Here is a 60,948-nt window from a genome sequence, read left to right as displayed (position 1 = left end):
TGGCTCCATTTCGAAGCCTCGTTTCTTTGAGTTTCTTTTTCCTGCTATCAGGGAGCACTTCAAACCTGTCCTAAGTAGCGCGGTCTAGCAAACCTGCAGGCCCTCCTCCAGCCTTGACAGGTACCCACTGGCAGCGGACCCCATTTCCACCGACTCCAGCCTCGCCCCTCCCCCCAAACGACAAGGAAAACACGAATCCCGGCTTCACAGCATCACACCTGGGACACTTCGCACTTACCTAGCGGTGTGGGGATCCCGAGGTCTTTGGAGGGTGTCTCAGAGCCTCTCCCGCGGCCCGGCGGCCCGGAGGTCCCCAAGTGCGGGGAGGGGGCGGGACCCAGGGGCCTCCCCTCTTCCCCATCCCCGCGCGCTCCGGGAACGCACGTCCCCCGCGGGAGGGAGGCTGCGCCCGCCCCGCACGCCCTGCACGCCCCGCCTCCGCCACCGCCCCGCCGAGCGCAGCCCGCGGAACCTCGGGCGCCCCCGCCGGGGGGTGGGGCCAGCGTTGGGCTGCGCGCCCAGCGCCCGGCGTCCGGCTCTGCGCCGGCGGACTGTGCCGGGAGCCGCTGCGGAGTTCGCCTGCGCCTCGGCCGCGCGCTCCCCGCGACCATGGGCGCCTGCCCGCGCCGAGCCGGGGTCGCGGGGCTCCCGCTGCTGGTGCTGCCTCTGCTGCTGCCGCTGCCTCCAGGTACGGGCGGGGGACCGGAGAGACGGGCGGGGGGCGCAAGAAGGGGCTCAGGCCGGGCGGGGAGCCGGTTGCGGGGGCCCCGTTGCCCTTCCGACCACCCCTCCACCCGGAGTCGTCTGGGCGCGAGCCGAGAGGGCCCAGGGTTGCGGCGTCGGCGCCCTCGTCTTCGGTTCCACTGTCTGCCTCCCGCCCACTCCCTCGTTCTAGGAATAGATGGGGAAACTGAGGCCGGTACCACCTACGGGAGGGGGGCATCGCTGGGAGGCTGGGGGCTGGCGCGCCCGCCACTCCCGACGCGCTCGCCTGGCCGCGCCCCTGGCCTCGCCTTGTGCCTCGGGCCGGGTCTCGGGGAGGAGCCCGCCGGGCAGTAGCCGCGCTGACCGCGCCGGAAGGCCTGCGGGCGGCCGGGAGGGCGGGCAGATGCCCAGGGGCCAGGGGTTTGGCACGGCTGCAAGGGGAGTCTGTCCGCGGAGCGCCGTTTCTGTCCCCTTGATGCTGGGGACCCCAGCACTCAGAGTCCATGTGCTCCTCAGTAGCCCCTGCCTGTGGCCCCTGCTGTGTCTGGGAGGGGGCAGCAGGCAAGACCCCATTTCAGGACGCGGACAAGTTGGGTTAGACTTCCCCGAGGATTCCCCTCATCCCCTCCCTAGAGTCTCTTCGGACCTGTAAGTGGGAAGGGCAGAGGGCTGACTCAAGTCGCCTGGGGTGTGGCTTAGGAACAAAGAGGGTTCCCCCCCTTCAAGGAAGTCAGGTCTTTGATCTCACTCCGAGATCATGGGAGCCACTTAGACACCCAGCTTCTCCCAGGGTTGGTGGCCAAAACCCTACCGGGTCCTGGGTGGGCTACAGTCTCCTGGCTGGGAGGCAGAACCCCTGGCCCCTGGTGGCCCCGCGTGTCTCTCCATCGTGGAAGTAGCAGGTGGCTGAACCCAGGCTGACAGCGTTTGCACCGACCCCGCCCTGTGTTCATGTTGGAGGTAAGGGTAGTTGGTGAGCTCTTCCCTACGCTCGCCTGAGAAGCACTTCAGGTAATGCAGCCCTGCGGTCGCATATACGATGCATGCTTCTGCGGTAAAGAAAGTCCGGTTCAGAGAGGTTAAACCCCTGGCCTGAGCTCACACAGCTCACAAGCACTTCGGCAGGATTTGCACCACAGCGATCCAAACTCCAGTCCAGGCTTATAACCACGGTTTCTTCCTGGATGTGTTTGGTGGGCCTCAGTTTCCCAATCTGTAACTCGGGGTGCTGCAGAGTCCCGGCAGCAGGTGGTGAGGAGACTGTGGGTGGGGGTGTCCCTGCCCAGGGGAAAAGTGATGCTTACTCCCGTCAGCGGCCGTGGCCTCCGAGGCTGAGCACCGTCTGTTTGAGCGGCTGTTCGAGGATTACAATGAGATCATCCGGCCCGTGGCCAACGTGTCCGACCCAGTCATCATCCAGTTTGAGGTGTCCATGTCTCAGCTGGTGAAGGTGGTGAGTGCGAGAGCCGCGGGCCAGGGCATGGGGTGCAGGCCTTATGGAAGAGCCTTTCCCAGAACCAGCCTGGTGTTTGTATTCACACGTCCACTCTGGTCTCCTTCCAGGACGAGGTCAACCAGATCATGGAGACCAACCTGTGGCTCAAGCAAGTGAGTGAGCGGACCCTGGGCGCTGCTGCCCCCTGGTGGTGACTGCTGTCTCTGCGGCGCCACCTGAGAAGAGCCCAAGATGGGGTCTGTGGACTGGCGGTCCATCTCTTCCTGGGCTTAGGGTCATGCGCACTGCTGCACAGCCCCCCCCCCCCAGAAGTCGGCCCCTCAAGTCACACGTGACAGGTTGCCACCTGGAGGGAGAGACCTCCACAGTCACACCGCACACGGGGACAGACCTGGGCCTGCAGCCCGGTCCCCCTACCCAGGGCTGGTGCCTGAAGCCACCTCCTTCCCTTCTTGCCAAAAATCCATCCTTCAGTAAAATCAGATGCTGCTGTTTTCTTTGGTAGAGTGGGGGTGGGGCTCTGCATTTTCCTCTGCAGATTGAGGCCAAGACACCAGCTCTCACGGGCCCCCACCCCCAGGAGGTCTTGTCCAGACCTGGACAAATGACTGCCTGGATTAATGTGACTGTTTGCACGCCCACATAGCCTTCCTGTGCCCTGGAGGCCGGGGAGCCAGGAGGGTACGGGGCCCATTATGCACCTGTTGGCATCCTCACCCGTCCTTCTTCCGATCCCCCAGCCTCTGCTCCTAAATACTTCTCGGGCCCCAGTGGGGTCCTGGCTCCTTGCCCAGAACCTTCAGACACCAACCCCGCTTAACCTGGAGGTGGAAGAGGGCTGTGTGTCATCAGCACCCTGTTCTTGGGGCTGGGTGGGGAACAGGTGTGGAGAAGCTCCTGGAGAGCCATCTCAGGACGTAAACAGCAGGCACTTAAGGCATGCAGCTGGCCTGCACTAGCAGTGATCCGTGTTGGTCTGTGCGGGGCTGCCTGGCCTCGCCGCGGAGGCAGCCTGCACATGCAGCCCAGCGCGGTCGCCCCCACTGGCTCAGAGATGCGTGGGGGCTTCAGCAAGTCGGGCGAGGTCAAGGAAGGAGACCCTGTGGGCCCTTCTGCTGCCTCCCCCTCTCCTTGCTCCTGTCCCCAGATCTGGAATGACTACAAACTGAAGTGGAACCCGTCTGACTACGATGGGGCGGAGTTCATGCGCGTCCCTGCCCAGAAGATCTGGAAGCCTGACATCGTGCTGTACAACAAGTAAGTGAGCACAGGGTGGCTGTCAGCTGGATCCTGGGCCCTGCCCCGGCCCATGTCCAAGGGGCCTTCGCGGACTGGGGAATCCCACGGGGATTGACTGAGCACCTACTATGTGCCAGGTGCCGAGATACCCACCTGACCCCAGCCTGTTCCCGCACGCCGCGGGACGCACTCCCAGGGTGCGGCCACGGACCGGAGGGGCGGCCAGGGAGGGGACGCGACCTTCCCTGAGGGTCAGGACGCGGAGAGCTTCACTCTCTGCCCCTGATGCCAGGCCCACAGTTGCAGGCAGCCTCTCCAGTCTTACAGGTCCTCAGCCTGCCCACCGCCGCCTCCAAAACCGGCCTCTTTCCTGAAACCTGACGCTTCCCACAGTGAAGCTCTTACTGGGCAAGCATAAGCCTTAGATGATGTCTTACAATATGTGCTAGTTTGTTCTCTGGGTGTGGAAAACAGCATTTTTATACCTGCGCTTTCTCTCTAAAGCTGTGTTAACCATGGAGCACTTCTCAGCAAAGCACTTCGCATAGAATTAATCTAATCTTAATGATTAAAAGCACTCTGTGTTTAGGTTTCTTATGCCGGATTAGTACAAACTAATATGCTTTAACTATTAGACTGAAGAAGCTATATTTATGTTTGAGTCCCACTCTCTAAAAGAAGGGTCTTCAGCCACTCCAAAGAAAATTTTTTTTCTGGTTTCCTAAGGAAATACTTCATTCTTAAATGTTTCTTTCATGCAACTTGTATTTGTAAACTTAGTCTGCACAGAACTGGGACACAAGATCAACTCAGCTGGTCTGCAAAGCCCGAGCCGCCCTAGCAATGCCCTGATCCAGACAGAGGCTGCTAGGGGCCTGCGCAGGGCCCTGAGAATTTCTGCTGAGCTAGAATTAAGAAACTGTGCAGAAATTTTAATCTCGTGATGTGAATTTGAAGGCTGTTTTTTGCTGGCAGTCTTGGGGGAACAGCTGGAGGTCTGAGGGTGTGAGTTTAACAAGACTGAGTCACAGCGAAACGCTTCACGTTGGTCGTGGTGAGGAGCAAACAGCATAAGGAATTCTCCCGGAATCTGGAACTGAAATAAGTTTTAGAGGAAACCACACAGCTCCTCTCTCCATGTCAGAGCAGGACTTTCTCGGGACTGGTCCTCTGTGGAGAGCTTCTCTTCATTTGGACACATGAGAAACGTCTTTGATGACCTCGGGCCAGAGTTTCCCCTGTGGTTTCTTTGTTTTCTGAAGTTCGTTCTCTAACAGGCCCTTCAGAAAGCGCTCATGGGCACAAAATTCCCCATGTTCTTCCACGTTCATAGCCCGCTGTAGCCTTTTCAGATAATACTTAGCTGGATATAAAATGCGTGGCTGAGCTCTTTCTCACATGAAAGTCTTAAAAATGCTGCCTCTCTGTCCCAGGATGAAGTGTCGCTGTGAAAACCTGATGCCCGTCTACACGGGTGAAATCGGGTGACTTCAGCAAGAGAAAGGGGGCCGCTGGTACGCACGCCGGGACCACGACCTGAACCAGGACTGTCCTGGGCAACCCGGGGACACACAGTCCTTGCGGGGGGCTGTTTCTCCGGCCCGGGCGCCCGGAGGCTTCTTCCCTTTGTCTGTGAAGTCCTGTTGTTCCTGCCGTGAGCAGCACAAGCCTTTGCGCCAGGAGAGCTCTTCCTGATCCCAGGACGAGAGATTTGTTCTGCTGCTTTGGTTTTTCCCTCCGGGAACTCCGTTGGCACGTACGCTGGAACTTCACCCGCATTCTGGATTCTTCTCTCGGGTTCTCGTTTCTGTCTGATGTGGACATCGGTCCTGTCTGAGTTCATTCCCTCATCACACTTTCGACGCAGTCTTATTGCTTTTAGGCTTTCCTTCTAAGGTGGCTGTTGTTTCTTTTCCTGATTCTTTCCTCGGTTGCCGATCTTGATAGGCCTGCTGCTGTCCAGCCAGGTCGTGTAACTCTGGTTACGCTACTCCTTCCGCTTCCAGAGGCCGCTGAGCGCGTCTTTGCTTGGGATTTGGGCGTTCCTGTTCATTCCTCACACTACAGTCCTTCCTGTTGTTCTTGGAGATAGTGGGTGGCCTTTGCTGAACTTTGAGGACAGGCTTCCAGAGGGGACGGGGAGGGCAGGGGTCTCCTTTCGCCAGCTCGAGAGCGTCTGGGTCGGTGGGCCCCTGGGCCAGAGCACGGCCACTGCTGAACACCTGCTTCTCTGGTCTGTAAACTGTCTTCTCTTCTCAACCCGTTTCTGACCCCGTTTAACTTGGGTCCTACCCTAAGCAGCGTTTTCCTGGGTGGGTGTCTATCCTCCTGGGAGGGAGCTTGGGGGAGGAATTTCTGAGACCCTCAAGCCCACATGGCTGACGGCCATCCGGCCATCCCTGCAGACCGTCTGTGGACTCCACCACCTTCATGGTTCTCCCCCACAAACAAAGCCATGGGCCCCCCTCCCCCATTTCACTGCTCCCCTTGCTAAGGATTCAGCACAGAGCGGGGGCCTCTTTCTTGCGGGGCACATGCCTTTTGGTGGTTTGTGTGTCTGGGGCTCTTGGGACTCGAGAACTTCCTCCTCTCACGGCCACCACTGCCCCCAGCTGACCCCGGTCCCTCGCAGGCCCCCGTGGGCTTGGTCATTGGTACCCACATGCTCGTATCCTGAAGCTTGTTTGCACGTAACCTGACTTGGACGACGTGGTCGGTAGGTTTTTCTTTGCTCCCGGGTTGCCTGTCTTTCTGCTGCTGGGAATTTGGAGAGAACGTTCCCACTGCTCACCACCCTCGCCCCGCTGAGGCTCTGTCTCCCTGAGAGCAAGCCCCCACCTGCCTTCTCTCCTTCAACGGCCTTGTACGCGGGCCCGGCCCCTCCCACCCCCGTTGTGTCTTGCTGCCGGCTGGACACCCCGAGGCTGCAACCATTTATTACCTATGATGCGTACAAGGGCCCTGTCTGGGGGGTGCCGTGCTGCCCCCCAGGGCCCAGCTGGGTCGTGGTCTTCCCTGTGTGCCGGTGGCCGAGACGGAGGTTACGGACATGGCCCTGTTAGCAAACAGGCCTCCGGTCAGGGCAGGCACAGCTCTGTGACCAGGATCCCCGGGAACAGGCAGGACTGAGCACCCACCACCGGGGCAAACTTCACTCCCGTGTTTGGCCTTGGGGCGCGTGGGTGGTTTAGTGACCCATCACTTGTGCCCCCAGTTCCGGTGGGTCAAGGCTCTGCCACAAACGCTTCGTGGGAGCCTGCGATCTGACCGTCGGTTTCCTCTTCAGTGAGGGCGTTAGACTAGGGCGGCAGCTGGGAAGGGCCAGGCAGTAAGAATTTAGACTTTGTGGGCCAGTCCCAACTGTGGCCCCTTTGCCCTCGTCCCCCTAAAGCAGCCGCAGACCGCAGACAGTGTGGCTGTCTGCCAGTGGACACGTATTCACAGAGAAGGGAGCAGGACCGTGGCCTGGAGGTCCCTTTCTGCTCCCACATTTTGTGGACCTGGGACACCATGAGGAAGGTTCTTCTGGGGTCTTCTCAGCCTCCCTGAGCAGGCCCCATGGGTTCTTCGGGAGACTCAGGAGTCAGGACCTTATGGGCCCTGCCCAATTCTCATGCCTCCTGGACGCGTGGGCCCGAAGCAAGGAGGGACCGTGTGAGAACGGAGGGCGCAGCGGGATACCGAGGGCACTGAGCGTGACCGAAGGGCGCAGCGGATACCGAGGGCACTGAGCGTGAATAAAGCCAGCAGGGCACCTGTGGGGCAGAGCGGCCGACCAGAGGACAGGGAGGCAGTGGTCTCCACAGAGACCAGAAGACACGTCCCTTCTGTGTCCACACGTTCTCACTGAACAACAGAGAACACACAGCTGTCCCCAAACGTTCGGGTTTGCCCTGTCTTCCAGCCCTCGAGGCGGACGGGTGTGGTGGCTGCTTCTGCAGGGTGTGGATGCCTCCAGTGCAGAACTCAGAGACCAGTAGTGCCTCCCTGGGGCGAGGCCACTGTCGTGACTCTCAGATGCAGGACTCAGGTCCACGGGGCTCTGTGTAGACGGTCCGGGTGCACAGAGGTGGAAGGAAGGGAGAAAATGGGGGCAGATGGGGAACCAGAAGGTAAAGGAACCTGTTGTGCAGGGTTCGAAAGACAAGGAATTAGAACACGTGATTGTTCAAGCAGAGCGCGGCTGGGGGTGGGGAGAGCAGGGTCGCAGGCCGGGTTCGGGGCCAGCCTGACTGGTGGGGCTCCGGGCAGGGGGAGTGCCCCCACAGCACCCCCCAGCCTGGCTTCGCACGCCCGTGTGCACACAGTAGGTGCGCACCAGAGACTGAGTGAGGTGCTGACGGGTCGAAACCATAGCAGAACGAGGGCCAAATATCCCCACAGGTTTCCTGCCTCAAGGACGGCATTCATCCCATTTCTTTACAGGGGAAACAATCCCTTTCTGGCCTTTGAAAGCGTCTCAGTAAATATCGAGGCAGAGTCACCGTTGTGGAGTGATCCAGGGACATGCCCCGGGGCGGGGGAACGCAGGCTTGGGCCACGGTGTCCCCTTTGTCAGCGGGGTGGCGGCCTGGGTGACCCTCTCTGGCACACTCTCCTGCTGTGTGGTCTGGTAAGCGGTTACTTGCACTGGTGGCCGGCTGTGTGAGAAGCGGGCCCGGGTGAGCGCGTGGTCGTGACCGTGTGCCGTCCATCTGTCTCTGCAGCGCTGTTGGGGACTTCCAGGTGGACGACAAGACCAAAGCTTTACTCAAGTACACGGGGGAGGTGACTTGGATCCCGCCGGCCATCTTCAAGAGCTCGTGCAAAATCGACGTGACCTACTTTCCGTTCGATTACCAGAACTGCACCATGAAGTTCGGGTCCTGGTCCTACGACAAGGCAAAAATCGACCTGGTCCTCATCGGCTCCTCCATGAACCTCAAGGACTACTGGGAGAGCGGCGAGTGGGCCATCATCAAAGCCCCCGGCTACAAGCACGACATCAAGTACAACTGCTGCGAGGAGATCTACCCCGACATCACGTACTCGCTCTACATCCGCCGCCTGCCCCTCTTCTACACCATCAACCTCATCATCCCCTGCCTGCTCATCTCCTTCCTCACCGTGCTCGTCTTCTACCTGCCGTCCGACTGCGGCGAGAAGGTGACGCTCTGCATCTCCGTGCTGCTCTCGCTCACCGTCTTCCTGCTGGTCATCACCGAGACCATCCCCTCCACCTCGCTGGTCATCCCGCTCATCGGCGAGTACCTGCTGTTCACCATGATCTTCGTCACGCTGTCCATCGTCATCACGGTCTTCGTGCTCAACGTGCACTACAGAACGCCGACCACGCACACCATGCCCGCGTGGGTCAGGACCATCTTCCTGCACCTGCTTCCCAGGGTCATGTTCATGACCAGGCCGGCCGGGAGCGAGGGCCACACCCAGAAGCCGAGGCCCTCGTACAACGCGGAGCTCTCCAACCTGAACTGCTTCAGCCGCACCGAGCCCAGAGGCTGCAAGGAAGGCTGTCCCTGCCAGGACGGGACGTGCGGCCAGTGTCACCACCACAGGATAAAAATTTCAAATTTCAGCGCCAACCTCCCGAGAAGCTCCAGCTCGGAGTCCGTCCACGCCGTGCTGGCCCTCTCTACGCTGTCGCCGGAAATCAGAGAAGCCATCCAGAGCGTCAAGTATATTGCCGAAAATATGAAAGCACAAAACGAAGCCAAAGAGGTAAGGAGACGTACTCCCTGGGGCAGACGCGCAGGGTGGGCCCGGGAGGTTCGACCCAAGTCCGCAGCTGTGCTCCGGCCGCTTCTCCACGGACCAGCCGGGTGTCCCTGAATGTGTGGCATCACTGCTCCCAGCCCCACGTGCGTGCCCCGGAGTCGGGCCCCGAGTGGCTGGCGGTCCGGAGATGAGCCAGAAGAGGGCGCGAGAGCAGACCACCTCCACGTAGCCCTGAGCTGACCTACAGCCGACACTTTACTTTCCGGCTGTGTGCCTGCCCCATTTAGGTGTAAGTGCACACGTGTCACCCTGAGCTGAGTAAGGACGTGGGACGTTTCCGTGCCCCCTCCCAATGACCCCCACCCTCGGTAACCACTGATCCCGACCTCCTGGACGTCGGTTAGCTTTACCTTTCCTTGACCCTGGTATAAATAGGATTCCGCGGCGCACTCCCTTCCACGGTTGATGTCTTTCATCCAACCCAGTGTTTCTGAGGTGTGTGTTTCCATGACACCTGCTGCTGCCGTATTCCACAGTTGCTGCACGTGCGGTTATTTCTAGTTTGGGGCTATTTTGGGGAAGGTACCATAAATATTCTCATACGCGTCTTCTGGTGAACGTACGCACCCGTGTCCCTTGCTGATCACTGCACGGAGACATTTTTAACTTCGGTGGTGGCTACTGCGAGGTTCCCAAGGCGTTGGGCCAGTGACGTCTCACCCCAGGTGACATTTGAGAGCTGCCGTGGCTGCACGCCCTCACTCTGACATGTGCAAACTGGTGCATCGTTGCCGTTTTAACCAGACTTTCCCTGCTGAGGAGCGAGTAGGAATCTTTTCCGTATGCTATTGGCAGTTTGTACATCTTCTCTCCTGAAGGATCCAGGCCAACTCTCTTGCTCGTTGTTTTTAATTGGGTGAACTTCCATTTCCTCCACAGATCTCACACTAGAACTAATGTGAAGTATTAGAAGTTTAACACTTAATAATATCACGTGTCTGGCTGCTCCCTGACCCTCTGTTTACCCCAGAGGTTATCAAAATCCCATGTGATGATTTTATAAGGAGCTCTGCTTTCAAATGAATTGGCTCTGCCTTAAGTTGCTTATTAGCAAAAAGCTAACGAAGAGATCATTTCGGCTCCTGATGCACGGTGGGTCATTAACGCTGATGGGGGAACGACTGGGGCCTCTTTCACTCCACTCTGAACACACATGACAGCAGAGGAGCCAGGAGGGAGCACGCAGCCACCGCCTGTCCCGCCCCCCCACCCCGCCTGCGCAGCTGTGAGCTCCCCTGGCACCGTGGGGACGCCTGCTGACCCTGTCATTGAGCCGAAAAGGCAGACAGAGAAGCAGCTGCTGGAGCATAAGCACCCGATCCATGAAAATCTCGTGTCCCTGACACCGGTGACGTTGGCAGGTGCACTCTACGCTTTCTTTATGCACTCCGAATGTCATTTCAGTTAGCGGATATTTCGCAAAGATGGAGCTCTAAGTACTCCTACTCAAGCCTCTGTCAAGCTATCAGAAATTAACTCTAGGGGCGCCTGGGGGGCTCAGTTGGTTGAGCGTCTGCCTTCAGCTCAGGTCATGATCCCAGGGTCCTGGGATCGAGTCCTGCGTCCGGCTCCCGGCTCAGTGGGGAGCCTGCTTCTCCCTCTGCCTGCCGCCCCCCCCCTTGTGCACTCGATCTCTCTCTCTGACAAAATCTTAAAAAAAAAAAATTAACTCTATTCCAAAGTTATTAGACAGCATACAAAGTGTTAGAGTTTCACAAGCATCTTTTCTACAAAAGGACACTTAAAAATTGTTACTGTAAAAGGGAAGTTGCCACTGAAATGCCCAGAACATAAATTAATGGCAAACTTGTGGCACGCGGTTCATCTCAAGGGGCAGCCACGGCTCACCTCTGGTCATCCATTGCCACAGGTGCTGTGGGCCTGCTGTTAGCTCTCCCGTTTTTCCAGAAATGGCAGAAATCTGACCTGCAGGCCAGCAGACAGCAGCCCGTTGGTGAGCGGGCAGTGAGAGCCAGGACAGATGCCCACCCCTTGCTGAGGACACTTGAGCTGCCTGAAGGGGCCCTCCTTCCCCTGGGTCGTGGTCCACGGTTTTCCAGAGAGGCTTTCACTCCTGGGTCTGTGGCCCAGCCTTGCGGGTTTTCAGGGCACTCGGCCCCTCAGAACCTCACTGTGGGCTGTGCTCCCGACCATGACCACGCTGGCCCCCAAGGCACGGGAATGCCCTAGTGTCCCTGACATGGCTGCTCTCGTGGGTCACCGCGTGCTCCTGCTTGGTCTTACAGTAAGAAGTGTAGTTGTATTAGTCCCTGAGCTCGGGGTCCCTTGGAAGCGCTCTGCTGATGGCGTGTTTCTCGGCCGGTCATCCTGGGGCGGCACCGTGTTCTGGGAGGTGTGCCCAGGCCCGAGCCAGGATCTTCCGCGCTGCAGGTCCTGAGACAGCTTGTCTTCTGCTGGGTGGAGACAGACACACACCGCGGTATCCTTATGCGCGGATGCCATGCACACAGCGTGGATGTGTGTTCGCTCCTTCCAGTCTCACTTCTCATCAGTAACTCGTTAATTCCGGAGTTGGAGGCACTCTCGTACCTGGGCTCAGTTTCTGCCATGTTATTGTGTTTTCCATTTACCTTTCTTTCCTCCCAGAGTTCGTGCCGTGCACTAAGTCCGAATCCTGGCTGCTGCTTGGAAAGCCGCGTCTTTTCGTTCTTGGGGAGGGGGTAGGCTGTGCCTCCGTGAGTCAGACCCACACGCCAGACCCTCCTCATCACTTGGTATCCATGTCTCGACCCCGACCCCACCGTGCTCCCCTCTGCTCTCCCTGGCTGCCCCGGCCCGGCTGCCCTGGATGTTGCTGGAGCTGCGTTCTGGATCGGGGATCAGGGATGGGGGGGGAACGCCCCCGTTCCTTACTCCGCTTCGAAGCACCCAGCACTTACCGCAGGCGTCCCGGGGCGCCCTTCTGCTCCCCTCTCCCCGCATGTCATGCCTTCTCGAGGGCTTAAGGTTGAACCTTCGGAGGCCTGTGGGCTTCAAAATGTAAAAACTCTCATTTTCAAGGGAGTTTAGCTGGATCCAAAATTCTAGAGTTGAAGTTCCTTTCCTTAAATACTTAAAAACTACTACTGCTTCAGTAACCCTGATGAGAAGTTCTCAGTTAACCTGGCGTTGTTTGTCTGACTGATGGATTGTGTGTAGAGCCTCCGGAACCTGTAAACCCAGGGAGCTGGGGCTGTGGTGCAGGTCTCTCCCAGACGAGCATTCCCACCAGCTGCCGCACCCGAACTTTCCCACCTCCAGTTCTCAGGGAGTCCAGGATTTCTGTGAAGATTTCCTCCCCTTCCTCTTTCCACATCTCCCCTCCTGCCCACCGCCCCTCACCTCTCCTCTGGGTTCCTTCCTGCCCCTCACCCCTCTTCTCAGTCCCCTCCTGCTGGCTGTCCCGTCTCTTACGTCTTTTCCTTGGCTTGTCTGACTTGGTTCTTCTGTGACCCTGCGCCTTCTACTTCACGTCTCTAATACTCTGTAATCGCTGCAGATCTCATGTTTACGTTCAATCCTTAACCTGTCCACTGTGTGAATTTCCTTTCAAATGGCTAAGTCTCTGTACTGAGGTCTGTAAACTCACTTTTTCTGGGGTCATCCGCCATCCTTGTGGATTGTGTTTGGGGAGGTGCCCACATGGCCACAGACTGGACTAGATGAGCCTTCAAAGGTGCCTCCTTCCCTCTGGGTGACCTTGTCCCTCAAGGGACAGCTCGACTTCCCGTCTTTTCACCTGCACCAGGCTCTCAACTGCTCACAGGAGACCTGCATCTCTGGGCAGGGAGTGGGCAGTCTGCAAAGAAGCAGAGCATTAGGGATGAAAAGGGCACAGCCCAAAGCTGTACCCAGCCCGTCCGCCCGGGGCCCTCCTTTGGCCGCCCCAGGGCACCCCGGGCCAGGTGCCACCAGCCCCTAACATACAGACTCCTCTGGCGTCCGGGACGTTCCAGGGCCAGGCTGGGACAATGAGCCAAGGGCTTGTGCTGGTTCACCATTTTGCCTGATGCTTCTGTCATCATTAGTTCCAAAGTTTCCAGAAAAGGCCCCAGGTCCTCGCACCTTCAAGACTTTAACAGTTAGACCTAAAGTTAGTTCTCGCCCTGCTCTTCGTGCAACACACGTGTGTTCATGTGTGAGACCCAAGTCCCCTCCTTCTGCACTGGGCTAAGCCCACAAAGTGCTGTCAGAGGAACGTCTGTAGTTGAGAAGGGTCGTGTTATTAATCAGCGTGAACTTCAATCCATGAAGGACTGTGTGCCAGCGCGTTTCCTCACCTTCTGAGGTGAGTGCTGTTCTTTTTTATTATTCAAATTCAATTAATTAAAAGTGTAGATTTCTCTGGGTAGCATAGACATTTTCACTATATTAATTCTTCTGATCCAGGACCATGGAATATTTTTCCATCTTTTTGTGTCTTCTTCAGTGTCTTTCAAGAGTGATTTGTAGTTTCTATAATATAGATCCTTTACGTCTCTGGTAAAGTTAATTCCGAGATATCGTATGATTTTTGGTGCTATTGTAAATGGAATGGATTCCCTAATTTCTCTTTCTTCAGTCTCATTGTTCATGTATAGAAATGCAACTGATTTCTGAGCATTGATTTTGTATCCCGCCACATTACTGAATTGCTCTATAACTTCTAGTAGTTTGGAGGTGGATTCTTTTGGGTTTTCCATATAGAGTATCATGTCGTCTGCAATCTACACTTTCAATGCCATCCCAATCAAAATACCAATGATATTTTTCAAAGAACTGGAACAAACAGCCCTTAAATTTGTGTGGAACCAGAAAAGGCCCTGAATCGCCAAGGAATTGTTGAAAAGGAAAAACAAAGCTGGGTGCATCACGTTGCCGGATTTCGAGCTGTACTACAAAGCTGTGATCACAGAGACTGCGTGGTACTGGCACAAAAACAGCGTGGTACTGGCACAAAAACAGACACATAGACCAATGGAACAGAATAGAGAACCCAGAAATGGACCCTCGGCTCTTTGGGCAACTAATCTTTGATAAAGCAGGAAAAAACATCCAGTGGAAAAAAGACAGTCTCTTCAATAAATGGTGCTGGGAAAATTGGACAGCTACATGCAAAAGAATGAAACGTGACCACTCTCTCACACCATACACAAAGATAAACTCCAAATGAATGAAAGACCTCGATGTGAGACAGGAATCCATCAAAATCGTAGAGGAGAACATAGGCTGCAACCTCTTTGACATCGGCCACAGCAACCTTTTTCATGACACATCTCCAAAGGCAAGAGAAACAAAAGATAAAATGAACTTGTGGGACTTCATCAAGATAAAAAGCTTCTGCACAGCAAAGGAAACAGTCAAAAAAAACTAAGAGGCAGCCCACGGAATGGGAGAAGATATTTGCAAATGATACTACAGATAAAAGACTGGTATCCAAGATCTATAAAGAACATCTCAAACGCAATACCCAAGAAACAAACAATCAAATCAATAAATGGGCAGAAGATATGAACAGACACTTTTCCAATGATGACATACAAATGGCTAACAGACACATGAAAAAATGTTCAACGTCATTAGCCATCAGGGAAATTCAAATCAAAACCACACTGAGATACCACCTTACGCCAGTTAGAATGGCAAAAATTGACAAGGCAGGAAACAACAAATGTTGGAGAGGATGTGGAGAAGGGAGATCCCTCCTACATTGTTGGTGGGAATGCAAGTTGGTACAGCCACTCTGGAAAACACTGTGGAGGTCCCTTAAAAAGTTAAAAATTGAGCTAACCTATGACCCAGCAATAGCACTGCTGGGTATTTACCCCAAAGATACAGACGTAGTGAAGAGAAGGGCATATACACCCCAATGTTCATAGCAGCACTGTCCACAATAGCTAAATTGTGGAAGGAGCCGAGATGCCCTTCAACAGATGACTGGATCAAGAAGATGTGGTCCATATATACAATGGAATATTACTCAGCCATCAAAAAGAATGATTTCTCAACATTTGCTGCAACATGGTCGGGACTGGAGGAGATAATGCTAAGCGAAATAAGTCAAGCAGAGAAAGACAATTATCATATGGTTTCACTCATTTATGGAACATAAGTAGGAAGATTGGTAGGAGAAGAAAGGGAAGAAGAAAGGGGGGGTAAACAGAAGGGAGAATGAACCATGAGAGACTCTGGACTCTGGGAAACAAACTGAGGGCTTCAGAGGGGAGGGGAGTGGGGGAATGGGATAGGCTGGTGATGGGTATTAAGGAGGCCACAAATTGCATGGTGCACTGGGTGTTATACGCAAGTAATGAATTGTGGAACTCTACATCAAAAATTAGGGATGTACTGTATGGTGACTAATATAAAAAATATTATTAAAAAAATAAATTCAATTAATTAACATACGGTATATTATTAGTTTCAGAGTTCAGTGATTCAGTCTCATATAACACCCAGTGCTCATTGGACATAGAGCTACTCTATGATCCAGCAATTGAACTACCGGGTATTTCGCCCAAAGATACAAACGTAGTGATCTGAAGGGCCATATGCACCCCAGTGTTCACAGCAGCAACGTCCACGATAGCCAAGCTGTGGAAGGAGCCAAGATGCCCTTCAGCAGGTGAATGGATAAAGAAGATGTGGTTCATATTTACAATGGACTATCACTCAGCCATCAGAAAGGATGATTATCCACCATTTGCATCGACACGGATGGAACTGGAGGGGATTGTGCTAAGTGACATAAGTCAATCAGAGAAAGACAATTATCCTATGGTTTCACTCATGTGGAATTTAAGAAACAAAACAGGACCATAGGGGAAGGGAAGGAAAAATAAAACAAGACGAAATCAGAGAGGGAGACAAACCATAAGAGACTTCATCACAGGAAACTGAGGGTTGCTGGAGGGGAGAGGGGTGGAGGGATTAAGGAGGGTGAGTACTGCTCTTATCTGCATTTCACAGATGGAGCAGTCAAGGTGAAGAGAGGTCACGTAATTTACCCAGATTCTCAGACTCTGGGATTGAAGTCAGAGTGTCTCCCAAGTGTCTGCGTTTCCACCCTCCGCCTGTGACAGCCGTGGGGGGTGCAGCTGGCTGTGGTGGGAGGAATCACAGGGTCTATTGTGTGTTTGAGGCATTTACAGGACTTGAAATGAAGCACCTGGCCAACAGGGCAACACAATTCTAATTTTAGCAGAGAATCCGTAGTGTCTTCAAGAGCACACATGCACTCCAGCTCAGGACGGGAAAGAAAATTCTTGTCTCCCAGCCCCGTTTCAGTGCACTTAATTCAATTACTAAGTCACATGCTGCCTCTTTATTATGTGATTATTCCTTCAAAATTCGTTGCTTCATGGGTTCTCTCTTTCTCAATTCAATTATGGTTTCCTTGCTTTCTGAGTTGTCTAGGAGTATAATTAACATATAATTCTCCTTCCTATTTCAGGCCTGAACTGAAGCTGTATTATGTGCAATTAGTCTTGTTCTTTCTTCCCTTACTTTATTGTCCGCAATTATGTCTGGTTTCCAGCCTGTCCACCATACTTTGGCCTTACAGTTGAAGAGGATCTTTGGCTTTAGCTGGGCCTGGGGAGGGCCGTGGGGCGAGGATGACGGCCTGGCCCTGATGTGCTGATTTTCATGTGTGGAACAGATGCTGAAAGGAAATTAGTATCTAAAACGGGATAAAAGCAGTACTTGGAAGCAACGGTCAGTGATGTTTGGATTGTATTAGCTTTTCTAACAAGGTCCAGGAGTCTTCCCACAGACACAAGTCAAAGAACTGGTTTTACTAACTTTATAAATTAGAAATCAGTTTAGAAAAAATAGATTATGGAACACCTGGTAGCTTAGTCGGTGAAGCGTCTGCCTTCAGCTCAGGTCATGGTCCCAGGGTCCTGGGATCGAGCTCCGCATGGGGCTCCCTGCTCAGCGGAGAGTCTGCTTCTCCCTCTGTCCCTCCCCCTGCTTTTGCTCTCTCCCTCTGTGTCAAATAAATAAATAAAATCTTTTAAAAAATAGATTATGTAACATTAAGAAATTTCTGGTTTTTTTTTTTAAAGTAAGCTCTACACAGACATGAGGCTTGAACTCACAACCCCAAGATCGAGAGTCGCACGTTCTACCGACACAGCCAGACGCCCCAAGAAATCTCTGATTTAAAACAGACTTAACATGAATATTTCACACCTGTTTCTCGCAGGGCATAGAGGGAAACCTGGGAATGGTGGGTGTCCTCGGACTGCGTTAGGGACATGAGGTTTCTCGCGTTTGGTGGCACAACGCCTTCTGTTGCTGCAACACGTTTATCCGATGTTCCTGCTGGAAATGGGTCCCTCTGCCTGCCCTTCATGCTTTATTTTTTCCTCTTTCCCGATGTTTGTTTTTGTTTTTCAGATTCAGGATGATTGGAAGTACGTCGCCATGGTCATCGATCGCATTTTCCTGTGGGTCTTCATCCTGGTGTGCATTCTGGGGACGGCGGGATTGTTTCTGCAGCCTCTGTTGGCGAGGGACGAGGCGTGAGCGCCACACCGGGTTCGCCGGATGCTGACCCGCAGGGGCCGGGGGCGCATTTGTTTCTCCTTGTGGTAAAACACACTCACCCGGGACATGTACTACCCTCATCGGTGTCAGGCGCACAGCTCAGTGTAGGACAGACGGTCACACTGTTGTGCACCTGCCACCCCCATCTCCAGACCCTCTTCATCCTGGCAAACACGAACTCCCCAGCCCCTCTCCCCCTGGCACCTACATTCCACTATTTGTATGATTTTGACTAAGTACCCTACAGAAGTGGGATGATGCAGTATTTGTCTTTTCGTGCCCGGCTTCCTTCAGCGAGCCATACTGTCTTCAAGGCTCGTCCGCGCTGTGGCAGGTGTCAGAATGTCCTTCCTGTTCACGGCTGAGTGCATTTCCCGTGCGTGTGTACACTCTGCTTATCCATTCATCCGACACTGGGGTGGCTCCCACCTCTTGGCTGTCACAGACGTAGGTGCACAACGATCTGTTGGAGACCCTGCTTCCAGTTCTTTGGGGTATACGCCCGGAGGTGGAACTGTCGGATCCTGTGGTAACTCTGTTTTCAATCTTTCGAGGAAGCACGTACTCTTTCCCACCGCAGCCGCACCTTCTCACGCTCAGAGGGCTCTAGCTGGCCACGTCCTCGTCAACACTTGCTTCCTGTGCTCGCGAGGACAGCCATCCTAACGCGTGTGAGCTGGCGTCCCGCTGTGGTTTTTTTTTTTTAAATGATTTTTTATTATGTTAGTCACCGTACAGTACATCCCCAGTTTCCGATGTAAGGCTCGATGATTCATTAGTTGCGCCCGCTGTGGTTTTGATTCACACTTACGTGATGAGTCACGTGGCGCATGGTCTCCTGTGCCTCTCGGCCATCTGTACGTCTTGTTTGGAGACGTGTCTGCTCGGGTCCTTTTCCACTGCTGACTTGGGTGGTTTGGGGTTTTTGGTGGTTACGTGTTAGGAGTTCTCTATGTATTGCAGTTATTAACCTCTTCTCAAGTATGTGATGTGCAAATATTTTCTCCCACTCTGTAGACTGCCTTTTCACTCTGTTGATAGTGTCTTCTGATGCACAAAAGTTTTAAATTTTCATCAATTCCAGTTCATCAGTTTTTTGTCACCTGTGCTCTTTTGTGTGATATCCAAGACATCCCTGCCAAATCCAGGTTGTAAAGAATTCGTCCTGTCTTCTTCCAAGACTTTTATTGTTTTAAGCCTTACATTTAGGCTCTTACACTTTCTATCATCAAGCTACCAGCATCGTTTCTCACATTTCAAGGCTTACTTATTTATCCAGTTGTCTTGATTTTTATCAAAAAAGATTCATGCAAGAAAAACGTCAGGAGTATTTATTATAGATAAATGAACATTTAACCAGCCTTTTTGGTAAAGAAACATTGTAGGATCTTTAGTGACGCCCCAGCCTTTGCCCACCAGGTGCCAGTGACGTACCCCCGGTCCATTGCCAGTTAGGACAACCAAAAATGTCTTGAAAAATTAGGTGTCCCATCGAGCGCAAAACCGCCCCTGATTGAGAACCACTGCTTTAGACAGATTATTAAGAAGAGATTCTCCCATACCGCAAGTCTTGAGTCTGACTAGCCACTGGGAGGAGACGAGGATTCACAGAGACCATTTTGATCTTCTCACTAGTCATTCTGATGTTTTGGCTATGCAGAAATAAAACCGACAAAATTACAGCCCACGGTGACTCATGTTTCAGTAAGTCAAAGGAAGATTTCTATAAAATTTATTTACTTACAGAAATTTTAAGTAACAATGCAGACAGACGAGGAATTGGGGAGATTTCGTGCTAAGCTAGCAACAGGCAGTTTAAACTCAGCAAACCCCAAGGTTCACTTGTTAAATGACACCGACCACGTGCCTACAGTCAGCTTCAGATATATGTAGTAAGTAGCTAAATATAGTAAGTAACCCTCAGACGGTTACTTACTATAAACACGGCATTTGTTCGTGTGAGAGCGAGGCGCGCATCAAACCCGGGCTTCCGCTGCTGTGCTCTCCCCAGTGGACTCCGACTCGTTCACCCACGACAGTCCATCCGGTCCTGGGCACGCAGTGAAAGGCTAAGACTGCACGACGTCCACGGACCCTCGCAGCTCTAAGGCCCTAGCCCTGTCACTGTTGGGACGAGAGAGAGACGCCGAACCGTTTCGGATACGTGATGTCGTGCTTCTACCTACCTAGAAACCAGCTGTGACCTCAGCAGATGACTGCTTCACAGTACGGTTTGGCAGTATCCAGAGACCTTCTCGGTTGTAAAACAGATTCTTTTCACTGTAGAAGACTATTCTAAGATGAAGGATACAGAAATGCTACGATTTGTATAGAAGATGGTTAGTTGTGGAAACTGTGGGCCAGGGGGTTGGAGTTGTTAAGGAGACACTTGTGTGTGTCCACAGGAGTTGTCTGGTGTGACTTTACAGTGGACGGTAAGCTACAAAAATATTAATACAATAAATGTTCAGTTTAAGCATCTAAGGAATAAAGTAAGCCTTCAAGGAACTCCCGTTTTTCATTTTGTAAATGTTGGTTGTGGAACATCAGCATCACATTAAACCGTTATCGTGCCCAGCAGCTCCCTTATTTACTGCAGCAGGACACCGTGCCAACACCAGCGTGCCACCGTGCCAACGTCTCAGCCGTGCCCCCACGGAGACAGGATAGAGAGAGACGGAAAATGTGTACCTTTACCCAATGCAGAAAAAGTTCTGAAATCAGTCTTCAAATACAACGGGATTTTCCAACACAGAAGATGAGCTTCACTGTTGATTACAAACTGGCGTTATTTGCCAGGATACAAACATTGGGTTTTCACCAGTACAGTTCAGATACTGTTTCGCTGCTATTTCTAGATCAAACGTTGAGTCAGTTAGTGCTTCGCTCATGCAGGTAAAAAGTTCGAAGTGCAATCTATTAAGATAAACCAATGTTAGCAACTGGTAGTCTGTTAAAGCTGGAATCGAATTTAAAGCACAATGTACATTTTCTAAGCTTATAGGTACCCCAGCTATGTGTGCCTTTGGTAACTAGATTCTTACCACGGCCCCTGGGAGGTGTCACTTATTTGTATCTCCAATGTGAACTGGGACTATTATATTTGCCCACTTGTAAATAACAGGAACGAAAAGCCCAAGAGATCCAACAATTGAAACCAGAAGAAAAGTCCACAGAAACATCCGATCAAGCACCTGGGCTATGAATTTCCAGTCTTCAACAACCTGTTGCAAAAAAAGAAAGAAGAAACACACATTAAACACATAATTTAAAATTGTGTGATTACTTTAAGATACTACACACTGAGTTAGAGGCCAGATCAGTTTCTGCCTCCTGCCGCTGTCTCAAAACAGTGAGTGACCTGTGCCCAGAGCTCCGGGACACACGCAGCCTCTACGAGCTTTCAGAGACACTACACACTCTGTTAATTTACACACTGATTTGTAATATAAGTGGCATATTTTGATAGATTTTTAATAAAGTCAGGATATTCTACTTGGATATTTTATAATAAAACTATCTCTTTGATTCGTATGATATACAATTACTTCTATTACTTATTCTTGCCAGTAGTGTTTACTTATTTTAATTTTTAAAGAGAACCCAGCCTGAGGTTAATTAATTTCAAGCCAAATTTAAAAAATAGGTTCTGAATGGTACCTATTAGATAGCCCTTACTCTTCCCTGCCCCACAACCTGCATTATTTGGTTTTAGATTCCCTAAGGGCCATTTTAATCTAAGCTCATGAATTCAGATCTGCTGGCCTGGACCTCATTTCATCCCATTTTGCAGCCTAAGCAGGGAGCGAGCAAGCTCAGCAGCATCGAGTGACCTCAGAGGAAGGGCAGGCGGAGACCCCCCCACCCCAGCACCAGAGGCGCCCCTGCCTTTGTGAGGCACGAGGACCCCTACAGGAGCTCTGCCCCTAGTTGTGGGATAATGTGGACTTTAGGTGGCTGTAAACACTCTTTACTGATATCTAAGTCCCCCCGAAAATAAAATCCATTTACTGGCTCCAGGGGGATGAGCGCTGGCCCTTTTGCACAATACTTTGCAGACATTTATTAAATTCCATCTCAATGCAAATCATTATTTAATATCTATATGTTATAAGACTCCATTGATAGCCTTGGACCTCATAAACTAATCTTACTGCCATAAAATAGAAATGTCACATATCACAAGCATTAAAAGTTCTTCAGAAATATATGTTCCTTCTGCGGGGAGGGTGATAATTTTACCAGACTCACGTTGATGCTTCCCACACCTGCTAGAAACTTTCCCATTTAAAAAAGCTTTAGAAATGAGAATTCATATAATTTTAATGGGACTATTCGAAATTAATTCAATTATGAAAATGCTATATTCATAGCTTTAAAAACATTATACAAGAGAAAGAATAGTGACATTGAAATTTGACGTTTTGAAAGAAAGTTCAATCTAATATCACATTAGTAGAATGTACTCATGTTCAATTCTTATTTTAAATATTAACCTTAAATAAGCCAATGTGAGTTATTTTTCTCTAATAGTTTTACATGAATTTTTATTTTTAAGCAAATTAAGCATATTATTAAGCACTATTACTAAACTTCACATGAACACTTTGACATATGATATATAACACCTGAGAAGACCTTACTGCTTTTAATTTCACTGATATTCTCTTGTAAATAACAAAAAGACATATTCTAGAAGAAATATCTTGGCTATATTTATAAAGCCTACATTAGGCTCATTTGTTAAAAAATAAATTAACTTCTGATAAATGATCATCCCAAGTTGTGCCTACAGATCACCACAGAATTCCGACACGAAGTTAGGGAGATAGAAGTAAAACGATCACGGCGGGATTATCACTCTTGAGAATGACAGAGGTTGCCGGGGGTGGAGAGGGAGGCGAGCGGAGACGCCCCGAGGCAGGTGCTCCAACTGAAACCAGCGCTGCTGAAGATCTACGGTGCAGCGCGTCGACATTTCCGGCCCCCGACCTCTGCCGTCTCGAGGTCCTGCCGTTTACTCTGCCAGGCTTAGAACAGAAGCAGATGCGCATCTGTAAACACAACATGTCACAGACCTCGCGGACATCGTTCTCCTTCATGACGTGTCTGGTGATGTAGCGGATAGAATCAAGCGCAGCTTCCAGTGGGTTTTGAGAAGACTCTGGTCTCCTGGCACTCTCAGTCCCCTCTTTCTGAGCAAAGTACCTGTCTACGTGACTTCTCATGCAGAGCAGTTTGGGAAGCTTGTGGAGAAATATCTTGCGGACCCAAGGGGCCATGGCGTCATGTGTTGAGGAAGAACGGTGGTGGATGTTGATGGCGAAGACGGTGACCATGATGGACAGTGTCACAAAAATCATGGTGAACACCAGGTACTCTCCAATCAGAGGGATCACTTTGGAAGACGAGGGGATAATCTCTTCAATAACCAGCAGGAAGACAGTCAAAGAGACCAGTACTGACGTGCACAGACAGATCTTCTCCCCTTCATGGGAAGGGAGATAGAAGACGAGCACAGTTAAAAACGAGAGGCCGATACAGGGAATGATAAGGAACAAGGTGTAGAAGAGAGGCAGGCGCTTGATTACAAAGGAGTATGTGACGTGCGGGTACCAGCAGGAGTTATCCGTTCTGTTCCCTTTGCTCCCCGTGGCACTGACAATCTCCCATTCTCCATTATCAAAGAAGTCTCTCTTGTCTACATCTTGGTCCTCTAGAATGATATCAACCTGTGATCCATCGTAAGTCCAAGAACCAAACTTCATGGAACAGTTTTGGAGATCAAACGGGAAAAATGTGACGTCGATGGTACAGGAACTTTTGTAGTTTGCCGGCGGCGTCCAGGTCACTGTGCCGTCATGCCTGACGACCGCTTTCGTGCTGGCCCCCTCAAAACGCCCATCCGCGCTGAAATAAACACACGCACGTGACAATGAGAGACTACACAGCCCAAGCCTGCGCTTCACGAGCCTGCTGTGAAAGAAAGCCTACGCCAAAGCACAAGACACTCTGTAGATGATTATGCATGAGATAGAGGGACTCTGCTCTAAGGCCACCTTCCTTAAATACTGAACGCTCCTAGAACCGAATTCCCTCCACGTCCTCTCCAAAACTGATGATCCAACTCTATTTCATAGCATCCTGACATTTTAGAGGTGGAAAGAGTTCACTTTACTCATGAGATATAACTAGGCTATTTAAACACTAAGAGAGTAGCCAGAGCCCGAGTCCACGTTCCTAGACTCCCCACACAGTGCTCTTCCCCTCCATCACAAATACTGAACGCCTGCTGCATGGGCCTCTCTAGCTCTGCTACCCCATGAACTCACATGCTGGAGAAGTTGACCAACCTAAGCTTTCTTTGAAATACTGGGGTTTTTTTTAATCTTAAAACTCATGCAACTTTGCTAGACTCATGCTTATGGAAACACGTTTTCAGCGGCCGGGAGTAACGCGACGCTCCAGGGAGCTGTGTCCCGTGACCTTATAGCTTGTTCCCTCTTTACCTACAAGAAGCGTGCAGGGAAAAGGTGTTTAAAGACTCATGTTTCTGCACAGCATTTGCTCTGTCTTCATGACAAACGCCTTCTTGCAAATACTAGAGTGCTTTAGGAGAAGCACAAATTCCTAGATTTGCCATGGGATGGTCCTAGAAAACCTGAAACTCGATCCCAGAATTACCCTTTCCCCAAGTTAAAACCGTCCTCAAAACACATCGAGGTAGGATATCTACGAAGATGAGTTGACTCAACAGTCCTCATCATGGGATAATCCCAATACGATATTGAAGCAAAATTAGAAGCAAAATTTACTTGAACATAAAGTAGGACCTCAACTATTTTTTTAAATACCCCCAAAATCTGGAAGGCAATCTGCCAAATATGTCGTCTATTAAATCAGAGGGTAAATAGGACGTCAGGCTGCCTTGTGCGAAGCCCACCCTGACGCAGGCAGGCTGGGTGACCGTGGACGAGGTTAAAACACTGTCCCCTGTTCGTCTGTCAACAATGCTACCCGAACAATAGTGGGAATCAGATAAAGCACAGAGCCACGGAGCACACGGCCAGGCACAGAGTGAGTCTGCTGGACGTGTCGGCCACAGCGTACGGCTGCCTCCAAGGGCAGGGATAATGGGATTGATTATGGGTGACCCCCCCCCAACTTCCTTCTACCTTTCTGGACTTCGCAGATGTTCTACAAGTCTTAAAAATCACAGAACACTTTTATGATCAGAAAATAGCAAGAAAAGGAGAGGATCCATAGAACCTATGTGTAGGTTCACAAAAAACACACAATCAAGTCATTTGATCTTAGAGCTAAGCAATGTTCCAAAGGAAGAAAAAACTACTAGTGCCTAATAAAAATACAAGTGTGTTCTTTTGAAAACACAAAGTGGCATTTGGAATATAACTTACTTATCAAACAAAACGATGTCCGGAGTCCAGAGAGAGTCTGAAGGGACGCGTATTAGTTTTATTCCTCCATAGTCCTCAGGATGCCATCTTAATTTCACGTCTGTCCACTCCTTCGGAATAAAAACAACAGCCTCAATTGCCAATTGCAATGACATCAATAGTCAAGAGTAGTAAAAGCTATACTTTTTACCAAATCCAGAAGTTCTAGACATGAAAGCATCTCTGCTCGCCACAGAGGAAACTCAGCTCCACGTGTTTCTTAAGAGCTCGGGAGCACAGCCCTGGTTCTCATGGGACACAGGTGAGGACCATGCTCTGCTCAGTACCTCTTCCCCCACCAACGACCCTGCCCAGGGGTGGCAGCCACGGGCGTGTAAGCACCGGATTTAAGGCAGACGTTCCCTCTTCCAGCTACATTGTCGTTGGCTGGACTGGTCCCTGCAGGGGAACTGGATTTATTACACACTCCACAGATGTAAACACCTGTCCAACCTCCACGCAGTGACATTCTGGGATCATGCTAAGACTTGCACCCCCAAAAAAGAATGCATGCCTTTCAGGAGTGAGGGTCAGGGAACTGGTAGTAAGTATTAAAATTAGGGATAGTAAAGAAAGAGCAAAAGGAAGCACATGACAGCAGCTGAGGACATAGGTCTGATGGCCCAGAAGACAAAGAAGTCCTTTCTACAAAAGGGGCTACGTATGTAAGAATAATTCAGCTCCTGTGCCCATCTCAGTCCAGTAAACACCACAATCCTGGCAGCGGCCCAGGTGTTTGCTAAACCCCTGGCCTCCCACTGCTTCTCTGACCTCCTCTACACACCCCTTCCTCCCCATGTTTCACTCACCCCTACCCACACTGGCCTACTTGCTGCTCCTTAAACACACCAGGAGCACTCCAGCCACAGGGCCTTTGCACATGCTGGTCCCTCTCTGCCTGGGTCACTTCTCCCCCAGATAGTCACATGGCTTGTTTCTTCTCCTTCAAGCCTTGCTCAAACATTACCTTCTCGGCAGTGCTTTCCGCAACCATCCTATTTAAAAGTACATCCCTGATGCTCCTGTACCTTTACCCCCAGTAAAGATGTGCATTCGAGGCACAATACAGCTTCCTTATTTCTTTCCCCTGACTAGAAAGAAGCTCCCTGGTGGCCAGGACTTCTGTCCATTTTGTTCACTGCTGTTTCCCCAGTGCCCAGACAGTGCCTGGCAGACAGCAACCACTCCACGAGAACCCCATCAGCCCCACCCTCCTGCATCCTGCCCACCCACCGACACCCCCCACTCTTGTTTTCTCTGTGCTGCAAACCCTCCGGTCACAGCACCAGGGACCACTCGGGTGACCTCTGGCATTTCATACACACCTGTTTCAACCAGACATTCGTTGTCATTAACTGATTTTTCTCATCCTATAAAAATGTAAAACAAGGCTGATTATTTCAAGCACAGAAACAATAATTCTGGAAGTAAGAATTTTTGCAGTTTTATACAAACTCTCCTGTCCATACAGCACCTATACACCTGCTCACCGATGCCGTTCTCTAGAAGGGCAGGGTCATTTTTGCAACCTAATTTCACATCATTCCTTTCAATATGCTCTGTATCTCAGATAACCTGCCGTGGGGTACACCATGGGCATTTTAGATTGAACATTCACAGGCTCGACTACTCTATGTCCTCAAACCCGAGACACAGTCTAAAACACAGGCACAGCATGATTTTATGTACTTAGCACTGAGAAAGGAAAAAGCTGACAAGGGATCGTAAGTCGCCATTGATTATAAAACACATGGTGATTTCAGAAGTGCTGCCATGTGGGGACGTGTAGTTCCGTGCCTCCGCTGAGCACAGATCTGAATGAGCATGAGCACCAGCCGGCGTAACGGCACCTCGTCAAAGTGCAAAGGCCTATGAGAACAGAGGAGACTGTCTTAGGGACTCTGGAAAGATTCCACCAAGGGTCAGACAAATAAATTTGACCTTGAAGGATAAGCAACTAGTTCCAAGAGGCAAAGCTCTCCAACAGAAAAATGGCAGGGGGCAAAGTGCCACCGCGCGTGGGCTCCTCTGCGACCCATCAGGCCATCCCAGGGAGTGGCTCCCAAGATTAACCTTTTGATCGAAACAGCTGAACAAAGGCTCCATGTCACTTCTAAGCCTGTGATCACACTGCTCCTTGTTACTTTACTCTCTGCACGTGCAATCCCGCACTTACGACAAGGCCAGCCCAAGTGCCGCCTCCTCTATCCTGCTTTCTTTGATATCTAATCAAAATCTGAGTTCCCAGATTTTTGTGGTCTCACAATTTAGTACTGTGATGTCCTATAGTGACTCTATTACTTGCTCATAATCCCAACTAGAAAGAAAGGTCTGTGAGAGGAAGCCCCACTGACCTTCCTACCTCCCTATTTGTATTTATATTTAAAGTTTCCTAGCAGAGGGCCAACCACACAATGCAGCCCATATTCACTGATCTTTCTGGAGGCAGTTAAGGTGACTTATATCCACAGACTTTTAAAAATGTCTACCCTTTGGGGCGCCTGGCTGGCTGAGTCAGCAGAACATGAGACTCGCTCTCAGGCCGTAAGTTCAAGTCTCACGCTGGGCACGGAGCTTACTATAAAAGAAAAACATATACCCTTTGATTCGTTAACTACCTTTCTTAAGGAAAGAGAAAATCAGGCATCTGTGTACAAATATATTCATCATTGTCATCTATAATAGGAAATAATGGGAATTAATTCTGCCAATAGAATATTTAAATAAATCATAAATGGAATGTCAGATAGTCATTAAAATTGTATTTCTGTATGATGATTATGTAAGGACACAGGAAATGTTCTTCATGTGACAAGAGAGAAAACGAGTGCTCAGTAGTACAGGGAGGTGTCGGTCACTAGACTAACACAACATGGCATGCTCACTGCACTGAAATTAAAACTATATTTAAATTTTGAGGAAAAGAACAGGAGGAAAAAAAGCCTTCGTTATGTCAAAATTAATATCCCAATTTTAAAACATACACACAAAAGAAAAACTGGCAAGAAATACAGCAAAACATTACTATTGGTCATCTCTGGGTGGCAGAATCACACTCAGTTTTTATTTCCTCATTTGTATTTGTTTGCACTTTCCAAACACTAGACAAAAATTACACATCGCCTCACTAGGACATACAGGCACGCATGTAAATGTTAGTGTACTTCCTGTCTTGCACACTCACACGTGGACAATTCTGGGAACACAGCAGGGAAACAATTATTGATGGACATGATCAGAACAAGAAGAAACTAATTTAAAAATTAGCATGAACCCTGTCGTTTAAATAGAGAGGATCTCTTGACAGTAAGAACAAGTTACAAGGAAACTGATACTCCCTGGATGTCACGTGGAAAACTCTCTGCTATGTTTTAAGTGTGATACTGAAACAATGATCTGCTGAGATACTTTTTGGTCTTAAAAATCTACAACTCTACTCTTGGGCTTTCTCCTCTTTAAAATGTTGACTTTTTTTAATCATATTTTTAAACAAATGTAATGAGAAACCTCCATATAAAATGTTTATTATCTTTGAACTTATTAAAAATATGCCTATTATAATTACCAAATCAATGACTTCTAAACTATACAATATTATATAAACAGAGCATTCCTATGCCTGTGGCATAGTACTTATTTTTCCCTGCTGCGTTCCTTTAGGAAAATGGCTGTCTCCCCACCTTGGTCATTCTCGCTACCTAACACAGTGCCTGGGCCCCCACGACGCCCTCAGGAAGCCTGGATGAAATGAAGCACACCTACCACATCCACCAACTGGGTTATCGCAAGGCCGAACTTTATTTTTATCTTGTCACTCAGCTGTCCCACAGGACGAACCCATCTCTCGTAGTCCTGAAACAAATCCTTCAACAAACTGTCTTCGTGTTTTGCAACAAAGGATGGTTCAGCTAATCCTGCAGAAAAATGTTTAAAAGGAGTGTATTAGCTTCTCTCCCACCAAACACCTCTAACTTTAAAAAACGTTACGCTTTATCAAGCAAGGAACCAACCTATTATTCAGGCTATTAAAGAGCTTTTACAATAAAATATTAAAACAAACGTTTATGATCAATAAGGGACACTGTGGTTTGGATACATTTCTTAGTTAAATCAGATTACTCACATGGAAATATGCTGAGCTCCCTAGGAAACACTCAGTACTTAATAGAGAATATTTTAACAAAAGCTCTTAAGCTTTTAAATGAGTTAGAGCTAGAGGGGTTGCTAGTCATAAAATTCCAAACCTAGAAAATAGATACTTTGAAGTTCATTTGTATCAACTGTAAATATAAAATAAACAAGCTTTAATTTACGCGCTTTTAATATACAAACATATAAATATTGAATGAATTATTCAGATCTGTCGTACCTTTGTTTGCTATATGTTTGTATGAAATTAACTTAGGACCTAACACTTAAAAAAAGAGAGACAGAGAAACAAAAAAAAAAAAAAAGAGAGAGAGAAATTTTTAAAAATTTCAGATGCCATAAGCCAAGGATTGGTTAGATTTACGGGTCACAGTTCCATTTGTACTTCTACAGAGTTTCATTAAGTCTCTCTGAAGAAATGAGTTTTCCGTGTTGTATAGGTCACAGTCTCTGTCCAGGATATGTGAAATGTGTGAAATTCCAGCATGACATTTACTAGGACTCACGGTTTTACAAAGAAAAAGCATTTACTTGAACCAAAATACCGCTGGCTTACTTATCAGAAGTTGCGCAGGCAGGGATTTCTGGTAGCTAGTGATGGTCCTTCTCCAACACAAACGAAGTGGTCTGACAGAAAATTAGAGCTTTCATGTTTAAAAGCTGTCAGTTTTACAGCTTCATGTTAAAATAGCATTACCGAACTATTTCTCCTCTCCTAATCCTGTTTGAAAGTTTTATAGCCTCTGAAATACCAAAAGTTTGAGATTGTTAGAAGATAAAAATAACAAAATGTACTTTAATAGCATCTAAGAACATTTTGCCTTAGGGGAAAAGATACTAGCTTGAATTGTCCCCTCAAATCTTGTTTGAAAGAAAGTAGAGTATAAATACACTGATAAATGAATTCTAACATGCTACCCAATGATAATCCTTAAGATACGCCTTGTAGGGTGCTTGGGTGGCTCAGTCAGTTTGGCGTCTGTCTCCAGCTCAGGTCATGATCTCAGGGTCCTGGGATCGAATCCCGCATGGGGAGGGTGTCTCTGCTCAGCGGGGAGCCAGCTTCTCCCTCTCCCTCTGCCCCTCCACCTGCTTGTGCTCTCTCTCTCTCTCACAAAAATAAATTTTAAAAATCTTAAAAAAAAAAAAGATACTGCCTTGTAAATACCTTCTTAGTACATCCAATATTAGAAATACATTTCCTTGGCACAATTTTATAGAAATGGCAGGTGCTAATCTCAGTGCTATTTTAGCACAAAACCTTAATCATGCATTCAAATTCCACTTAGAGAATTTTCAGCTGCTTCTGAATGTTTTCAGTTTGCAGTGCTCATAACCCTCAGGATGTTTAAAGGAGAGGACCCAGTGCACTGCCCTCCCTTCAAAACGAGGCTATAGGCCTGGCAGTACTGGAGCTGCGGCGCTGGTTCTGGGCAGAGCTCTGAAGGGCACCGGGGCCCCTCCACCTCTTGCTCTTTCCCCCTGCGACAACTTCGGCAAAGTGCTTAATCGGTGCCACGCTCCCTGAGAGCTCGAGCCCACACTCGTGTTTGCTCATTCCTCCAAGGAACGGTTACTGGCCGTGTGCCCAGTCCTGGGAGCACAGCGGTAAACAGAGACAGTCCAGCAGGAAGACTGACACAGTATACGTGATACGAGGAAACTCTATGGAAGCTGAATCAAACCGGAATATTCTTTGTTAAAAGTTGCTCTGAAATGGCTAACATTTGCTCATTTATTTCTACTCAAATAATTTAAATCAATTACTTTCAATCTCAGTTCCTTGGAATCCCAGGGCATTTATTTTTCATACTTTTTCCAGACCATTTTTGACCGAGATTGTGTACTAACCACATACACTGTTCTGTGTTGTTTCTGTTATGTCACATAAGCCTTAGATCTCCAAAGAAACCTAAACCTCTAATAGGTAGAAATCATTTTTGGCATTTCTACAACCTAAGTATAATGCCGATCACAATAGTTACCTTAATGACTTAAAAAAAAGTCCCTTCCTGACTTAAAAAAAGAGGGACCTGGGAGAAAACATTTGCAGTTCATTATGGGATAAGGGATGTATATCTAGAATACATAAAGGACCCTTCAAATCAACAATAAAAAGACCTAATAACCCAATTTAAAAATGAGTAAGGGATCTGAATAGACATTTCTCCAAAGAAGAACAGCCAGCAAGTGTCTGAAAAGATATTCAACACCTGTACCCACCAGAAAAATGCCAGTGAAAAATACAATGAGGGACACCCGGCTGCTCAGTCGGTGGAGCATATGACTCTTGATCTCAGGGTCATGAGTTCAAGCCCTATGTTGGGTGTAGAGATCACTTACAAATACATACATACATACATGCATACATACATAAAATATTTTTTTAAAAACCTATAATGAATTACCATTTCACACCCACTAAAATGGCTATAATCAAAATCAGAGATAACAAGTGTTGGAAAGGATGTGGGACCCTCGAACACTCCTGGCAGGAATGTAAAATGACGTGGATGCTTTGGAAAACATTTGGCCATTCCTTAGAAAGTTAACTAGGGTTGTGATAGACCTGTCAATTCCATTTTCGGTATACACCCAAGAGAAATGCAAACAGCTGCCCACACAAAACTTGCACACGAATGTTCCCAGCGGCATTATTCACAATAGCCAAAAAGTGGAAACAGCCCCAATGCCCATCAAATGATACACGGCGAGATGAAATGTGGAATACCCACGGGAATGTTACTTTGCCGTTAAAATGAGTGGCGTAATGATGCATGCTAGGACTACATATTACACTACATAAAAGAAGCCAGTCCCAAAGACTGTAAATGATATGATTCCACTTACATGAACTATCCAGGATAGGCAAATCTAGAGATACAGCAAAGTAGATTGGTGACGGTATAGGGGAGGAGGGAGATAATGTTCAAATAACCATTTTTGGTGACAGTCACGCTAGCCTGAATATACTAAAAATCACTGGATCATGCACCTTAAATAGGTGAGTTGTATGGTACGTGAATGACATCTTGATAATGCTGTGACTAAAAGGAGAACATCTTTATGACTGACCTAAGACCAGGAGATACACAGACAACACAGCACTGATCACAGCTGAGAAAACATGACAAACAATGTGGATATAACTTCAGAAAATTTTATCTGAATAGTCACCCCACAAGTGTTCCTTTGCAAGTAACAAAGATAAAACTCGGTGTGCAATGCCAGTGCATTTATGCTCCTTAGTTCTTCGTAATGTTTTATGCCTTTCCTAGTAATAGTCTATTTTTTTTTAATTAGACTTCTTTCCTCTCAACAAATACTGGTGAATTCTACCACACATTCAAAGAATAATTAATATCAATCCTTCTCAAATTCTTCCAAATAATAGAAGAGGAAGAAACACTTTTGAACTCATTCTACGAGGCCAGCATTACCCTGAAACCAAAGCCAGACAAGATGCCACAGAAAAGAGAATTACAGGCCAATATCCCTGATAAACACAGATGCAATAATCCTCAACTACATATTAGCAAACCAAGTCACCCACACACTAAAAGGATCACTCAATGTGATCAAGGGGGATTTACTCCAGGGATGCAAGGATAGTTTAAAACCCACAAACCAGTCAGTGTGATACACCACATTAACAAAAGGAAGGATAAAAATCATATGATCCTCTCCCTCTCCTTCTGCCTCTCCCCTGCCCCCATGTCACGCTCTCTTTCTCAAATAAATAAAATCTTTAAAAAATCTTATGATCATCTCAATAGATGCAGAAAAGCACTTGACAAACTTCAATATCCATTCACGATAAAGACTTACAACAAAGTGGACACTGAGGAAATCTACCTCCATGTCCTGAAGGCCATACGTGACAAACCCACAGCTAACACCATATTCAACAGTGAAAAGCTGAAAGCTCTTCCTAAGATCAGGAACAAGACAAGGATGCCCACTCTTACCACTTTTATTCAACATAGTGTTGGAAGTCTTAGCCAGGGCAATGAAGCAAGAATAAGAAATAAAAGGTACTTTGGGGCACCTGGGTGGCTCAGTCAGTTAAGCGTCTGACTCCTAGTTTCAGCTCAAGTCATAATCTCAGGGTCCTGGGATTGAACCCCATGTGGGGCTCCATGCTCAGTGGGGAGTCTGCTTGAGATTCTCTATCCCTCTGCCCCTGCCCCTCCCCCCTGGCTCGTGCTCACTCTCTAATAAATAAACAAATCTTTTTTAAAAAAATAAAGGAAAGGTATCTAAATCAGAAAGGAAGAAGTAAAAATGTCACTATTTACAGATGACCTGATGTTATATATAGAAAACCCTTAAGACTCCATCAAAAAATGGTTAAACAAATTCAATAAAGCTGCAGAATACAAAATCAATATACAAAAATCTGTTGCATGTCAATACACTGATAATGAACTATCAGGAAGAGAAATTAAGTAAATAATCCCATTTACAACTGCATTGCGTTATAAAGTTATAAATTTAACCAAGGAAGTGAAAGACCTGAACACTGAAAACTCTAAGATATTACTGGAAGACGTTGAAGATGATACAAATAAATGGGAAGATAGTCCATGCCCATGGATTATAAGAATCAGTATTGTTAAATATCCAGATTACCCAAAGCAACCCACAGATTCAGTGCAATCCCTACCAAAATTCCAATGGCATTTTCCAGACATAAGCAAACCTAAAATTTGTATGAAACCACAAAATATTCTGAATAGCCAAATCAATCTTGAGAAAGAACAAAAAAGTTGGAAGTATTACGCTCCTGGATTTCAAAATACATTACAAAACTAGTAAAATATAATCAAAACAGGGTGGTATTGGTGTCAAAAAGACACAGAGATCAGGGGCGCCTGGGTGGCACAGCGGTTAAGCGTCTGCCTTCGGCTCAGGGCGTGATCCCGGCGATCTGGGATCGAGCCCCACATCAGGCTCTTCTGCTATGAGCCTGCTTCTTCCTCTCCCACTCCCCCTGCTTGTGTTCCCTCTCTCTCGCTGGCTGTCTCTATCTCTGTCGAATAAATAAATAAAATCTTTAAAAAAAAAAAAAAAAAAGAAAAAGACAACAGAGATCAGTGGAACAGAAAATAAAGCACAGGAATAAATATATGCATATATGATCAATTAATTTATGACAAAGGAGCCAAGAATATACAATGCGAAAAGGACAATCTGTCATAAACCACGTCTGGAGAACTGGACAGCCACATGCAAAAGAATGATACTGGACCACGATCTTACACCATACCCAAAGTTAACTCAAAATGGATTAAAGATATGAATGGAAGGCCTGAAACCATAAAACCCAAAGAGAAAACCAAGTAAGCTTCTTGTCATTGATCTTGGTAGTGATTTTATGGATTCAACACCAAAAGCAAAGGCAACTAAAGCAAAAATAAACAAATGGGACTATATTAAACTAAAAGCTTCTGCACAGCAAAGGAAACCATCAACAAAATGAAAAGACAGGGCCGCCTGGGTGGCTCAGCTGGTTAAGCATTGGACTCTTGGTTTCATCAGGTCAGCTCAGGGTCGTGAGATCGAGCCCCACGTCAGGGACCGTGCTCAGTGCAGAGTCTGCATGGGATTCTCTCTCTCCCTCTGCCCCTCCCCGCCTCTCTAAAATAAATGAATATACGTTTTAAAAAATGAAAAGACAACTACTGAATGGGAGAAAATATTTGCAAATCATGTATCTGATAAGGGGTTACTATCCAAAATATAAAAGGAACTCCTACAACTCACTAGCAAAACAAACAATCAATCCAATTTTTAAATGGACAGAGAATAGGAACAGACATTTTTCCAAAGACATCCAGATGGCCAACAGGTATGTGAAAAGATGCTCAACATCACTCATCATCAGAGAAATGCAAATCAAAACCACAGTGAAACATTACCTCACACCTGTTAGAATGGCTAATATCAAAAAAAGTCAAGAGAAAAAACAAGTGCTGGCGAGGATGTGGAGAAGGGGAAGCCTTGTGCACTGTTGGGGTGAAGGTAAATTAGGGGAGCCACTGTGGAAAACAGTATGGGGGAGCCTCAAAAAATTAAAAATAGAACTACCCTACAATCCGGCAATTCTCCTTCTAGGTATTTATCCAAAGAAAATGAAAACACTAACTCCACACTAACCCAACTCAACCCAAAAGAAGAAAACCTTGCCGTTTGTGACAACAGGAACGGATCTTGAGGGAATTATACTAACTGAAATAAGTCAAAGACAGATAATGTGTGATCTCGCTTATATAAGGAATATTTATTTTCAAAACCTCACAAATGTAGAGAACAGATTGGTGGTTGACAGAGGCAAGGGGCTAACGGGTGGACAAAATGGGTAAAAGGGATCAAAAGGCACAAGGTTTCGGTTATAAAATAAATGTCATGGGGATGTAATACCCAGTATGTGACTACAGGGTAATGACACTGTGCTGCATATTTGAAAGTTGCTAGGAAAGTAGACCCTCGGGGCACCTGGGTGGCACAGCGGTTAAGCGTCTGCCTTCGGCTCAGGGCGTGATCCCGGCATTATGGGATCGAGCCCCATATCAGGCTCCTCCGCTATGAGCCTGCTTCTTCCTCTCCCACACCCCCTGCTTGTGTTCCCTCTCTCGCTGGCTGTCTCTCTGTCGAATGAATAAATAAAATCTTTAAAAAAAAAAAAAAGAAAGTAGATCCTGAAAGTTCTCATCAGAAGAAAAAGGTTTTTTTTAAAGAAGTCTGTATGGTACATGACGTTAACTAGACCTATTGTGATGATCATAAAAAATAATGTAAAACCGCTTTTAAGAGACTATTTTGTCGAGCAGTTGAAGCTTCACAGCAAACTTGAAGGGAAGGCACAGAGGTTTTCTCTATATGCCCGGTTCCCCATTACCAACATCCCCGATTAGAGCGATGCATCTGTGACCTACGCTAGCACAGCATTATCACCCGGAGCCCAGAACTTACCTGATGGTTCACCCCGTGGACAAATGTGTGAGGACATGTACCCATCAGCTCCGTGTCATCCTGAGCATTTTCACTGCCTGCAGCAGCCCCGGTGCGTTTGTCTCTTCATCGCTCCCCGCCCACCACAACCCCTGGCAACCACTGATTTTTTTACCGTCTCCATAGTTTTGTCTTTATAGTCTATTTTTGAGAACTATTTTAATAATTAGAAAAATGACATTGGCTATGGTCTGAATGTTTGTGTCCCCCTAAAATTCATGCTGAAATCCTAACCCCCAAAGGTGATGGATCAGTCGGTAGGCCTTTGAGAGGTGCCTGAGTCATGAGCATGGAGCTCTCATGAAGGGAATTAATGCCTTCTTTAAAAGTCTGCAGAGAGAGCTCCCTAGGCTCTTCTGCCACGTGAGGAGACAAGGAGACTCAGGCCTGGCAGAGGGCCCTTCCCCAACTACGGTGGGCCCTCACCTCGGACTTCCAGCCTCCTAAGTGTGAGAAGTAAATTTCTGTCGTTTATAAGCCGCCTGTCCGTTGCATGTTGTTCTCGCAGCGCAAACGGAAGGAGACGGCACGTGAGTACTAAAGAGTCAACAGCAAACGTGTGCACATCTTTCTTGAGTGATGAGGCTAAAGTGTGAGAGGTTGTCATCAGCCCAGATCACACAGCCAAAGGCTGGGCGGCTGGGCTTTGAAGCCAGACTAATCACTGAAGCCCGGGTTTTTCCACATCAACTGATTCCACCTTCGTAGGTTAAGTGTTGGTAGAACTCTGCCACTCAGGTTAGTCCTCTTTCCTCTCACTCAGTAGGTTTCAGGAGGTTATGGGAAGGGGGACTAGGGGACTCTTCATGTGTTTAAATGTTAAGCACTAACATACGGAATGATAGAGAGAAACATCTTTCTTTTTCTTGTCATAGATGTGATTCCTCCCCCAGGAGAGGCCTTCCTGACGCCAGGGTTCCCAGGGTTGGATAATGAAGAATCCTGTTGCTCTCAAACATGGGGAGTAGAAACGTAAAGCATTACTGCCTTTCTGAAAGATAACCTTGTAATATTTTAACCTTGCAAAATTTATCAAAAAGCATATATTCCAACTGGTGTAAGGTGGTATCTCAATGTGGTTTTGATTTGAATTTCCCTGATGGCTAATGATGTTGAACATTTTTTCATGTGTCTGTTAGCCATTCGTATGTCTTCATTGGAAAAGTGTCTGTTCATATCTTCTGCCCATTTTTTGATTTGATTATTTGTTTCTCGTGTATTGAGTTTGAGAAGTTCTTTGTAGATCTTGGATACCAGCCTTTTATCTGTAGTGTCATTTGCAAATATCTTCCCCCATTCCGTGGGCTGCCTCTTTGTTTTGATGACTCTTTCCTTTGCTGTGCAGAAACTTTTTATCTTGATGAAGTCCTAAAAGTTCATTTTTGCTTTTGTTTCCCTTGCCTTTGGAGACGTGTCATGAAAGAAGTTGCTGTGACCGATGTCGAAAATGTTACTATGTTCTCCTCTAGGATTTTGATGGATTCCTGTCTCACATCGAGATCTTTCACCCATTTGGAGTTTATCTTTGTGTAAGGTGTGAGAGTGGTCAAGTTTCATTCTTCTGTATATAGCTGTCCAATTTTCCCAGCACCATTTATTGAAGAGACTGTCTTTTTACCACTGGATGTCTTTTCCTACTTGTCAACAATTAGTTGACCATAGAGTTAAGGGTCCATTTCTGGAGTCTCTATTCTGTTCCATTGATCTATGTGTCTGTTTCTGTGCCAGTACCATGCTGTCTTGGTGATCACGGCTTTGTAGTATAGCTTGAAATCCGGCAACGTTTTGCCCCCAGCTTTGTTTTTCTTTTTCAAAATTTCCTTGGTCATTCGGGGTCTTTTCTTGTTTGTTCCAGCTCTTTGAAAAATGTCATTGGTTTTGTTTTTGTTTTAGATTTTTTTATTTATTTATTTATGTGACAGAGAGACAGCCAGCGAGAGAGGGAACACAGCAGGGGGAGTGGGAGAGGAAGAAGCAGGCTCCCAGCGGAGGAGCCTGATGTGGGACTCGATCCCAGAACGCCGGGATCACGCCCTGAGCCAAAGGCAGACGCTTAACGACTGCGCTACCTAGGCGCCCCTGTCTTTGGTATTTTGATCGGGATGGCATTAAAAGTGTAGATTGCTCTGGGTAGCATAGACATTTTAACTATATTTGTTCTCCCTATCCATGAACATGGAATATTTTTCCATTTTTTTGTGTCTTCCTCAATGTCTTTCATCAGTGTTCTGTAGGTTCTAGAGTATAGATCCTTTACTTCTCTGGTTTATTCCAAGATATCTTATGGTTTTTGGTGCTAGTGTAAATGGAATGGATTCCCTAATTTCTCTTTCTTCAGTCTCATTGTTCGTGTATAGAAATGCAACTGATTTCTGAGCATTGATTTTGTATCCTGCCACATCACTGAATTGCTCCATAACTTCTAATAGTTTGCGAGTGGATTCTTTTGGGGTTTTCCATATAAAGTATCATGTCATCTGCGAAGAGAGAGAGTTTGACTTCTTCTTTGCCAATCTGAATACGTTTTATTCTTTTTTATTGTCTGATTGCTGTTGCTAGGACTTCTAGTACTATGTTGAACGATAATGGCGAGAGTGGGCATCCTGGTGTTCCTGATCTTAAGGGAAAGGCTTCCAGCTTTTCCCCATTGAGAATGATATTCGCTGTCAGCTTTTAATCAGGAAAGGATGCTGTATTTTGTCAAATGCTTTTTCTGCATCAGTTGAGAGGATCATATGGTTCCTGTCTCTTCTCTTATTAATGTAATCTATCACACTGATTGATTTGGGAATGTTGAACCACCCTTGAATCCCAGGGATGAATCCCACTTGGTTGTGATGGATAATCCATTTAATGTACTGTTGGATCCTATTATCTAGGATCTTGTTGAGAATTTTGGCATCCATATTCATCAAGGATATCGGTCTGTAATTCTCCTTTTTGATGGGGTTTTTGCCTGGTTTTGGGATCAAGATAATCCTGGCCTCACAGAATGAGTTTGGTAGTTTGAGATACCACCTTACACCAGTTAGAATGGCAAAAATTGACAAGGCAAGAGCAACAAATGTTGGAGAGGATGTGGAGAAAGGGGAACCCTCTTACACTGTTGGTGGGAATGCAAGTTGGTACAGCCACTTTGGAAAACAGTGTGGAGGTTCCTCAAAAAGTTAAAAATAGAGCTACCCTATGACCCAGGAATTGTACTACTGGGTATCTACCCCAAAGATACAGATGTAGTGAAGAGAAGGGCCATATGCACCCCAATGTTCATAGCAGCATTGTCCATAATAGCCAAACTGTGGAAGGAGCCGAGATGCCCTTCAACAGACGAATGGATAAAGAAGATGTGGTCCATATACACAATGGAATATTACTCAGCCAGCAGAAAGAATGACTACCCAACATTTGCAGCAACACGGATGGGACTGGAAGAGGTTATGCTAAGTGAAATAAGTCAAGCAGAGAAAGACAATTATCATATGGTTTCACTCATTTGTGGAACATAAGGAATAGCAGGGAGATCGTTAGGAGAAGGAAGGGAAAAATAAAGGGGGGGTAAACAGAGAGGGAAATGAACCACAAGACACTATGGACTCTGGGAAACAAACTGAGGGTTTTAGAGGGGAGGGGGGTGGGAGGATGGGCTAGCCCGGTGATGGGTATTAAGGAGGGCATGTATTGCATGGAGCACTAGGTGTTATACGCAAACAATGAATCATGGAACACTACACCAAAAACTAATGATGTACTGTACGGTGACTAACATATAATAATAATAATAATAATAATAATAATAATAATAATAATAATAAGCTTCAGTTGACAACAAAATTTCATAAATTAGGAGGTTATACAACTCACCAAAGCAGCATTGGAAAAAGTGATGGAGCAATGTCTTCACAATTCTGAAGGAAATGTAATTACCAACCCAGATTCAAGTTACCAATAAATTGAAAGTATAGAAAAAAAACAAACAAAAAAAACAAACAAAAAACCAAACCAAACTAAAACAACAACAACAAAAAAATGTATATTCCCTTGATCCGGCAACCTGACGCCTGACTCCCATAGCAATAAAAGTGCCAATACATTAGAACATCCTTATAAGAACAGTCACCTCGGTAAACACTGTAGCAAATACCTGGAAACAACATAGCCAAAGAGAGAGGGTCATATCCATGATATACATGATGCAGTCATTACAAGGCTTAGCAATGGTGCTAAGACCACTTGACGGGGAAAGGCTGGTTTCTTCAACAAACAGTGTTGGGAAAACAAGATATCCACGTGCAAAACAAGTTGAGCCCTTACCCCACACCGTATACAAAAATCAACTCAAAAATGGATTAAAGATTTAAATGCAAGAACTCAAACTAGAAAGCCCCAGGAAGAAAACAGGCGGCAAAAGCTTCATGACACTGGACCGCATGATGATTTCTTGACTATGACAACAAAAGCACAAGCAACAAAATCAAAAATAGACACATGGGAATACCTCTAACTCAAAACCTTGTCTGAGTCAGCGGGGCGTAAGACTGATAGCGCTCAAGGCTACAAACTTGCAACAAGTGGTGAATATGCCACAGAAATGGAAAGCACAGTCTGATGCATAGAGGGAAGAGTACTGCGGAGTATTATGTAATGTGATCAATACTGCCGCAATGGCAGTCCTATTCCAACACAGAAATGTATCAAAGCAACACTCTGTACCTTCAATTTATACAATGTTACATGTCAAATCCATTCAATTAAAGTAAATACCTGTTGTAAATTTTAGAAATAAAACTACGTCAGAGGACACAATCAACAGAGAGAAAAGATGACCTATGGAATGGTACAAAATATGTTCAAATCCTGTGTCCCATAAGGGGTTAATATCTAAAAAAGAGAGAAAACTCCTACAATTCAACAGCAACAAAAAACAAATGATCCACTTTTAAAAAATGGGCAAACAGACATTTGAATAGACGTTTCTCCAAAGATGACATTCAAATTGCAAACAAGCATGTTGAGAAGATGCTCAGCATCTCTGATCATTAGACAAATGCAAATCAAAATCACCAGGTATCACCCCAGACCCATTAGAATGGCTATTAGAAAAAAAGTAAACCCGAAAATGTGTCAGAGAGAATGTGGAGAAGTTGGAACCCTTGTACCCTGTTAGTGGGAAGGTGAAATGATGCAGCAATGGAGAAAACAGTATGGAGTTTCTCAAAAAATTAAATACAGAATTATGATATCATTCACAAATCCCACTTCTGGGCATACATCCCAAAGAACTGAAAGCAGGATCTTGAAGAGATATATTTGCACACCCAGGTGCACAGCAGCATCACGCACAACAGCCAAGAGACGGAGCAAACCAAATGTCCATCTGCGATGAACAGATGGACAAAATGGGGGGGGGGGGTACACGCGCACGGGAATACCACTCAGCCTTAAAAAGCAAGGACATTCTGACACCTGCTGCAACATGGACGAGACTTGAGGACACGATGCTCAGTGAAATAGGCCATCACCAAAAGACAAATACTGCATGATTCTACTTATGCGAGGTGTCTACAATAGTCAAACTCACAGACAGAGAAAGTAGAATGTGGTGACCAGGGGCAAGGAGGGGGGCAATGGGAGAGTTTTTGTTTAGTGGGTAGAGAGCCTCAGAGCAAGATAAAAAGAGTTCCAGAAGACATGTGGTGAAACAATGTGAGGACACTTAACACTCACTACTGAACCACACACTGAAAAATGGTTATGATGGGGGCGCTTGCATGGCTCTGTCGGCGAAGCGTCTGCCTTCAGCTCAGGTCATGATCTCGGGGTCCTGGAATCGAGTCCCGCATTGGGCTCCCTGTGGGGGGTCTGCTTCTCCCTCTCTCTCTGCCCCTCTCCCCACCCTGCTTTGCTCTGTCTCCCTCAAATAAATACATAAATAAATAAAGAAGAAAAATAAAAAATAAGATCTTTTAAAAAAGTGGTTATGATGGTAAATTTTATGCTATGTGGGGGTTTTATCCAATTAAATACTTTTTAAAATCACTTTTTAAAAACTCCAATTGAAACTATCACCCACATAAAAGACATCCAAAATTTCAAACACCAAAAAAAGGAGTTTGTAATAAGTCACATACAATAAAAACCTGACAAAACACAACAAAAGGCTTATAGGGATTTTCACAAGGTACTGGTAAAGGGAAAAAGGAAACCACGAAAGAATCCTATTTCTGTAAAACAATCAATGATTAAATCTTATCTGTATGATTGTACGTGAAGAAGAAAAAAGCTGGATGTGCGACATGGCCACGCCATCCAGCTCATTACTAAGCTCCACTTCTTCAGTAAGAACACTATTTCACTTCTATCCTAATAACTAATTTCTAAAATTTACCAAAAATTAGTACTTTGCCTGTGTGTACAGCACATATCAAGGTGTGGGGAAGTTTAAGAAACTTGTAGCTTGTCTGTAGAGTGTGGCTGCTTGAGAATTATTAATTCAGTCTATTTCCCCTCCCCACCTCTTCTGTCTCCCTCCTTTTCTAACCTTGATTCCTTTTCCTCAAGGAGGAAGATGCACTTTTTGCCCTTCAAACGCCCAACTCTGCCTATCCAAGATATGACCGTATCAGTGAACTAAGCTACCTGAAAACATTTGAAATCAAAAAAATGGCCTCGTCAGTGTCCTGAGATGTTTCTCTCAAATCCCACAAGTTGAAGAGCTGGGGTGTGCCCCTTCCCCCTGGAGCGTCAGGGTGTCTCAACGTGGAAAAGCGCAGGCCTATCCCGGTGCCCACTGCTCCCTGCAGCGGCTGAGAGACACACCTGGCGCCCGAGACGCGCCCTCTCCTCAGCTTCTTACTCTGTCCAGCACCGAGTCAGGTCAGGAAGCTCACGGTCTCCACCAGCGGCTACCTGCGAGTGACAGTGTGTGGACGGGTGCCCCAGGGCAGCTCCACTTCCTGGCCCAGCAGCGCCCCTCCCCGATGCCCACAGAGCCGTTCTCAACACACCCTTGCACGGCACACCAGAGCTCACAAAATAATCCTAACCAAGATGAACATCTCTTCTTCCTGATAACAACAAAATGCACCACAAAGAAGCCAGAAGATGATTCATGCTGTACATTCGTGGTTTTGTCTGACCAAAAAACAAAACAGCAGAACACACGCGTGCGACAGTAACAGCCCCCACGTGGCGTGCTATTAATATGACATCCAACATGTCATTTGATGAAGGAATTTTGTTACTAGTCACTTCTTTCTCTTCACCCAGAATAATTTTGTGCCTGGATTTGCAAACTTCTTACCTACAGCAGACCTGAAACCCAATCTTGTCACGTAGAATCAATTCGACTCTGACTGATGTCTCCGCGATCTTGGTCTCTTCTCTGACTTTGGCAACAAAATTCATCGATTTTATGCTGTTAAGTGTTATATTTATCCAAGAAAATAATTCGTTCACCAGAGAGGGCACTGTCTTTTGAAAATGTTACCAGTGCACTCTGGGCTGCCATTATTTGACGAAATTTCACAAAAAAATAACCCCAGGGCACTGGGGAATGGATTCCTGAGAGGGTGAAACCTGATTTCCAGATAGTCATGGTTTTGCTTTCCTTTTTTGGGAGCGCATGTGACATCACCATATTTGCAGACTGATTTATCAGACCACATACAGACATAGACTCGTATGTACACTCCATTTTTGGCAAAATTCTGAATTGTACATTACTAGTTATTTTCACTATTTTAGCCACAGATCTTTTTTATAAAACGGGATATAAGCAACACAACGGTAATAAAAAAAAGTAAAATATGCCAGTGTCAATAATAACCCTTAAATTATGGGACGTCTAGCTGAACTCCGCACCATTAACATGCCAGCTAAGACAGTCAATTCATTCCACGCACATTCCTTATGAAGGCAAATATTAAGAACGCAATGGTACTCCCAAAGGGGGAGAAAAACATAACTAATCTTACATTTCTAGTTTGCAAACGGTATGCAAAACAACGTAATTCCAGTGCTGGCCACCTGAAAGACCTCAGACACACTTTTAGTTTTTAGGACACACTTTCAGAAAGACCAATCCCGCAGATGGTCTTTCAGAATCTGCTAGAATGGGCACTTCCAACCCCTACTTTCACAGACATTCTCCGTTTGAAGGCACCCAACAATTACTTTTAGAAATTTTTTAGGAGGCTTGTAAAATTGCACTCAGCAATGGAGATCCTAGAAATTCTACTCTGATTCTCCATGCATTTATCACAGAGAATCTCCAAAGGTCATTCCCAAGGGAAGGTCCATCTCTCAGCGATGAGAAACATTTCATGTTCAAGTCATTTAGTGCAACCACATGTAGTTTCAAAGAAATGTAACCCTGCTCCTTAATTTTAGCATGGTGACGAGGGAAGGACACTGCAAAGCTGAGAACCTTCATCTGAGTACTCGGCACCAATCACCTGATAACCTCCATTTGCCACAATTCTCTGATCTCTGTGAAATGTGGACGTTGTAAAGGGACCACAAACTCAATACAGACAAAACCAAACTCATGACCTTCACCACAACGGTCCCCTAATGGTGCCGCCCATGGCAGTGGGTGGGTCCGCCGCCTGCCCAGTTACAACTTTGAAACCTAGGAGTCGTCTTTCACATCACCGTGTCCTTCACGCGCACATCCAATCCATCAGGAAACTGTTGGTTTTACCTCTAAATATTCCTCAAGTCCATGTGTCCCCCCGCCCCCCACCATCCGACCACAAGCTGTCTGGCAAGAGCAAGCCTAGTGCCCGAAGCAGGCTCCTCACGGCTTCTCAGTCCCCTCCAGTGGGTTCTCTGCGCAGATACCCAAGTGATCTCTCCAAACATAGATCTGATGGTACCCCCTTGCTTAAAACTCCCCTATAGCTTTCCTTGTTGCAGACGGACCAAATCCTTAAGGGCAAATGCTGCCCAGTCTCTTCTGGTGTGGCTGTTCCCTTTGCTCTCTGTTCCTGCCATACTGATAGTTCAGCTCCTCCTCCCTGCCGCACAGGTTCCTCCAACAAGGAGTGCTCTTCCCTGCCAGACATGGCGTCCGTCCCCCCCACCCCTCCAGCTCAGCCTCGGATCCCAGCTCAGGCATCACTTCCTCAGGGCTCTTTCCTGACCCCAAAGTCTCCCCTGGTTCCTCTGCATAAACTGTGTTCCTTACCTGCAATGCAATGATACAATCTTGGGTGCATCTGATCAATGTCTGTCTTCCCCACTAGGGTGTAGACCAATGGCAGCGGGTGTCTTACTCATCAGAACCCCAGCACCTAACGACACGCTGGCTCATAATAGGTGCACAGTGTGTTGAGTGTACGAATGAGTAAATGGGTCAGCACCATGTGACGATTCCCATTTATCTCTAACAGTTCAGAATTTTATCACTGATTGTGAAGCAACTGTCACAGGGTTACACAAATTTGCTCCTAAGGACTAAAGCCACTAGATACAGCCTCTTGAACTTAGAGACCCACAATCACTGCCTACAGAGCTACTGATTTCTACCTAAACGCCCCCAATAGCCCAACAAAGACCATCTCCCTGCAGATGACTCCAGGAAGTGGAACCTTGCAGAAGCAGGAGGAGGAAGGGGTCTGTCACATGGGGCACTCTCGACTCAGTGCAATGACAGTTCAATTAGAAGCTTTCCTCAAGTCTGCATCCTCTAAAGCTAATAATAATAATTAGAAAATCAACCTATGAAAAGCTTGTAAGCCACGTGTCTCAGAAAAACAAAGAGAGACAAGCAGTGGAGCTTGTTCTTACCCTAAAAATAGAGTAAGAACGGCAACAAAATACGAATGGGACAATTCTTCCTAAGTAAAGATACCACTAGCAAGGGGGAAATGGAACTGAATACCTAAAAGGTACAACTATGGATAATGCCATGAACATTTTGAAGGATTGAAATTTGGGTTTTACAAATTCAATTTTAACTCTGAATATCATCACTCCAGGATTATCTCAAGTTGGGAGGAATTAGGAGAACGCCTTACCAAAAAAAATTCACTTTCAAGTTACTTAGTGAAACCACATACGTTTTCAAAAAACTGTAACCTTGCTCCTCAATTTTTAGGATGATGAACAGGGCACAGAACTGCAAAGCTGAGAACCTTAATCTGAACACCTGGCACTAATTAGCCCTTAACCTTCATATCCCACAATTTCTAATCTACATAAATAAGGGTATCCGTTGGCAAAATGTTGATAATTGTTAACTGAATGGCAAAAAAACTAATCAACCAACTATTCTTGAATATTTTTGTGTATATTGAGTTTTTCCCTTATAAAACATTAATAAAAAGAATACCTTCTACTTTACTGCCTCACTGCCACATGGATAAAGTAAAATAAAGCGTACATTAATTTACTAGGTCAGGCAGTGCCAATGGTAGTTTAAAATGTTTTTTTAAGGGGCGCCTGGCTGGCTCAGTCGGTAGAGCATGCACTCCTTGATCTCAGGGTTGTGAGTTCAAACCCCACACTGGGTGTGGGGATTATTTAAAAATAAAAAATTTAAAAAATAGATAAAAATAAATAAGATGTTTTTTTAAAAGTCTTCTCCACTAAATTCAGTACACAGCCAAAAAGACACCTAAGGATTTTAAAAACCAATTCTAGAAAGATAAGATGCAATAGTGTCTTTTACTGGCATTCTTCCATGAAGAAACATGATTTTCTTATCAAAAAGTAACCAAGGTGTTCACCTGGAAAAAGCGAACCAAGGTGTTGTAAAGCTAAATGGGAGTATTAGCAGTCTTGTGTCAATTCCTCAGCTTAAGATACGTTAACAGACAACATCTGCTATAATTTTAGGTTCTTCCATAAATTCTTAAATCTTCAGCATCTGCTCCCACCTGGGTGTACTGGAGCCTAACGTGGGCTATCTAGGTAAATCCCTTCATTCGTTCAACAAACGTTGAGAGCCTACTTCGTGCCCCAGCCGCTGTGCTAGCTGGGAAACACCAGTGCCTGCTTCCTGGGGTGCACATTTGCATATCTACTTTTCATTATATCATAATTATAAGGTTTTATGGTGTGCAGAGAACACCTCACACTGCGAATGGCAGTCCCTGATACTGTACAATGCACAACCTGCCTATTTGAACATGGCGGCAGCCCTGGAGTCTGACCCAGGAGCTCCTGACTCAGCGCCATCGACATTTGGGGTTGAGTCTTTGTCACGGCAGTGGGGGAGGGGGGGACTGTCCTGTACACTATAGGACTGGCAGCATTCCTGGCTTCTACCCACTATACACGCCCTCCCCACAATGTGACAACCAAGAATGTCTCCAGTCGTTGCCAAATGTCCCAGGGGTGACGGGGTGAGTGGGGAAGGGTGTTGTGAAACTACCTCTGGTTGAGAACCACTGGTCTATCTAACCTAAGTAGCAGAGGTAGAACTAGGACCCAGGTTCATTTTTGTTGTTTCTCAAAATAATACCTTAATTACAAAAGTAATATATGATCATTGCCAAGATTCAAACCAGAAGCACATAATGAATAGGAATTCTCCTTCTCCCCGTCTCCCTTCCTCCAAAGGTAACGGCCGTGAAGTTCGATGTGTAGACATTTTTAAATACACACACACACACACAAAGAGCAAATGTTTTCTTCTTTTTAAGTTCTGTGACTTGCTGTTTTCATTCAATACTATACGTCAGTATAAACCTATCCTTCCCCACTCTTTCTTCACAAGCTGCAAAGCGGTCTGCATTATGAGTCTATCATAATTTAAGCTTTTGCCATTGATGGACATTCATACAGTCTTCAGTTCTGGGTTATTTCTAACCATGCTACAATGGGGGAAATGCTGCGTCAGCATCCTTGTACGTCTATTTTTCCACACTTATACAAGGATTTCTATGGCACTGACTTCTTAGAACTGCTGAGTCAAGGGTATATGCATTTTAAATTTTGCTGGGTACTGCCAAGAGCCCCCCTTTCTTCTTCACCAGCTGCCACAAGGATGAAATAAGATCATGTCCCTAAAGAGGCTTGTAGAAGAGACATACAGTGTATTATGTGTCCCCAGTTCGTGGTTCGGGCATCACTGGGACAGTTAATCCACTTTTCCAATTCTCCTTGTAACATTTAACTTAACAGAAAGGGTAGTCTTTTTTTTTTTAAGAATCTTCTTTGCAGCAGTTCTCAGAGGGTTATTTTAAGCAACAGCAAGATCAAGCAGTGAGCATAATCAATTATTTTGTAGATGAGAAGAAATGTGATCTGTATTCAACATTCTCAATGTGACAAATGAGACCGCTTACCCATCATTATTTTAAGGATTACAGATGAAATGCAAAGGATTGTTTCCCTCCAGGATTTTCATTACATGTTCTATTGATTCTTAGAAGAGAAGTGTAAGTTTCTCTGTAAGTGATAAGCTTTAATAACCCTAACTTCACGTATTTCCCTGACTCTCAGAACTATTGCAGTAAGAAAATGACCTTCGGCAGGGTTAAATTAAGGTCCAGTCAATAGTTCTCAAGGAGAGGAGACACTTTCACACACAAAAGACAGTCTGAGCACCAGCAGATCAAGCAAAGGCAGAGCTCGTGGTCTGAATTTGATACCACAAACCTCTCAGCCGGCAAAGATGGCTCTTCTGAGCTGGCACCTTCACAGCACCCTAGCTCAAAACACCTGGTGGGACACAAAGTTGCCCCCATTCGTGACAGTCCAGATGAACTTCGTAAGATTCTTGCAAACTTCGTCTTTAGAGCTGTCTGACTGTGAATGAACGCTGCGGGCTGGAAGGACACGCAGGAAAGTAAAGGAGCTGCAATTTGTGAGGATGGAGGGACGGAGCTTGTTTTCTTAGTTTCTATGTTCTTGGGGCTACGGTTCACTCCAAATTCACTATTTCTGTAACTATTGCCATGGGATCCTCTTGAAAATTCACCCAATTGACATGAATGGGCAGACGTCTACAAGCCTGCTACTGAGCGCGGAGCTCTGATCGGCAGCATCGACATCCCCTGAGCACCTGTTAGAATCGAGGAAACTCAGGCCTGCCTCCTACTGCTGAGCCAGCAGCTGCGTCCTCACAACACCCCTGCGGTTCCAGTGCACACAGTTTGGGTTCGGGAAGCCGCAGTCTGCAGGACTTACAGCAGTGACTCTCCAGGGCAGGGGTGAGGAGAACGGTGCTGTCCCTTAAGGCAGCACTGACTCTATCTGGGGACATTTTTTGGTGGGTGCTACAGGCATCATGGATAGAGGCCAGAAAGGCTGCCAAACAGTTTACGATACACAGGACAGTCTCCCGTAACAAAGAATGATCCAGCCCCAATGTCAGGGGTTGAGAGACCCTGACTTACAGAAAAAAGTTGTGCCCAACTCCATATGGACACTGTTGATCATAAAATAAAAAGAAATAAAAATAGCGTCAAAAGCTTATACTGTGTGGTTCCAGTTGGAGACCGTGATGTATGGGTGCCTGGTGACTCAAGATGGTGATGGAGGAAGATCCGGAATTCACCTCCTCCCACAGACACACTAGTCTACAACTACATATGGGACAATTTCCTCCTTAAAAAAAACCTAAAGGCTGGCTGAGGTATGACTACACATCAGGCAAATGAGAAGAACACCACATCAAAGCAGGCAGGACGGGGCATAAACCCCACCCACACAGAGCGACCCAGAACCAGGAGAAAACTCAAAACCCCGGGCTTTCCCCCAAGGAGCAAAGGGTTCAAACCCCACATCGAGCACCTTAACATTTAGAACCTGCAACTGAGAAATGAGCCCCCAAAACATCTAACTTTGAAAACCAAGAGGGTTCCCACCCTGAGACCCACGAGATTATAACAATCTGGAAGACGGCTCTTAACAGGGCTTACACACGCAATGCTACCAGCCCAGCTCAGAGGCAGCCCATCACCAAGACTTAAATTGAGGGAGCCTCACCAGCTGAAAGCGTTGGCCTGAGGGGTAGGCATCTGATGTGACTTACACCCCTGGCGTCTAGGGGAACTCTCTCCAGGGACGGAGACTGCTGGGCGCCATCCTCGAGCTCTCCCGTTGCTGTGATGTAGAGCACCGGTGCTCCCACTTGAACATACATCCGATCTCCTGACTTTTGTGGCTGCCACTCAGGGGATGCTTCTAGACTGCATGGCTCTAAAGGCCAGTGGAGCTTGCCTTCCTGGTTCCATGGGACTATAACAATTGGTGTCACCCAAAAAGGAGCTCACACCCCTGTCACCCTGACTTTCACAGTTGCTGACAAGGGACATCTCTTCGTCACCGGGCACTGGAGGCCAGTGGGGCTTGTGCTGGTGGGTCCCACAGAACTGTACCCCTGGAGGAAGAGTTCTCAGACAGCTACCACCCCCAGAGCATAGCAAGAGGCAACAGAACCAGGAGCTCAGTCTTTCTGTGAAGGAGGCCTACTAGCCAATCATCATGGCTCTGGCCTGAGGGGCAGATTTCTAATTAAACCCTCATCTAGGGGCTGACTGTGAACTTTTCCAGAGACCCAGAGAGTAGGCACTCTTTGCTCTCTCCGTCATACTCCAGAGGACCAGGGTCTCCTGGAAGGAGGCTTTATACATGACTGGTGCCCTGTTTTTTATATCTGGTGCCCCAGTTTTTGCAGCTGTGCCCAGAGGATGCCCCTTGATGGTATGGCTCTGGAGGTGGCTGGGGGAGGGGTGGAGGGTGTTGTATTCCTGGGTCCCATGGGACTGTGGCAATTGAAGAGACAGTTCTTGGCAGGCTGCCATCCCCAGGGCACTGCTCAGCAGACTGAGATAGACAGACACACAGCCCTGCCTAGTCTTTCTGTCAAGGCGGCCTCTTTGCCTCTCCCGGAGCTTTGCTGTAAAAGGCAGGCTTCAGGTCTGGCATATACATGGGGACCATGGATGCTCTCAACGAACGCAGGCTGTGGACACCATCTTGGTGCATTCCTGCTGCCTTGCTCCAACGGGCCAGTATCTCCCAGGAAAGGGCTTATAAACTCGTCTGGAGCCCCAGTTTTTGCAACTGCCACCCAGGGGCTACTACCAGATCACCTGGCCAGCAGGGCGTTCTCTTGTGGTCCCACAGGACTGTATATATTAGCACACTTTTATTTTATTTTTCTAAAGATTTATTTATTTTAGAGAGAGAGCTGGAGAGGGGGAGGGGCTGGGGAAGAGGGAGAGAGAATCTCAAGCAGACTCCCAGCCGAGCATGGAGCCCGATGCAGCGCCCAATCTCACGACCCCAAGATCATGACCTGAGTTGAAACCAAGAGGTAGAAATCTTATTTAAAAAATAATGGCAGAGGGGCACCCGGGTGGTGCAGTCAGTTAAACCTTCAGCTCTTGGTTTTGGTTCAGGTCGTGATCTCAGGGTTGTGGGATTGAGCCCTGCCTTGGGCTCTGCACTCAGTGTGGCATCTGCTCAAGACTCTCTCTGTCCCTCCACCCCTCTCTAAAATAAGTAAATAAATCTTTAAAAATAAATAAATGGGGTGCCTGGGTGGTTCAGTCGTTTGTGTCTGACTTCAGCTCAGGTCATGATCTCGGGGTCCTGGGATTGCTCTCTCAAATAAATAAATAATAAAATATTTAATTAAACAAACAAATAATTAAATAAAAGTGGTGGAAAACTTCCCTATCCTGAGGAGGGAAACAGACATCCTGATCCAGGAATCCCAGAAAGTCCCAAACAGGACCCGAAGAGATCCACACCAAGATACATTATAATTAAAATGTCAGAAGTTAAAAATAAGGAGAAAATATTAAAAGCAGCAAGAGAAAACAACTTACATACAAGTGAACCCCCATAAGGCTATCAGATTTTTTAGTAGAAATTTTGGCAGGCCAGAAGGGAGTGGCATGATATATTCAAAGTGCTGAAAGGGAACATTTTCCAACCAAGAATACTCCACCCAGGAGAGTTACCATTCAGAATTGAAGGAGAGATAAATGGTTTTCCTGACAAGCAAAAGCTGAAAGAGTTGATGACCACAATATGGGCCTTACAAGAAATGTTAAAGGGACTTCCTTAAGCTGAAAAGAAAGAGCACTAATTAAAAACAAGAAAATATATGAAAGAATACATCTCATTGGAAAGGTAAATATATAGTAAAAGTAGTCCATTACTTACAAAGCAAGTAGGAAAGCTAAAAGACAAAAGTAGTAAAAATAGGAGCGCCTGGGTGGCGTCTGCCTTCGGCTCAGGTCATGATCCCAGGGTCCTGGGCTCGAGCCCCGCATCGGGCTCCCTGCTTGGTGGGAAGCCTGCTTCTCCCTCTCATACTCCCCTACTTGTGTTCCCTCTCTCGCTGTCTTTGTCAAATAAATAAATAAATAATCTTAAAAAAAAAAAGTAGTAAAAGTAACTGCTCACAATAATTAGTTAAGGGATACCAAAGATTAAAAAAATGCAAAATCTGGGCGCCTGGGTGGCGCAGTCGTTAAAGCGTCTGCCTTCGGCTCAGGGCGTGATCCTGGCGTGCTGGGATCGAGTCCCACATCGGGCTTCTCTGCTGGGAGCCTGCTTCTTCCTCTCTCACTCCCCTGCTGTGTTCCCTCTCTCGCTGGCTGTCTCTCTGTCACATAAATAAATAAAATCTTTAAAAAAAAAAAAAATGCAAAATCTGACATCAACAACATAAAATGTAGGCGAGAGAGTAAAAATGTTGAGCTTTTGAATGGGATCAAACTTAAGTTGTTATCAATTTAAAATAGATTGTTAAAGACATAAGTAGTTACACGTAAGCCTCATGGTAACCACAAAGCAAAAACCTATTATAAATACAAAAGAGATAAAGAGAGAAGAATATAAATAAACCACTAAAAATAATCATCAAACCACAAAGGAAGAGAACAAGAAAAGAGAGGAACTACAAAAACAATCAGTAAGCAATTAACAAAAGGGCAATTAGTAATTATCTATTGATAATTACTTTAAGTGTAAATGGATTAAATTCTCCAATCAAAAGACAGAGTAGCTGAATGGATTAAAAAAAAAAAAAAGACCCATCTACAGGCTGCCTACAGAGACTCACTTTAGATGGAAGGACGCACACAGACTGAAAGTGAGGGATGGAAAAGATTCCATGAAAACGAAAGCCAAAAACACTTGGAGCAGCTATACTTCTATCAGGTTTTAAAAAAGACTTAACAAAAGACAAATATGGGGGCACCTGGCTGGCTCAGGTGGAGGAGGCTGCAACTCTTGATCTCGGGGTTTTGAGTTCAAGCCCCACCTTGGGCACAGAGTGTACTTTAAATAAATAAGTAAACAAAAATTTTTAAAAAGACAAATTTGGTTATTATATAATGATAAAGAGGACAATCCAAAAAAAGGATGTAATATTTGTTAATATTTATTTGCCCAACTTGGGAGGACCTAAATATAGAAAGCAAATATTAACAGATCTAAAAGGAGAAATAGATAGCAATGCAATGACAGTAAGGGATTTGAATACCTCACGTACATAAATGGATAGATCATCTAAACAGAAAATAAACAAGGAAATGTCAGCATTAAAGGACACATTAGACTAGACGGACCTAGATATGTAACAGAACATTCCGTCCAAAGCAACAGAACATATATTCTTTCAGGATAGATCACATGATAGGCCACAAATCAAGTCTTAATAAATTTAAGAGGATTAAAATCATGTCAAGAATCTCTTCTGATCATAACAGCATGAGATTACAAATTAATCACGAGTAAAACTGGAAAATTCACAAATATGTGGACATTAAACAGCATGCTATCAAACAGCTAATGGGTTTGATGAGGGAACAGAAGGCAAGCTGAGGACAAAGCAGAAACTGACACCCTGCAAACCCCCCCTCCCCATAGGATGTATGTGACATTCCTCAGGCACTCCCGGCTGCCCTAAAGGACAAAGAAATAGTTAACCTATAGATACCACAATCCTGCAAGACTTAAGTCTCCCTCAGTTTACAAATGTCTTTAGCAGTTTACAAGAACAAAGCATTTCTATCAATAACCTAGCTTCTGGAAGGGAATGTAGGGAATGTAGATATGATTAAATGTCCTTATAATCTGCAGCCTCCAGGAAGTTCCCAAACATCTTAATGTTAATGGCTTGCTAGGGCAAAACCACCTTAACTTGACAATGGCAAGGCCTCCGGTATCTTGTGAATCTTCTTTAACATATGAAAGTATTTCCTCAACCTCCCTTTTTCCTTACCTCCCCCAACCCCACGGTATATAACAGCCACCCCTCACAACTCTGGTGCAGCAGCTCTTTCTGCCCATGGGTCCTGTCCCCGTGCTTTAATAAACCACCAATTTTGCACCAAAGATGCCTCAAGAATTCTTTCTTGGTCGTCGGCTCCGGACTCCACCCCACTGAACCTGGCGAGTATTCCGTGCCCTCATCAGGCTGAAGAAGCAATCAAAGAAAAATAAAAAAATGCTGAGACAGACGAAAATGGAAATATAAATACCAAATTCTGTGGGATGCAGCAAAAACAGTTTTAAGAGGGAAGTTCATAGCTATAAATGTCTACCTCAAGAAACAAGAAAAGCCTCAAATAAACAATATAACTTCACACTTCAAGGAGCCAGAAAAAGATGAACAAAGCCCAAAGTTAGAAGGAAGGAAATGGTGAAGATTAGAGAAGAAATAAATGAAATAGAGACTAAAAAATAAAATAAAGATCAATGAAACTAAGAGCTGATTCCCTGAAAGATAAGCAAAACTGACAAATCTTTAGCAAGACTCATCAAGAAAAAGAGAGGACCCAAATAAATAAAATCAGAAATGAAACAGGAAACGTTACAAATGCTAACACAGAAATACAAAGGCTCATAAAAGACTACTGCAGATAGTTACATGCCAACAAACTAGACAACCCAGAATACATCAATTCCTAGAACATACAACTACCGAGACTGAATCATGGTGAAGTAGAAAATCTGAACAGACTGATAACTAGTAAGAAGATTGAATCAGTAATTAAAAACTTCCCAAAAAACAAAAATCCAGGACCAGATGGCTTAACTGGTGAATTCCACTAAACATTCAAAGAAGAATTAATAACAATCCTTCTCAAATTCTTCCAAAAAACAGAAGAGGAAGAAACACTTTTGAACTCATTCTACAAGGCCAGCATTACCCTGAAACCAAAGCCAGACAAGGATGCCACAGAAAAGAGAATTACAGGCCAATATCCCTGATTTTTTTTTAAGATTTTATTTATTTATTTGACAGAGAGAGAGAGACAGCCAGCGAGAGAGGGAACACAAGCAGGGGGAGTGGGAGAGGAAGAAGCAGGCTCCCAGCGGAGGAGCCTGATATGGGGCTCGATCCCATAATGCCGGGATCACGCCCTGAGCCAAAGGCAGACACTCAATGACTGAGCAATCCATGCGCCCCAGGCCAATAACCCTGATAAACACAGATGCAATAATCCTCAACTACATATTAGCAAACCAAGTCACCCACACACTAAAAGGATCACTCAATGTGATCAACGGGGATTTACTCCAGGGATGCAAGGATAGCTTAAAACCCACAAACCAGTCAGTGTGATACACCACATTAACAAAAGGAAGGATAAAAATCATATGATCCTCTCTCTCTCCTTCTGCCTCTCCCCTGCCCACATGTCACGCTCTGTCTTTCTCAAATAAACAAATAAAATCTTTAAAAAATCTTATGATCATCTCAATAGATGAGAAAAGCACTTGACAAACTTCAATACCCATTCACAATAAAGACTTAACAACAAAGTGGACACTGAGGAAATCTACCTCCATGTCCTGAAGGCCATACGTGACAAACCCACAGCTAACACCATATTCAACAGTGAAAAGCTGAAAGCTCTTACTAAGATCAGGAACAAGACAAGGATGCCCACTCTTACCACTTTTATTCAACATAGTGCTGAAGTCTTAGCCAGAGCAATGAAGCAAGAATAAGAAATAAAGGGTATCCACATTGGTAAAGAAGAAGGAAAACTGTCACTATTTCCAGATGACATGATGATATAGAAAACCCTAAAGACTCCAGCAAAAAACTCTTAGAATAAACAAATTTGGTAAAGATACAGGATACAAAATCAACACACACAAAAATCTGTTGCATTTCTATATACTAATAGGAAACTATCAGAAAGAGCAATTTTTCTAAAAGTACCATTTACAATTGCATCAAAAGAAAAAAAACCTAGGAATGAATTTAACCAAGGAAATGAAACACCTATTTACTGAAAACTACAAGACATTAAAGAAATTGAAGATAACAGAAATAAATGGAAAGATATTCCATACTCATGGGTTGAAAAATATTGTTAAAATGTCCATACTACCCCAAGTAATCTGCAGATTCAACACAATCCCTATCAAATTCCAATGGCATTTTTCAAAGAAATAGAAAAAAAATCCTAAAATTTGTACAGAACCATAAAACCCAGAATAGCCAATGCAATCTTGCGAAAGAACCAAGCTGGAGGCATCATGCTCCCTGGTTTCAAACTATATTACAAATCTGTAGCAATTAAAACAGTATGATATCAGCATAAAACCAGACACACGGATCTGTTAAACAGAATAAAGAGCTCAGAAATAAACCCATGCTTGTATGGTCAATTAATTTACGACAAAGGAGCCAAGAATATACACGGAGGAAAGGACAGTCTCTTTAATAAATGGTGTTGGGAGAACTGGACAGCCACATGCCAAAGAATGAAACTGGACCACTTTCTTACGGCAGGCACAAAAATTAACTCAAAATGGTTTAAAGACTTGAATGTAAGATCTGAAACCACAGAATTCCTAGAAGAATACATTGGTGGTAAGTTCCTTGACATAGGTCTTGGCGATAATTTTCTGAATTCGACACCAAAAGCAAAAGCAACAAAAGCAAAAGTAAATAAGCTGGACTACATTATCCTCGAAAGCATGCACACAGCAGAGGAAACCACACACACACAGAGAAAAACCTGGATGGACTAACATGACACTGTTAGCAGTGACTAGCTGGCACTTACAGATACTGGTGTATGAATGTGTACTTCCCAATTTCATTTCTTTCTTTTTTTTTTTTTTTTTGCATTCAACCTGTAAACTCCTGCTAGAAAAAAAAATTCTTTTCAAAGGGAAAGAAAAAGAGGTAATGGTGTGGACATGGGAATGGAGAGCTAGCGTGCCCACATCTCAGACTCCACCGTACAGGACAGTGGACAAGTGAGCAGCACTGTACAGGACGACGGAGGAACCCATCTCCTTGAGCGAGAACCAGGCCTGCAAGGCCCAGAGGTGGAGGGAATGTTTTTTACAGAACTGACCACACTTGCCTCTGTGACTCTGTTATTCCTGGCATGTTTCTATTAAAGCCCCTATCACACTTTGGTGCAAATATCTGTTTATATGACTATCAAAACATATTAGATTACACACTTCAAAAACAAAAAAGTTCATGCTGTCCTTTTAGTCAGAATTCAAATATTCATATTTAATTGCTCTTCTTATTGGTAAAAGGCTTTATTTCATAATTCTACTTAAAAAAGCATAAGCTTTCTGAATTAAACACAGTTAGTAGCAACAATATCACCCTTCCCCAAAATGGAAACAGACCATTTAAATTAAAACTTTAGTTAAAGAGCAGAAAAGGATCATTAAAATAATCTCTTCTATCCTACTATCATTATAAAACTATATCTATGCTGTTCTGGAGAAGAGACTTCTAAACAAACAAGTTATCAACTTTTTTCAACAACTATAACAATATTTGCCAACTCACATTGTCAAGACATACTTATTCAATATTAAACTTAAAATTACATCTGAAAAAAAATAATTCCAATTCTTAAGGGAGAAGAATAATACTATTAGAAGAAAAATGTTCTGTACTGGAATTACTGTACTAAAAACTCATATCCTAATTATAAAAAATTACTTGCTAGATCTAATTTGTAGTTTATAGGTTGAAAAAAAACCCTGTTCTGACAAATGACTGAAAACCTTTCAAAGTCCCATTGCTAGGCTACATCAATAAGTCGGGTCCATCAGGAAATGCAGAGACAGAACTCTACCTGCCAGGTGCTCACAGTATGGCTCATTAGAGCACGACTGTGTTTAATGTTTAATTTCAAATAATGTGAAAGGTTTGCCTGAAGACCTGAGGCACTCAGGGACTCTTTTGGATGTCATCACAAAAGGAGAGATGACAGCCACTATGCGTGTGTTCCTGTTAGCTTCTGAAAATGTGAATGAAAATAATTAAAGGTGACAAGAAAAAAAAATCTTTCATGGCTCTCATTTTCCATGAAATAATTATTTTAGTTCCCTTTTATTGACAGAACTCAGTTACCGTATATACTAAAAAAAAAGTTTCAGCCATTAAAATGTCACACAGCTAAGAAATATAACTGACTAATGACCGATTTCCATAAATCACTGCCCCAATCGTGGTCAGATCAGTTAAAAAGGCTGGTATTATCTTAATGTACTAATTATTTTCTTTTTTAAGTTCTTATTTTTCATAATCTCTACGCCCCAACTGCGGGGCTTGAACTCATGACCCCGAGATCAAGAGTTACACACTCTTCCGGCTGAGCCAGCCAGGTGCCCCACTATTCTTTAATACAGACAAAATTTGTCTCTTGAGCCACTTTTCAAATTCTGCAATTTTCCATCACCCATTAAGTACGGCTGCTGGCAGACTAGACCTTTTTTTTCCCTGAGGATTGGCTTACAGAAAACCATAAGAAACAGTGATTATTAAAATTCTAGGATAAATATTGGGGCACCTGGGTGGCTCGGGTCAGTTACACATCTGCCTTCCGCTCAGGTCATGACTCCAGGGTCCTGGGACGGAGCCCTGCATCGGGCTCCCTGATGAGGGGGGGGGGGCCTGCTTCTCCCTTCTCCCTCTGCCTCTGCCCCTCCCCTTCCTTGCTCATGCTCTCTCTCAAATAAATAAAATCTTAAAAAAAAATAAAATTCTAAGATAAACACGAAAACGACAAAATGTAAATATAAAAGCAATTATGGCTGAAGGGACCTAGACATCTACGACCACCCTCTCATTTTAAAGAGGGAGAAATAAAGCAAGGTCAAGCTGTATGCCCAAGGAGACGGCAGGTTAGTGGCTGGTCTCCAGACAGTACTGCAAGCCTCCCTGCTTTCAAAGGCAGTTATACCCAAATCCCATCAGCATTTAGGAGCAAGTGTGCAAGCCCATCATCCATTTATTATCACTTCGTTCTTCAAATGATCACTTACTAAGAGCACGCAGAATCTTGGGAATTTCAGAGCTGGAGTGGGGAGCCATTTATGGCCCCTCATTTTACAGATGAGCAAACGAACGTCCAAAGAGCGATTACTGCTCCGTTCCTTACTCCACAAACATTTACTGCACTCCTACAATAAGCCAGGTCTTAGAGATGCAAAGATACACAGGCTAGGATCCCAGGTCTTCCTCTTCACTACAGAGAACACACTGATGGTCACCAGAGGGGAGGTGGGGGGGGGTGACGATGGGGACCAGGTGATGGGGATGAAGAGCACATTCACCGTGATGAGCACCGAGTCATGTACAGAATTCCTAAATTCCGATATTGTACACCTGAAACTAATAGAGTATGTTAACTATACTGAAATTAAAATTGAAAAAAAAATTCCAGTTCTTAAGGAGCTCCTGTGGGACAAAGAGAAAACATAAAGGTAATAGAACATGATGTTATTTTAAGAGAGGTCTTTGCTAGTAGACTGGGCCAGCAAGGAGGAATGAATCAGCCCTGATTGTTTGCACATGACGCTGGACACCACGCGGGAGCACATAGCTACTGACACCATTTACTGCTTGACTACAAGGTTTTATAGTAAAACAGATGAAAAAAGTTCCACTTTCACCAAAAGCTGCAGGAAACTATCTCTTTCTAGACTGTCAGGCACAGCAGCTGGCATTTCACACATATTACTTAATTCTGAAGATGACTCAGAATACGATATTACCCCCATTTTTTCAAAGGAAGCCAATGAAAACAAACTTGTCCACGTGAAGATGAGAGGCCAGAGTCATAATTTGAACCCAGGTTTGTCCGGCTCCAAACATCAGATTCCTTTCTTTTTGTTGTAACACTCTCAGCACAGGATTTTCTTTAAGTGTCTAAATCACCTCCACGTGGTTTCTCAAGTCTCCGTAAGCAATACATCCTGCAACAAATAATTCTAGTCTTCAAGATTATTACTTCCTAGAATCAGAAATCATTGTTTAAAAAGCTTAAGGAAAGACGAGAAAAGATTCTTCCTATACCTGAATAATGTGTCCTCCTCTCTTTAAGAAACTTACTCATAAAAACTGAAATATTGATATGGATTTCGGCTTTCATCTTTTCCCTTTTCTATGCTTAGATCACATCGTAGGTGCTCCATAAATGGCATTTTTCTTCAAGATACTGAGAGGACTGACTCTGAGATCTTCTGAAGCACTTGGAGTCTGAAGAAGTACATTTTCTTTCGTCGTTTCTATTCCCGTCCAGAACATCTTATCTTTCCGAAGGCTGAACACCGCCCCGCTCTCCGGAGCTAAGGAAGCACTGAGGATGCAAATGAGCCCCGGCAGCCAGAGAAGTCTGCCGCCTGGCATTCTACAACCAACACCTG

At 45.9% G+C, this 60,948-nt stretch overlaps 2 protein-coding genes across 2 annotated transcripts; one reads left to right on the top strand and one right to left on the bottom strand.

Annotated features, from left to right (window-relative positions):
• The first annotated feature begins 582 nt into the window (after positions 1 to 582).
• CHRNA3 (cholinergic receptor nicotinic alpha 3 subunit) lies at positions 583 to 19,392 on the top strand. Its single transcript, XM_040642927.1, has 6 exons — positions 583 to 688; positions 2,019 to 2,158; positions 2,269 to 2,313; positions 3,309 to 3,418; positions 8,107 to 9,118; positions 17,558 to 19,392. The coding sequence occupies exons 1-6, from the start codon at positions 610 to 612 to the stop codon at positions 17,684 to 17,686; spliced, it is 1,515 nt and encodes a 504-aa protein (XP_040498861.1). The 5' UTR covers positions 583 to 609; the 3' UTR covers positions 17,687 to 19,392.
• CHRNA5 (cholinergic receptor nicotinic alpha 5 subunit) lies at positions 17,979 to 30,871 on the bottom strand. The gene is made up of 6 exons (XM_040642617.1): positions 30,724 to 30,871; positions 28,927 to 29,078; positions 26,490 to 26,534; positions 25,126 to 25,235; positions 22,786 to 23,617; positions 17,979 to 20,931 (listed from the first exon to the last, which is right to left on the bottom strand). Exons 1-6 carry the CDS (start codon positions 30,869 to 30,871, stop codon positions 20,770 to 20,772), a joined length of 1,449 nt encoding a protein of 482 aa, XP_040498551.1. The 3' UTR covers positions 17,979 to 20,769.
• Positions 30,872 to 60,948: the final 30,077 nt, after the last annotated feature.

The sequence above is a fragment of the Ursus maritimus genome, unplaced genomic scaffold (genome assembly GCF_017311325.1).
Source record: "Ursus maritimus isolate PB19 unplaced genomic scaffold, ASM1731132v1 scaffold_27, whole genome shotgun sequence".
NCBI classification, from domain to species: domain Eukaryota; kingdom Metazoa; phylum Chordata; class Mammalia; order Carnivora; family Ursidae; genus Ursus; species Ursus maritimus.
The sequence above is the reverse complement of the archived record's forward strand: the minus strand, read 5'-3'. Positions and strand labels throughout refer to the sequence as shown.

What these genes read in the sequence shown, in the direction of transcription:
- CHRNA5 (XM_040642617.1), bottom strand. Translation starts at nt 30,871, where the DNA reads ATGAGCAAACACGAGTGTGGGCTCGAGCTCTCAGGGAGCGTGGCACCG. An exon ending in GAACCAGCGCCGCAGCTCCA is followed by an intron (nt 29,079 to 30,723) that starts GTACTGCCAGGC and finishes ATTTTTCTGCAG; the next exon opens with GATTAGCTGAACCATCCTTT. An exon ending in GACATCGTTTTGTTTGATAA is followed by an intron (nt 23,618 to 25,125) that starts GTAAGTTATATT and finishes TGTTTATTTCAG; the next exon opens with CGCGGATGGGCGTTTTGAGG.
- CHRNA3 (XM_040642927.1), top strand. Translation starts at nt 610, where the DNA reads ATGGGCGCCTGCCCGCGCCGAGCCGGGGTCGCGGGGCTCCCGCTGCTG. An exon ending in GCTGCTGCCGCTGCCTCCAG is followed by an intron (nt 689 to 2,018) that starts GTACGGGCGGGG and finishes TACTCCCGTCAG; the next exon opens with CGGCCGTGGCCTCCGAGGCT. An exon ending in CCAACCTGTGGCTCAAGCAA is followed by an intron (nt 2,314 to 3,308) that starts GTGAGTGAGCGG and finishes TCCTGTCCCCAG; the next exon opens with ATCTGGAATGACTACAAACT.